Source organism: Glycine soja, chromosome 2, assembly GCF_004193775.1.
Source record: "Glycine soja cultivar W05 chromosome 2, ASM419377v2, whole genome shotgun sequence".
NCBI lineage: Eukaryota > Viridiplantae > Streptophyta > Magnoliopsida > Fabales > Fabaceae > Glycine > Glycine soja.
Genome location: NC_041003.1, coordinates 45,815,455 through 45,867,218, shown reverse-complemented (window position 1 = coordinate 45,867,218; position 51,764 = coordinate 45,815,455). Strand labels below are relative to the sequence as shown.

General features: G+C 30.8%; 4 protein-coding genes and 2 long non-coding RNA genes across 6 annotated transcripts; 5 read left to right on the top strand and 1 right to left on the bottom strand.

The window, feature by feature from the left end:
* Positions 1-6,772: 6,772 nt before the first annotated feature.
* LOC114398510 (protein RADIALIS-like 3) lies at positions 6,773-9,373 on the top strand. Its single transcript, XM_028360708.1, has 2 exons — positions 6,773-7,218; positions 8,314-9,373. The coding sequence occupies exons 1-2, from the start codon at positions 6,959-6,961 to the stop codon at positions 8,339-8,341; spliced, it is 288 nt and encodes a 95-aa protein (XP_028216509.1). The 5' UTR covers positions 6,773-6,958; the 3' UTR covers positions 8,342-9,373.
* Positions 9,374-9,629: 256 nt separating this feature from the next.
* LOC114398506 lies at positions 9,630-11,747 on the bottom strand. The gene is made up of 2 exons (XR_003663608.1): positions 11,492-11,747; positions 9,630-10,080 (listed from the first exon to the last, which is right to left on the bottom strand). It is a non-coding gene; the product is annotated as an uncharacterized LOC114398506 (long non-coding RNA).
* A 3,427-nt stretch (positions 11,748-15,174) lies between these two features.
* LOC114398499 (glycerol-3-phosphate acyltransferase 5-like) lies at positions 15,175-17,655 on the top strand. The gene is made up of 2 exons (XM_028360702.1): positions 15,175-15,956; positions 16,569-17,655. The coding sequence occupies exons 1-2, from the start codon at positions 15,447-15,449 to the stop codon at positions 17,475-17,477; spliced, it is 1,419 nt and encodes a 472-aa protein (XP_028216503.1). The 5' UTR covers positions 15,175-15,446; the 3' UTR covers positions 17,478-17,655.
* A 2,700-nt stretch (positions 17,656-20,355) lies between these two features.
* On the top strand, positions 20,356-21,165 carry LOC114398492. The gene is made up of 2 exons (XR_003663607.1): positions 20,356-20,868; positions 21,029-21,165. It is a non-coding gene; the product is annotated as an uncharacterized LOC114398492 (long non-coding RNA).
* An 890-nt stretch (positions 21,166-22,055) lies between these two features.
* On the top strand, positions 22,056-23,894 carry LOC114371909 (probable E3 ubiquitin-protein ligase RHC2A). Its single transcript, XM_028329231.1, has one exon. The coding sequence runs from the start codon at positions 22,556-22,558 to the stop codon at positions 23,729-23,731; it is 1,176 nt and encodes a 391-aa protein (XP_028185032.1). The 5' UTR covers positions 22,056-22,555; the 3' UTR covers positions 23,732-23,894.
* Positions 23,895-36,338: 12,444 nt separating this feature from the next.
* Positions 36,339-37,964, top strand: LOC114398482 (aspartic proteinase PCS1-like). The gene has a single exon (XM_028360692.1). It carries the CDS (start codon positions 36,444-36,446, stop codon positions 37,728-37,730), a length of 1,287 nt encoding a protein of 428 aa, XP_028216493.1. The 5' UTR covers positions 36,339-36,443; the 3' UTR covers positions 37,731-37,964.
* Positions 37,965-51,764: the final 13,800 nt, after the last annotated feature.

The window sequence follows — 51,764 nt, the reverse complement described above, 5'->3', positions numbered from 1 at the left end:
AACCAGAAACGTTCTCTGAAAGGGAAAAATGAATGACAAGTCCCTGTATGAAAATTTTCCTAATGGCTACACATTTGCGTAGTCTCTAACTTCCTTTTTTTATCATTAACATTTAAGACTTCTGGTTTTGTTTTGTAACCATCATTTAGATAACGTTGGGTTGGAGCAATCTTCTGACTCTTTTTGTGGTCTGACCCAAGATTTAGTTTAGTAAATGCATTTAGATCTAACTTGTGATGTAACCACGCATGTACAATTCAGTGTATTTTTTGTTTGAATTCAGTAACCCGGATACTCGCCTTAACTTGACGAAAATCCAAACACGTTATTACTGGTTTTACTTGGATCAAACTTTACAGGTACTGTTTTTCACAGGTACCAAAAAATTAATATGACTTTTAAGATAATAATTATAAAAATTAACAAAGTTATCATATATTATAATTTATAATTAAATAATAATGTAAAATTATTTTATACGCTAAAAAATAACATATTTTTTGGTATTATTAAGTGCATTGAAGATAAAATCCAACTATAAAATCCTTGAGTATATGTGATGATGAGAATTTGGAGACAGTACATTTGGCATAAGTCCTTTTACAAGTTTCCATTTAGGAGCTACTGGAACACTGCAGCCAACAAGGTACAGCTGCCTCAGTTGCACGGCATATGCATTATTAGGCACGCAATCTGCGCTAGGTTCCAACAATGCAGAAGCCATTAATAGATTAGTTAATATGGAAGTGCTTATTCCGCAAAACAATTAAATAGGGGCATGTACGAACTTGGTCACGCTGCCTCCTTTGTCTGCATCATTTCCATTCTCCTCTGTTTGGAAGCTTTCTTAATTATCAAGCGGTGAGATAAAGTTATAGCCAGGCTTTATCTTTTTTCCCTCGAAAGTACCAAGACCAAAGACATTTCAATGGTAAGCAGGGAAATACCACATGGATGTACAAAAAAAATAAAATTAAAATCTATTTAAGAGATTTATTTATTTCAACAAATATTTTTCTATACACACAACCCTAAGAATCAAACTCTAACATGATTAAGAATATAGTTATCTATTAATTATACTACACTACATTGATACATGAGTCATCATACAACATATATATGAAATATGACAAATTTATTATTAAAAAAAGGACACAATCAAAATGTAGCATATAAAGTTAATATGAAATAGGAGATATAACATTCATCTAATGATCTAATGGTTAAAAAGGATGAAAGAAAAAGAAAGAGAAACAGATTGCAGATTTAAATTCCACCACTGATATTTGTAATAAAATTAACAATTTAATATTTGTTGATAAAAAAATTAATATAAGAGATAAATATTCAATTAAAAGAAAAAAATATTTTAAAAGTGAGTAAAATGTGTCATTGCAGGAATAAAAAACATTATAATTTATTTAATTATTGTGATGCTTACATTTGTATTGTTATAAAAAAAATATGAAAAATAAAAAATACTGATAATATATTCACTAACATTGTTATTCTAAAACACTTTATTATGGTAAATTTATCTGAGTCTCATTTCTAATTTAATGATCTTATTTTCAAACAAGTAGAACTACCATGAATTTCAATTGATAAGAAAAAAACATGCTAGAAAAAGAGTATTTTAAAGAAAATTGCTAGCACTCTTTAAAAAGAGATATAAATGAGTTACTCCCTTTGGATTTTTTTCTTTTTTTTTATTTTAAATTGTCCGCCACACAGGAACCAGAGCGAGTGAAATTAACCTTGAAGGACATTGTCCGGGCGAACCACCGTTTGGGGGAATTTTTTATTTTCAAAATTAACATTTCTGGGTAAAGCTTAAATTCATATTCCAAAAATAAGTCCTAAAGTAACTTATAACTTTTGAATTGAAAATTATAATATATGTTACAACTTTTTATTTTACATTAAAGTCATAAAAAATTTTACTACTTTATTTTTTTAAATTTTTAATACGACTTTAAAATTATAAGAGTTTACATACTTAAAGTACTAAGAGTTTTTTTCTTTTATTCTTAGTAGTTATTTTTTTCTTTTACTCTTATAAAGTCATTTGAGTTTTTCTTCTTATTCTTTTACAATTTGTTGTATATTATCTTTATGTTATTTTTAACATTTTTAATTCATTATTCAAGTAAAACATTTTATTTTGATAAATAGTATCAATAAGAATACAAATTAATATGTTAGAAAATTTCAATTATTTATTCGGCCAAAAATATTTATTTTTCTATTATTTAACAACTTATAATTAACATTTAATATATATATATATATATATATATATATATATATATATATTCAAATCAAAATAAATTATTTAATCAATTAAAATTTATTTAAAAATTTACATAAATTTCCCATAGAAATTATTTTAATTTATCACTATTATGAATTAGAATTGAAAATAATATATTAAGATTTTTTAAAAATAATTTATCCAGTGTTTTTTAAAATTATTTTAACTAATACTCAGTTCCATAGTAACATAACATTTAGAGACACATGTTACAATCATAATTAATTTATTCATCAATTAAAATTAATTTTTAAACTTTGATAATTAATTTTTTTGAATGACTACATATTTTATATATTAGTTTATATTTTCATCATCAAAAAATAAAATTTTAAATGTTTTAAATATACATATTTTTCTCACTAGTAAATAATTAAATTTTAACTAATATATATGATTTAACACCGTTTATCTTCATTAAAAAAACATCATTTATCCATATCATATCGGTACTCGGAATAATTATAATAAAAATACATATAAAAAATAGAAAGTAATTACAATTCAATTAAAAATTAGGCAATAATTTTGTTTAACTAAACTGATTAGTTTCCTTATTTACTAAAAATTTAAATAATCTAATCATCCTTAATTTAGGTCCAAAAAGTTTGTTGCATATTATCCTTAATTTTATTTACGTTTATTAAGATTTTTAAACAACAATATATGGAACATTAAGTTTTTATATCATTTTTAAAAAATTATTTTTTTATCTTTCTTTTATTTTGAAACTTTTTTAACAGATTGTCTTTCTCTTATTTATTTAATCAATTAATGTTATTTTTCTAAACATCACAAATTAAAAGTTTTCAATGGGTGCATATTTTATATTTTCATTATAAATAAACTAAAATTTCAAATATTTTTTTACAGAGAAATGTTAAATGCTTTTAGATGTATTTTTTTCATATAGTATATTTATTTGCAAATACTTGTAAATATAAATTTTCTAATAATACACAGTCATTCAATATAAGAAATACAGTAAATATAGAAAATAATCCTTAACATTAGTAAAAGATATAGAAAATATATTAAATAAAATAATATAAAAAAATATAAAAATATTAAATAAAGAATATCAAAAAATATAAAAAAATATTAAATGAAACTAATAAGAAAACATACATTAATTCATTAAATAATTAAAATAAAAAATTATTTATGATTTTAAAAAAATATGAAAAAATAAAATTATAAAATAATCTACTATTTCAATAAAAAAAAAATCAATTACCACTTTAAATTTGTGTGAAACAAAAAAAAAATCTTTAACTTTAAAGTCGTGTTTAAAAAAAATTGAAATCAATTTTTTTTTTTACAATTTTAGTGGAATAAAAAATCATAACACGATTTATCACTTTCAATTAAAAAATAATAAGTTACCTTAAGACTTACCTCTTTTGAAATATTAATTTAAATTTTACCTATGATAAATTTTTTATATAAAAAAAAAACCCTTTTAGTTTTAGTGGTTTGCCCGACATTTTCCTATGAAAGGAAATAGAGATAGATCTATTGAGCATCCGTGAGTCACTCCTAGAATGGAGCTTAGTCCATCCAAGCATACTGAAATGAGCTTCAAACAAAGTGTGCAGAGAAAGAGACAGAGCCACATGGATCATGTTTTAGGTAGCCAGCTAGAAGCATTTAGAAGTTGAGAAATGTTACCGATAACACAATCTTTTAAACATTCCATTTTTTATTAATTGAAATTTATCAAAAATAATAAAACTTGATAAATTTTATATGATATTTATCGATTCTTTTAGATTTTATAATTTTTAATAATTTTTTATCAATTAAAAAAAATATCTGAAAGAATATACCAGAGTATTCCTAACACTAATATTGGAATTTTGTTCGGAACGAATTAATTTCAAAGATAAGAAAAACTCAAGCTACCTATCATTTTTAAAATGATTGAGAATAAAATCAAGGGCAGTGAAGAAAAGAGTATCATAATTTTTTTCAGTAGTATATTATCTTTAATTTTATTTTAGGATCTATACAACTATATGTTCCTCAGTTAATGCAGCTGGCAACTATGTTTTTGTGTGTTTAAAAGAGTTGGAATGTTATGAGTTAAAATTCTTCTTCCCCATTTATATTAGATAGTTTTCAAATTCACCATTGAATTATTCATCATGTTCAACACCATTCCTTTATCAAGGTATATTAGTAGGCCTAGACTTCGCTTCAATGAATTGATATATTGTTATTTGTTAATAAATAGAAGTGTGTAGTTGTTAACTTGTTTTGTCACATGAGGGGAATTAATCCATAAATAAGATTAATTGTTTCTCTTGTTGTGTTGTGTTGTGAGTCAATGACCTTAAAATAGATATGGCTTCTTTCTGCCTCCGCTGGACCGTAGCAGAATAATGGATCAGGTTCTTTGTTTTTTTGTTCACAACTAGCTAGGTATATGAAAACACTGCAAAATCCGACCTATAACCCGGACCTATATAGCTACCTACGGCTAAAATAGTATAATAAGTTACGCGTAGAGAGTTGGGGTTAGAGGAAAAAAACAAGAGGTTACCAATCCAAAATAGTAAAACATTTTTGTACAAATAAGTTATTCAAGCTGAAAATTCACTCTTTTTTAGACATGACCTGATGCACATAAATTCTATTATGTTAACGTAATTTATATGTAAGAAAAGACTTGAAGCTCAAAAAATACAGACTAGTAAAAAAAAGTTGAAAGGCACAACTAAATAAAACGGGGGCAAGGCAACCAAAAAAAAAGTTCAATAAATGAAGCTAAACTTGAGATTTCTAAAACAAAAGAAAAAATTACAAGGTTAGGGAATAAATGAAAATAAGAGTTGTAACCAATTCCAAAAAATAAATAAAAACAAATAAGAGGCACCAACTTGAAATGCAATCTGTAAGTTCAAAATTAAATAAAATATATAAGAGTAAATGACAAAGTAATAATTTAAAATGACAAAGTAATTTTTTAACATGACTCTCGAATAAAGTTAAAATGGATCTAATTAACAAAGAGCATGCCAACCCAGATATAGAAGGCATGATGATATTGAAGATACGTATATATCAACATAAAAAATACAATCAACACATAACAAGAGATATAATGTAAGTTAGATAATTAAAAGAAAGGAAAAGAGAATAAATATCACAGGTTCAGACTTCTGCTAACAAAACAAACACATTCTAATAATTTAACATTCTGCTAGCTGATTGAAAAAAAAAACAATCTAACACATAAGAATATAATTCTGCATAAAACCGAACCTTCCACTGCTCGTGAAACACGTACTCGATCTGTTGCGGTAAATTCCACCGCAGACCACCGTCAACTGTCAGATTGGAACCGTCTCCTTGACACTAATTTAAATGTTATACTGTAGTTATCCACATCAATATTCACCTAACAGTTTTAAATCATTTTTTATGACTTCATTTTTTTTTTCTCTTTATATTATGGGTTTCATCTTGTATTATATTATCATTCTTTTTTTCCTCATAATTTATTACACAAAATGTACACATAACATTTTCCTTCATCATATTTGACTCCACACGTTTGTCTTTTAGTACTGGATGTATATCAGTTTCTAGCTGTTAAAACTAGAAATTATCTTTGTTTCAATGAGACTCTTCAGTCTTCAACACTCAAGTAGTTGATATTTCATTAGAAATTCCAGAACAAAATGGTACTCAGTACTCTGCTGAATATGAAAGGTATCTAACTGTTTTAGCAAGGTAAGAAGATTATATTACTTGAACGAATAAATAAAAAATAAAAAATTTTAGAAAAGGGCAAAGCTGCAAATTGAAAACGTGAGATTTATCCTTTACCCTACACCCACAATTTACCGTACAAGCAGAAACAAAACTTCATTAAAAAAAATTGCTCATAGCTCCGTAGTAAGCTGTAATTCTTTTTTATAGGAAGCTACATGTATCTTATCTTTTGAGTTAGGTAAGAAAGAATATATTTTTTAGAAGGCAAATTAGGTAAGAATATTATAAAAAAATATTTTTGTACGTTGAATATTCATAATCAACTACTCTAGGGTAGTACGTTGTATTCTTGTTTCTGTGTTATACCTAGTTAACCCCTTACTTGAATTTATAAAACTAGCTCAAGCAATCACAATTAACGGTGAAGGTCAACCAATTAAAAATTATCATATATATTACTTTTTAAAATAATTATTACAAAAATTAATAATTTTATACTCCATGAAAATTTATAATTGAATTAAAGTATAAACTGTGTCATTGTATTAAAACCAAATCTCTTAATTTATCCCATTCATTCAACATAAGTTGTGATTCACGATACACATACACATAATAATCTCCATCTCCTGGAGGTTAATTTCTCAAAAACTCTTTAAAGTGTATCACAAGAGACTAGCTGTATGTTGTCCCACCCTACATTTACGGGTCACATCTAGGCATGATCCACCAATCCTTTCACCTTTTTATAAACAGATGACCATTCCAACCCTTCATTCATGAAAAAATAACCACCCCATCTTTTTTTCTTTTCAGCTCCTCTTCTTTGTCCCCTAATTCAAAATTGCATAGAAACAAAACCTTCCATTATTTCTACCTACCTGAGATTACAACACCTCCAGTGAGCTAACTAATTAACTCATGGCTTCAAACTCCCACAACAATAACAAGGAAATTTTTTCCTCTTGGACACGCATGCAGAACAAGCAATTCGAAAGCGCACTTGCCTTGTATGATCAAGACACCCCAGATCGATGGCAAAACATAGCAAAAGTGGTTGGTGATAAATCGGCTGAGGAAGTGAAGAGACACTATGAAATCCTTTTGGAGGACCTTAGGCATATAGAGTCTGGACGTGTTCCAATTCCCAGCTATAAGTCCACAGATAATAATCAAGAGAGGTTAGCTAGATTTAATTTCTACCTATTGTTTCTCTTACTATTTTGTTTTTCCCCCCCATGCACATGCAGTGTTTAATCATGGATTCATACCTCCCTTTTATTCTTTAATTTATTTATTTAGGCTCTCTTTATATAAATATATTTATAATAAAGAAAAAATAAGGCTTAAAGGGGCATTTGACAAAAAAATGATATATATATATATATATATATATCAAATAAAGAAAATTGTTAGTTTTAAAGGGCGGTATACCATCAGAAACAATTTCGTTTTTAACCTTCCAAATTCTAAATCCTCCAAAATATTTATTGCTAGTTGAGTCATGTGCGTAAAATCATGCATTATTAATTTATGAAAAAATTTAAATTTAAATTGGGTTGGGGGGAGGGAGATGAATGCTAAAGATTGTAATAAGAAAACTACATATTTATACTTGAAAAACTAATTTTAATAAGATGGCACTGTAACTAAATGCAAATTGAATACAATTTTGAAAATTTTAAAAATTAGTCAATATTTTTTTATACATAATTAGTCATTGTAAAAGTTAAAATAAATAAATAGACTTTTGTTAGGAAGAAACAAACGTCAAGGTTAGTTTGTTTTCTTTTTTATTTAATTTATATTATTTGCAATTGCAAAGACTTACATTAGTGTTACTATGTCTATTCAATTTTTTTTCTTTAAAAATAAAAAAGAATTGGTGAAAACAAAACATGATGAAAATAAGGATGTTTTTTTGGAAGGATAAGGGAATATTTTTATAATTAGACTTCAATTTTATTATACTGCCAATATAAAGAATTTAACACTATTAATTAATTAAAAAAATACTCTTGATACCAATTTTAAAATAATTATTATAAAATTAAATAATTTTCAATTATATGTTAATATATAATTGGACAACCATGTAAAAAAAATGTTGTCAATGTATTTTAATTATTTTGGTAATTACTATTAAAAACATAATAACTACCAAATTAAAGAAAATGCCAAATATCCCAGTGGTATTTTTTTTAATGAACAAGGGATAATGCATTATCATTTTTGTTATAGCTTTGTTCATTAACAAAATGTTGCTTGATTCGCAGGCCTCTCAAGTGTCTTAATCAGCATTGAATTGACAAAGTCAGCTGAAGTCTCTTTGCCCATTTAGGTTCGGAACAACACATGAATGCAAGACTAAAAAAATTTACTTTCCTTGTTTTTATGTCTACCTAACATTCACCCATTTACTTCTCTTTTCAGTTCAGATCGATGCTAAGTGAACAATATGACCTGTTTGGTAGTGTTTTGTTTTCTATTTTCAAAATCCATTTTATTAAAATCATTTCCAAAACAAGTTGTTGAAAAAAAATGTTTGATAGATTGGGAATTTCCCCTCTCTTTTTGAGCTCATATTCTCTTTTTAAATATCCTTGAACTTAATTTTAATTTACTAATATGAGGGTTTTTTTTTTCGAATAAGAGAGTTGGGTTAACACATCCGAGTTGGCGTGGGATAGAAAGGGAATGAGTAATTTCGAATTTATCTATTTGTAGGACAAGAGCCCGTGATTTTATTGGCTGGAATTTCAACTGTGGGTAACGAAGGGGAATAAATATAATTATTTCCCCTTTCACATGTAGTAATTCTGTGTAAAACTAGAAATGATTCCATTTTCTATTTGCTTCTTCTACTTTATATAGGACAACACTTCTGACCCAAGGTTAAAGCCATTTTCTTCGTGGTTTTCTACTCCGTTGTGGTTTAACTTTTATTCTGTTGTTCCCGAGTGGCTTATATACATCTACTTTCTTCTTTACTTTTCTTTTTCACGAGTTGAGTGACCTATCCTAAATATAAGGAGAGACATAATGAAGCCTACATGATGAGAGGACAAGAATATATTAAAATTTCCATTTATTAGCTATTTTAGAATATCATACAAGTAGAGTTGCAAATAGGGCTTGCCGACTGATTAGAAAATAATTAAATTAAGATCTAACCTTTTTTTAAAGCAAAATTAAGATCTAACCTATATACATCGTAGTATTTTGTTTGAACATTTACTTGTTTGTAGTAAAGGACAAATTAATGTGTAGTTATGAATACTAGTTTCGTTCCCCAGTTACATATAGTTATGTCTTAAGGGAAGAAATGAGGACATATTGGGATCTGAAATTCGTATTAAGTACTAACTATATATAAAATAACCTTATTATAGAACCGTATTATGAATAAAAAATAATTAGTTATATATTCATATTTTAAAAATACTAGTGGGTTATATCAAATTATAATTAGTTATAATTATAGTTATAGAATTTAATGTCAATGTATTAACAGTTAAATTAATTTTAGACTCACATTTAATCACACACCATTATTTAGATTATTTTAAGATAATTATTTTAAAAATTAATAAATTTATCATAAAAGTTATTATTGAATAATTATGTAAAAAAAATTACATTATTAACGTATAACTTTTTCTCTCATAATTATAATACTCACCTATAATTTAATTACATGGAAGGCGACTGAAAAATCTAGATGAAGGATATGAAGGACAGGGTTTGTGCATGCGGTATTAAACCCACCTTCGAGTTGTTGAAAAGTATCGGGGATGCTGATGAAACGGCGATGGGTACATTGACTTCAAGGAGTTTGAGGACTTTTACCGCAATTTTCTTTGCGATGCTCTACGTGAAGAAAAACAAAAAGTTGAAGCCGCCACAAAAGCCACGTTCACTCCCTTGATGAACAAATTATCAATGAGCGTCTCCCTGATCAGAAACATCATCTTCACCATCGCCAACCCATGAATCAACCAATTGACGGATTTCACTTCTGAACTTGTTCAGTCTTGCAAACCCTAATAAAGGATTCTTTCTTGGATAATTTTTATATTTAGAATGCTAGTATATATCTCAAATTGAAATACTTGTTAAATACTTTCCTTGACCTTTCTATATTAGTAAGCAAAACATGCATGTAGCTAGAAAAATAATGGAACTTAAGAAAGCTCATTGCTCTATCAGTCTATCCTATTGCCTGAATTTGTCTTAAAATTATTGGCATGGCCACGATGATATAATTATTCTCCTCTTCTCCTTTTTTTTTTTTACACAATCCCTCTTTCTATATGGAATAATTAACAGGTAATTGCCTTTGCGTAGAAAGTTTTTCATGATAAGATACTGAATACAAACAAAGAAAAACTAGTTTGATAGGAATGTTAGGGGGAAATTGGCAGATGTTAATTTTTTGTGGTGTACATCAAGAAACTAAGTACATCACATCTGTTATTTGCCTGTAATTTCTCATACCAAGTGCAGGCCCAGGGGTACTCGTGGTACGGGGTGCTTGTAGGCATGTCAAATATTGGATTGAGGATCATAGTCTTTTGGATTGAGGGGTGCCAATAGTAATTAGCCCAAGCATTTATTACACAACATGTAGACCTTATAATTAGCCCGTGAAGCTGAGGCCCCTTTTGTTTTAAGATTTTCTGTTACATGCAGCTGCATATGAAATACAACTTATCCTAACTTCTTCCATCCATTCATTCTTCATGAGATGAAAAATGAATAAATTTTGCCTTGTGATTATTTGGATGGTATAAGGATTTTAAATAAAATGTGATAATGGCTAAATAGGTAAATAATTCTTTGGATATATTAATAAGGACTCAAATCCCTATAATAGTTTTTATAGCTGAATACATTTTTCTCCAAAATGAGTTCATGAAACCATGCATGTGTTAAGTGTGTTTGTTCCCTGTTGTCATATGTTAACTGTTATAATTGCCTTGATTCTTATACATGTAGGGCATTATTGATTTGGTCTTTATATGTGTAATATATTTTTTATTTGGTCCATATATGTAAGAACCAAGTTAAGAATATGTTGTATAAGAACTAAATTAGAAATGCACTATAAAGAGTGATCAAATAAAAAACACATAAGAGAATTAATTGTGATAAACACCAAACTAATAATATTTGTATGTACAGGAACCAATTTAATAAGTTTTAACATATAAGAATCAAATTGAGAATGAATAACATATATAAGGACTAAATTATATGTTTAGCCATAATCATTCAATCAAAGAATAAATATGACACTGAAATAAAAGATAATACTTAATTAAAACTAAAATTCATCATATGATAGATTGGATCTTAAATATTCATATTCTATCTCTAACAATAAACAATTTAGCAAACTAAATAAAATCAAATTCACGTAATGATAATTGTAGATCAAGATTAAACACTTACTCAACCAATATAATTAGCATATTTGTGATAGTTTAGTGTTGGCAAGTCAACCATAGAAACCTTGAATGTAATTGCGTTCGTTTCGAGATTGTGGATATGCATGGAATTGGCTAGAAGGGATTTTGAAATACTTATACAACTCAAGCACCAAACACAGGCTAGCCAACAAAACGAATTTATCCGCAATTCAAATTTTGGTCCTTATGCGGGAAACTTTGGAGTAATGGATTGCGGCTAGAGAACGCATAAAAAATATTCGTTCGTGGTGCAAAAGAAAGAAATACTACAACAGCTTTAATTTCTTTGTTAAAATACAAAAGGGCATTAGATTTCAATTTCTTACCAACCTTACCTAATTGGGAGATCAAGTTTTCCACAGCGACAATAAGGCTAATGGATTATGAATTAACGTAAATTTGTACATTTTGGAATGTTGATATATTGAATACAAACAAATTGTAGTTCTGGGTCACAAAGGAGTTGAGCAACCGTACTAGTTTCAATTTTACAAGGTATCGGGATATATTTTCTGACCTACTTTCAATTCTTTACCAAGCTGTGATAAAAAGGGGACACCAAACTTCTTGTTTTGGCTTAAGCCATTCTGAGCAACAACATACATATTAATTTCCTACCCGCTTTGACTATAGTTAACAATTGGCATGTTGTTAAATTTGAAGTCTGTTACATAACTTTTTCTAGCTTTTAGTCTTTGCACAATTTTCTTTGCCTTAAACGTAAGTTAATTTAGAGAGAGAGAGAGAGAGAGAGAGAGAGAGAGAGAGAGAGAGAGAAAGAGAGAGGGAAACTTAATTAGAAGATATTTGAAAGAACATACTTGAATTTATGAAAGTGAGTTTTATAAATTTTCTAACTTATTTCATTATGTTTTATACTAAGAAGCCTTCAAATTATAAATCAAAGCCGGCTAGAAGATAATGTTGGATCAAATAAAAAGTTTCATGTGCTTTTTTTATTTACTAATAAATGGTATTTCAATGTAATTTGTTAATTGAATTATATGTTTAAAGAGGGTATAACTAGTGATTGGCTTTGTCTCAATGCAATATCTTAACTTAAGAGGACATTTCTAATGTGGATGATTCTAATTAATGTAATTTTCATTATTTTATTATGAATTGGAGTATTTCTTATATTTTTATTGAATAAATTTATTTGTCTTACAATATGCATTTTTTATATGAAAGTTTATAAAAAAAAATTAACTGATTTCATTAAACTTCATCGTTTTTTATATGATTACCAATAAATTCTTTTTAATAAAATTTTATTTAAAGAGTATTCAATTGAATCACTTTTTTTTCTGAATGATTCAATTCAATCACATATTCAAACGTGTTTTAATATAAAAGTTTGATTTTTCCACTTTTAATTAATTAAAAGTGATTTAAAAAAACAGTTAAAAAAAAAAGAAGTTGAGTTAACTAGGGGGAAGCAAGGAACTTTATTTATTTGAATCTTGAAAGGTTCAACTTGTTGATATTGATAGAAATAGTTCTAGAAAAGCAAGTAGATTATTATTTATTAATGATTAAAAGTTATAATGTAATTTTTAAAGCGAGTAGATTGATATTGGGGAAAAGTTAGATGTACTTTTTTTTAAGAAAAAAAGGTTCTTAGTTATATTGTTCAATCATAATTAAAATTTCATTTCAGTAACATATACAATATTTGATGTAAATTTATATTTCCAATTAAATGATAATTTTAAAAACGTCTAAAAACTGTATGTAAACTTTATTAATTTGATTAAAAAAATTATTTATTAACAATTGTGGCCTTGTGGGTTTTGATTTGTAACACCAAATTTTCAAGAGAACTATAGGAACACATGGATATGGAGTAGAAACTGGGAAATGACAATTGGTAGCCATGCAATTGGATGTTACATCGCATCTACATCTATTGAATTTCATAATAAAAAGACAATGAAGAAAGAAAATTACTCCAATAAAGAATATCATGTCATGTTCATGTCACCGCTCACCCTATTTCTCGGCGTTGATGTTGTGAAATACCTCAATTATAATAAGAAATCCTAATAACATTTTCTAATAAATTCTTTATCGCAAATTAAAATCATTTATTAAAAAAATAAAATTGCACAAGTCTTACTCCCTTCAAGAAATGCTAGTAATTAAAATTATTTATTAAAAACATGTGATCTTTAAAAAAAAAAGTTACTAATTATCAAATTATGTCCCAATCAAAATCATTTTTTTATAATAATCATTTATCATATTGATTAATATACATATATATATATATATATATATATATATATATATATATATAATTATTTTAAATTAACTAGTTATTATACAATCCGTTAATTATGATTATAATTAAATAAAAAGTATAACCGATTATTTTGATCACCCCTACTTTGATTTATGCGCTCGATGGCATTGGGAAGCTTTATATATATAACTTTTATATCTTTCATATTTCACAATAATAGTTAAAAAAATATTTATAAATTTACATTAAAAAAAGAGCTACAATATTTTAATGTTGTAGTTATTAAAAAATTTCATACGTACCCTAAAATATAACTTGTTCATTAAAGTTTACAGTTTTTATGAGAAAATGATGTCGCGACAACAAATGAAATTTCCGTGCAGACAATAACTAAATATTACTCAGTATCTTTTGTCTTGCTTCTATAATTAAGTAACCAATAATTAAATTACGAAAAACACTTGCTTTAACTCGTTTCCTTCATCTTAAAACAAAAACAAAAAACTTGTTTCCTTGGATATAATTTCCTCAAATTGATCTTTATATTTCACGTCTCATCTGTGAAACAAGCCATTTTATCAGTCAGTATCTGTCACGTAGCTTGCTAAATGTACTACAAGTGTATATTCATAGACAAGGTCGTTCTACTTTAGGAAATTTATTATGCATAAAAAATATAAGTAATTCCGTGTAATCTACATGGAATTACGACTTATTAATTTTGTTAGATTCTTTAATCCTGTCGTTTTACTTTGTTCAAGTTTAATTATATTCACTTCAACTGTTGCAAATACTATCATATAAAATATACATGTTTTTATGTCAGATCTAAAATGATTTTTCACATCTAATAAGCAATCACATCGTTAATTAGTAGTATTAATTATCTAAGGGAATATCACTGCTGTTATTAAGATTATAAAGGATAATATTAAGAGGTACTTTATGTAAAAGCTTCAAGTCGTGTAATTATGCTCAAGATTTTACATCACATAGACGCTTCAATACGTCAAGAATATGGTTACTGCTTAGTACACATAATTTGCAATATTTTAGGATGAACTACATCAATTTTGTCTTGTACTCTCTAGACATCAGTCAACAGTCGTATATATATAGTATGACGAGATAATTAATTTTTCATATCAAACAAAAATATTGGTCAAAACTCAAGATACGTATGTTTCATTTTAAGCAATGGTAAGTGACCTAAAAATACTCGTAAAAGACGCGCAAATTTTAATTAATTAGGTGTCCGAAGACCAAAAGTAGCCGGCTACCAATAGTACTTCTAAACTAATAAGTCAGAAAAAAAAACTTTTTAATTAATTTGTTGGGGTTAAGTCATTAATCTTTGCCTATAAACGTTGCTTCTAATGCTCTATTCTTCGCGGATATATCCACCCAAAAACATAGAGAGAGAAAAAAAAAAAAAAAAAAAACCAAGTGGAGAGAGAGAAGGTAGTTGTAAAACCGCTAAACTGCTTTGTGTTAGAGACCAGTCAAATAAATTAAAGCCCAGTTCCATAGTCTTGTATATAAGTCATAACCATAAAAACCATATTCATATTATAAGGTGAAACATTGGAACTCAAAAAATCACAAGCCAAAGGCAAGTACAGAAAGAAAAAAAAAAAACATCATTTGTACAAGAAGAAAGAGAGTAATTAAATCTGGTGAATAATCCTAAGTTATGGAGTCTGTGGTGTGTGAGCTAGAAGGCACGCTTGTGAAGGACAAGGATGCGTTCTCATACTTCATGTTGGTTGCGTTTGAAGCTTCAGGTTTGGTTCGTTTCGCCTTGTTGCTAACACTATTGCCCGTGATTCGGTTCCTTGACATGGTTGGCATGAACGATGCATCTCTCAAGCTAATGATCTTCGTGGCTGTGGCTGGTGTTCCAAAGTCCGAGATTGAATCAGTGGCTAGGGCAGTTTTGCCGAAGTTCTACATGGATGATCTTGACATGGACACATGGAGGGTGTTCAGCAACTACGACAAGAGGGTCGTGGTGACCAAGACGCCAAAGATTATGGTAGAGAGGTTCGTGAAGGAGCATCTACGTGCTGGTGAGGTCATTGGGACCGAACTCTCCTTCAATAGGTTTGGCTTTGCGACGGGTTTCGTCCTTGGTCACTCCAACAATACCATTTCTGAAAGGGTTGCCAACTTTTTCGACAATGAAGCGCCAACTTTGGTTATGGTAAGGCCTATTGCTATACATCAAACTAAACAGAAATGGAAAATGAAACTAAAAATCAATTTACTTTGGTTTAGCTATCTTGGTAAAATAATAGTATATACGGTACATTTTACGATTTTATGCAAACTATTCAGATTCCTTTCACTTCCAATCAAGTAGGCTGTTTAATTTTAGCTTGGGAAAATAAATAAAAAATGACCTTATGTCCATCTCATGGGCCAAATTTTAGTATTTTTATGATATTTGCCGTTTGATGGTTAATACTCTTAATTTGATATTTTTTATTTGTATATTAAAAATTAAATTAAAAAAGTACACAGTATATGCGCTTATAGTATTTTTTATGATCATTCAATCACAAACTGATCCATATATGTTGGAGTATATTTGAAACTAGAGTACATAGTAAGTCTTATAAATAATAAAATAATCGTATTTAGAAATTTTTATGATTACAGACACCCCATCGTATTTCCTTTTGTTAAATCATATTTATATATTTTTTCTACTATTATTATATCTTTTTATCTTTCTAGTTGTTAAATAATAGTGTCCACAATTATTATTTTTAAATAATAAGTATTGCTAAAAACTTCCCTACATTACATGCAGGATCAATTAAATCCACCGAATTCGGCAAACCAAAACTTTAACCACCAGCTGCTCCGGCCACTTCCGGTGATCTTCCACGACGGCCGCCTCGTGAAGCGGCCGACGCCATCCACCTCCCTCCTAATCCTCCTATGGATTCCTGTGGGCATTGTACTAGCCATAATCCGCATAGCCATGGGCTCTATTCTACCCTTTTGGGCCATTCCACACATCTCAAGGCTATTCGGCGGCAAGGTCATCGTAAAGGGAAAACCACCCCTCCCTCCCTCCGGCGGCAATTCTGGTGTGCTCTACGTCTGCACCCACCGCACCCTAATGGATCCCGTCGTCCTCTCCTCCGTCCTCCGCCGCAAAATCCCCGCCGTCACGTACTCCATCTCACGCCTTTCAGAGATCCTTTCCCCCATCCCCACCGTGAGGCTCACAAGATCACGCGACATAGACGCCGAAAAAATCAAACTTGAGCTATCCAAAGGTGACCTAGTAGTGTGTCCCGAAGGAACAACATGTCGTGAGCCTTTCCTTTTAAGGTTCAGTGGTCTTTTTGCTGAACTAACCGACCGGATAGTGCCAGTGGCAATGAACTATAGGGTAGGGTTCTTCCATGCAACCACCGCGAGGGGTTGGAAGGGTTTGGACCCCATTTTCTTCTTCATGAACCCTAGACCGGTGTACGAGGTTACTTTCCTTAACCAGTTGCCGGTTGAAGCTACGTGTTCTTCGGGGAAGAGTCCACACGACGTGGCTAACTATGTCCAGAGAATATTGGCGGCTACGCTAGGGTTTGAGTGCACCAACTTTACGAGGAAGGATAAGTATAGGGTGCTTGCGGGGAATGATGGCACTGTGTCTCCTACTTATTCTTTCTTTGATCAGATGGTGAAGGTGGTGAGAACGTTCATACGGTGAAAATAAAATTGCAGCACTAGTTTGAAAGATTGATTAATTATTTTATTTTGTTGATTTGTATAATGGATGCATGGATGCACCAGCTTGTGTATTGAACATCATAAATTTGTGTATTTTATATATACCTACCTGTAGATTAAAATATATGGATTGTTTGGAATTTGGTTGGTTCTGTCAAGACTGAGATCACGGGTAATTTCATGATTGATTCACTTTTCCTAACTTTAAAATTGATCGATAATATGTAGCATACATGTACTTAATTATATTATTTTGAGTTATATTAATTTATACAATATTTTTTTTATAAAATAAATAGAAATCATATATATATATATATATATATATATATATATATATATATATATATATATATATAACTTTGAAAATAACTTATTATAAAAATTAATAAAATTAATTTACATATAAATTTTTTAATTAAATGATAATGTAAAAATCAATTACACTCTCCGTACTTACTATTTACCTTGAAAAAATTATATGCATTTATTTTTAGTATAATTTTATAAACAAATTAAAGATGTATTAAAATAACTAGAACAAGAGATGTTCAATAAAAGTCATCAAGGCACTTGCAGGAGATCAGGAATAGGAGATTTGGCTGTGTTTCGTTATGATTTATTATTTCTTTCTGGAATATATTTGCGATGCCATCTGTTTACATAAATTATCGGGCAACGATGACATTATAAATTGAACCGATGATAGCTTAAGCAACACAGAAAAGAGCATTAAGATCATCAATATTATTACGTACAGGACTAATAGTGATATCTTAATTAAAACCCTTATAATTGTCTCGCCCTAAATAGTTCCTAACGTTTAACTTGTGATCTGCTCTCCAAATAAAATAAAATAAAAAAATCATGCGTTAACACTTAACAGTAGCTGAGACATTCTACACTAGACAAAAAGTTTTAAGCTGATCCAGAATATGTTTGTGAGTTTAACCACCAATTACATATACTAACTTATACACAGGGTGAGAATAGATCAGATCGGCTTATAAAACTTACAACCTGATCTACATAAAGTATGATCTGAACTGACCTATTTAATTAAAAGGTTAGACTCAGATTTTTTTTAAAAACCTATTAAATTAAATAGATCAGACTTAGACTTATCAAAAAGTCTTATAAGATAGTATATTATTTTTTTGGTACAATTAATATTTTTTTAAAAACTAGCAGACTTTGGATTTCACATTATTGTTCCATAACTTCCATTCTTATAATCAAGTAAAATTTTAATTACAATTTAGGTGTAAGTCATGTGTCCTTTTATATTCCTCATTATTTTTATTGGTCTTCCTATTTCTGTTAACTTTTTTCTTTTCCTTTTAAATTTTCTATTACATTCCTATTTCATAGCAAACAAAAATCATATCCTTTTCACTTCAACCTTTGATAGAAGTAAAACTTCAAAACCTTACCATTTTTTCTTACATCTTCTTATTCCTTTAATATTTTTTATTTCATCTTCTTTTTACCTTCTCTTTTTCATGCATATATTCTTTGTTCGTGATGAAAGCCGACTAGCGTTTCTCCTCCTTTTCCATTAAGGAATATTAAAGATTTGATGTGAAGAAGGCTTTTAAAAAGACTATCAGGTCAGACTAAGTTTTTAAAAAGATCAAGTCGTACCAAAATAAAAATCTTTGATAGGTTATAGGTCAGACTCAGGTCTCAAAAATTCATCATAGTTTAGACTCAGACCTTTTAAAGTCTAACCTGACCTAATATGCCCTATTCTCATCCCTATATACAAGTTGCTCTCTATATATAAGACCCAGGAGAGGCTGCATAATAATATGCAAATTATATTAGTTAAAACGCTTACCGTAAAAACATTTTCCTTCTTTAATTTCTCATATGGTTTAGACGATGAGTATCATGTACTCTTAATTGATCAGAAATAAGTGCATGCTAGTTGGATTCAATTATAGCAGCGTATGTGTACTTTTCCCGACAAGGACAAGTAAAAGAAATTGTATACAATTTTTCTAGAAGAAAAGGATATGAAGTGATAAAACCCTTAATTGATAAGGTATCCTTGTAAGGTTTCTTTAAGACTTCTGATATCCTTACAAAAACTGGATTTGATAAATTTAATTTATTCATACAATATTTTAATATAACTGTTTTTTTTAAATAACTGAAAAAACCTATTGAAATGTCACACCACGAACAAAAATGTCAAAAAAAAAAGTTCAACTTGGATAGCTACAATTCCAGCGACCAGTGCCTATGAGGCCTACAGCATCTAGAAAGAAAACAACAAGAAGTTGTGTGCATGAAAGACCACAATATCACTTGAAGCATACAAGACTCATTCATTGTGGCTCAAACAAGCACAACACTTCCCTACTAAGGTTCCTCAACCGTTGCTGTGGATTGTTTTGGAAACAGAGAATAATATTCGAGAGATATTACAGATACTAAGGAATTGTTGTGCGTTTCAATAAGTATTTCTATGATAAAAAAAAAGGATCAATAAGAACTATAATTTTTTTTAATAGGAGTAGCGGGAACACCCCTAACAAACTCTTATTTGGAACTTAAATACGCTAAAATAACGTTACTTATAGAAATTATAAATCCGTTTAAATAAGTATTTTTATGATCTTAATCGTGAATTAGATGCTTTGAACGAGGCTTATGGATTAACAAATTAGTCTATAGGACAGAAATGTTAAAATAAATATAAGTTAGTATTTATTTGCTTTATTTTTTCGTAATAATTTTATTTTCTAGTTTTAAATATTTTCATCAATTAAATGGGCCAACCCACTAAGTGGTGGTCTAAAGTGGACTAGGGTAGATTATTTAAGGGATCTTCCATTGCACTCTTAATTTTACTTCTCACACCTCCCATTTGTATTTTTGTAATTCCCCTAAAGTATGCTTTTCTAGTTTGTAATTCTCCCACCTTCCTAGTTTCTCTTACAACCCTTCTCAGTTCTCACCCTTTTTTTTTTCCTTTATCATCTTTTCCTGCTTCTCCAGCATCTTCTTGTCTCAAACGGATTCAGATGAAATTTTATTTTGTAATAATCCATAACGGCCTCTCTCTTCTGCCCGAAAGGCACTGTCTTTCTCCTCATCTTCAGCTCATGCAGATCTGACAAAATAAAACAAAGATAAACAGTGAAGGGAGCAAGGAAGGAGGGGAAGAGGGATCTGCGTGTGAACCTCGCAATCTTTTGACCCATATCGGCGCCGACACGATGTCTTTGTACCCAGATCTGAACTGCAACTTCGATCTCCGATTAGCGATGCCGTATAGCAGGATCTGCGAGCGAACCTCACCCACAGCCATGGATGGTGAGATCACGAGCAAGGTGATTGAGTTGGTGATATTTTGGTTTGAGGTATTTTCTTTCTCTAATTGATGTCTCTTTTATATGATTTTGTTGGTCACATTGTGTCTGTTGATTGAGCATAAATTGAGCATGACTAGATTCTGTTGACTTGGTTTGCTTGACAATTGAACTTAATTGGGTTCTGTTGGAGAGTGATATTGTTTTGCAGAGCAATGAAGGTCATAATTTTGCATCACTGTGCATAGTTCCTTAGGCCTCTTTTTACCGTGAACATTTGCAATTCAAGAAGAAGATGACTGTATTTTCGACAAATAAATCTCTAAAAATCATGTGCCGCTCATTATACGGAGCTCGGTGTAATGGTATGACAAAAATTAAGGATGTTTTTGTAGGAGTAAAAAATGGAGAAGTATAAGATATAATTAGAGAACGAGCCCTGGTGTAGCGGTAAAGTTGTGCCTTGGTGACTTGTTGGTCATAGGTTCGAATCCGGAAACAGCCTCTTTGCATATGCAAGGGTAAGGCTGCGTACAACATTCCTCCCCCATACCTTCGCATAGCGAAGAGCCTCTGGACAATGGGGTACGAAGTTTTTTTATAAGATATAATTAGTCCAAACCTTAAGGAAGATTTCTATAATTTATTCCATTAATTATGGTTAATATTAACCAGTTTACAGTCAATCATTGTAAGGCATTTTAATAATCACATGGTACAATAAATCACTTGTTAGACAAAGTTAATACTATTAGACACTTTAATAACCTCACATTACTATTAATTACTTGTTGATAATAATTATAGAAAATCACATTCATTTACTCTTAACTATTCATGGGATAAAGTTAATCATATTTACAAATGTAATACATGTGATTAAATTTTATTTGTCCAATAAGAACTTTTAATATAATAATTAAACTAATAAAATTCAATATTTACTCAGAATTATTAAAAAAACAACTTTATTTATAATCATTCATAAAATATTTTGTTTTTGCTCTCTACACTCTTTAGTGTTGAAAGGAGGGATATCAAAAGTAACTTATATAAATCATTATATCATTGTTGATTTTATATAAATTATTTTTTGATTGTTTTTCTCAACTCTTGTGAAAATTAAATAAGATTAAGAAGATAATTAAATGATTTATATTTTAACATGTTATAAAAGAAATATAATATGAGATTAATTTTGATGTAGATCCGTTCAACTAAACACATCCAAAATCTCGTTGATGAAAATCGGTTTTAGTACTTAAAATAACATTTCTATTTTTCTATATTAAATTGAATCAGCAAAACTGTAAGTTGACACAGTTTATAACTTAATAAAATAAATAAACAATTAACAAAAAAGAGAGAATCTTCCGTTTCGCTATTCTCAGACCAAACCTCCCAGGTAATAGCAAAGTGCCAGGCTGTAATCTAGCAACAGCATAACATAACTCATAAAACTCAAAACTGTTCCATTCATCCAACGCTCTACACGACGTGCCGTGCAACCAACAACGTTGGCGACACGCCAAAACAACAAAATGTCGTTTTTTTCTGTTATCTTCTTCAACGCCATACCATGAAACCCCAACCTATAATCCTTTCATCTTCTCTTCTCCAACATCGAAACCAAGACGATGCGTAACTTCAACCCTTCCAGCAGTACTACTCTTTCTCCCTCTAATTAATACGTCTCGTATAAACCATACCGCACGTACGTATTCGTAACTATACGTAGATGTCTTCCCATTGGTGTCACCGGTGCAACAAATTTGTGAGAGCATGGAGACAAGAAATAATGCCGGTTTGTCCCGATTGCGACAGCGGATTCGTCGAAGAGATCCAACCTTCGAACCGCTCCGTCCACCACGTGGAAACCCGCCGCCGTAGGTTCCCGACGGGGACGGCAATGTACATGATCGGCCACAGTTCTAATAACTCCGACTACAACCCCCGTTCCTCTCGCCGTCATCATTGCCGGTACGTTACCAGCCACCGGTCACCGCTTAATCCGGTCATCATGCTCCAGAGCGAGGGAACAAGCCGGGACCGTGGCTCCGGCTTCGACCTTTTCTTCGACGACGGAGCCGGTTCCGGTCTCCGACCACTCCCTCCGAGGATGTCGGAGTTTCTCCTCGGAACAGGGTTTGACCGTGTCATGGACCAGCTTTCCCAGGTGGAATCGAACTCCGGCATGGGAAGTAACGACCAGCATAACCACGCGCCGGCGTCGAAGTCCGCCGTGGAGTTGCTCCCGTCGATCGAGATCGACGAGACTCACACGGCGACTGAATCGCACTGTGCGGTTTGCAAGGAGCCCTTCGAGCTTTCCACCATGGCAAAGGAAATGCCATGCAAACACATATACCACGCGGAATGCATCTTACCGTGGCTAGCAATTAAAAACTCGTGCCCCGTGTGCCGGCACGAGTTGCCGTGCGAGAATGTCGCACGTGCGAGATTGGAGCGCGTGGAAGAGGAGGAGGAGGAAGAGAACAACAACAATGTGGGATTAACGATTTTGAGGTTACCCGGTGGAGGGTTTGCCGTGGGGAGATTAGGAAGAAGAGAGGGTGAGAGAGAGGTTAACGTGCCTCTTGTGTACACGGAAGTGGATGGTGGGTTCAACTTCAACAACGTTGTTGTGGGTGAACCGAGGAGGGTTTCGTGGTCGGTGTCGGAGTCTAGAGGGAGCAGAAGAGGTGGCGCGTTTAGGAGAATGTTTAACGGTTTGTTTAGTTGCTTGAGAGGTGGTGGAGTTGGCCCTAATCGTTCTTCTAACACTTCGAGAACTACGGTGATGAGGAGTAATAGTTTTAGGGCTTCTTCTCGTCCTAATAACGTGGGTCCCTCTCCACCTTCTTCGCGTAGGACTTGGTCAATGGATGTCAACGAGGGAACCAGACCATGGTAATAATTATATGTAACATCATTTGGTATATGTATGGATAATGTTTTCGGATAGTTTGTAATTAATGATCTGAAGCGCCTTCATCATGTGTTGTTCTCGTATATGCTTTTTTCTTACTTGTCATTTGTAAATTAAGTTTGATTAGCTTCAGTGTTTGTCTTGCAAATTCGTGTTCCTTGCCATTGCTTTCCTCTAGAAATCTGCATCATAAGCATAGGCATGCATGCTGCTCTGAATTGGTTGCTGATGACTTAACTGAAAGTTCAGCAACATCACTTATGCCATGATTCGATCTGCATGGTTTTCGTGGCTGGTAAATTCACATGAAAGGAAGATTGAGTTCCATTATATGTGAAGATAAAAGAAGTTTGACAAACTTCGTATAAAGTTATTTTAATCGTCTACGACCATTTGCATTTTTCATTTTTGGTTTTTGTATATATGCATATGTTAAAAATATATCACAAAATTAGAAAGATAACTTTTATTAATTTAATTTTGAGCTCAATAGACATTTATCAAGAATAACATTTAGAGAACCTAAAAAATTCCAGAAAATGCATGGGTAATCAAGGGTAAAACTGTAAAAATGAATTGTTAGGCCTGGGTGCTAATGTTCAAAAAGTAGGTTAGGCGGGTTAGCCTGATTTTCATATGATTATATATACATATACACTCCAGGTGCTATGTGATAGCTTAAGAGAAAAAGAGAAAAGTACATAAAATATGATAATTGAGAAATGAAGATAAAATAAAAATGTTTCAAATTTGTAAGTGTCTAAATATAAGAACTCTTCTTATATAGAACATAAATTTGTTAGTCCAACTTAGTCCTGATCAAATTGCTCATTTTTTTTTTTTACAGAAATTGATCTAGTTTTGCGCGCCCATATATATATATATATATATATATATATATATATATATATATATATATATATATTATGAAAAATAAAAATTAAAACTTAAAATATTGGACAAAATAAGGTTGATGGTTTTCGGACTTGTATTTTATGGACCACTTTAGTTAATTGGACTGGCCAAATTGAGTCACTTTTTTAGTCTCAAATTAAAGAGTTTAACTCTATTTAGCCTATTTTGAATCATCAAATTTATCAATTTTGATCGTGTTAATATGGAGTGCTTGAAAACTTGCATTTGCATCCTATATACTGGTGGAAACACATCATCACACCTGTATGTCCCCATTTATATTTTGTTATTGTGTTTCCATATGCTAAAATTAATATATTTTTGTAATTTATCTATAATGTATTAAATTGTATGTTGATTTTATTATTTACATTGACACTTGTTTGTTTGTATTTCTATTATGTGATCACATTCCTATTGTGTTAAAGTTGTATTAACTTTTCTTGAATTAATATTTAGCTTATTATGCGTACCATGTTTTGCTTTTTATGTTATAGATAAATATTAGTTCATATTGAATTTGATGCAAATATCACTTCTAAAATATTATTGATCGTGCTAAAAAATATTATTATTTATTCTTATTATTGATACAAAAATTATGTAGATTTTTTTTATCCTGCAATTGTTACAAATATTTATCCAAGTTAAAAATTTAAGATTTCTTAAATTCAACCAATTAAGACTTTGAACATAAGAAAACATTATTAATATTTAATTTTAAATTAAATTTAAACCCAAGATAAAATAATGGGTAAACAAAGTAGACCAAAAAAAAACTTTAATTTTCTTGTATCTTCTCACACAATGTTGTAGAAAAAAATACAAATAATAGGTAAAATTAATAAAAAGGAAAATAATATGTCAAGTTTAAGCAAGTAAAGAGATACTAATTTTGATACTATTTGACACTACATATAGGTGCCTTAAACAAAAATAAAATGTAAAAAAGAAAAGCTAATTAAACTAATAATAAAAAAGTATAATGACAAATCTTTGTCTATCTATGAATTATTCCAATTTCAATTTTTCTTCTTCTATAATCCATCAAGATCAATGTTATTCTGTCTCCATTGAAAGATTCTTCGGGACATTTGTCTTCTTTGGCAAATCAAAATGCATTTATTTCTTTAAGTTAATTATTGCATCATGATTTTGTCTAGGAGTACATACCTTAGTTTAATTCAGAATGTACACAAAAAAATCATTTTATCTTTTAAATATAGAACAGAGTTGCACCTACCTTTCATTTTTTCAACATGATGTCTTTCATTGTTTAGACATGCTTTTGCTTAAAGGATTTTCACCATTCCTAGCAATGTCCAAATTGATGAGATATACACTAATTAAATTCTCCTTTTTGGAGTAAAACAAAATACCTTAAATCCAAATTAAAAATTTGGGATCAGTAAGTCCAAAATGATAAAATGCAGAGAGAGATGATGGTTCAAACTGCTAGAGAAAAAATTGGAGGAAGTACAATACCGAAATTTCGTGTCCCAAAGGTAGATGCTGTAGATCTTAGGATGTTTATCGCTCCAACCCAACCTCTCTATACTATATCATTTGTACATGTAAACACAAAAACTGGCCTAGGTTAAAACTAAGGTAAAAGACCAACGAAACTATGAAAATGGAGAAAGAGAAAGTTGAAGTAGGTACCTTGCTTAATCCAACAAGAATAAAATCAAATAAAAATGCTTCAAAAATTTGTGTACTCACACCAAACAAAATGCTTTAAAAAATAATTAACAAAAAGCTCATAAAAACACATCTATATTGAAAAATCAATCCCTTAGGTCAAACGTGCATGGTTGCATATGTATCAACACAATAAAATAACCTTAGAAACCATAAAGTTCATTAGGTAAAAATAGAAATGGATGAAGAATAAAATAACAAATATAACAATATTATGTTCTTCAATTCCAGTTTTATGAGAAGAAAGATGGATAAAAAATGAGAGTTGTGCGAGATAAAGTGTGAAAGTTGTTACTGATGAAAAACTATATATAATTTTTTGTATGAAAGAAAGAGAAAATAATTAAATGAAAAGTGAGAGAAAATTAAAAGGAAACTGTCATGTATTCATATATGCGGTTATATTAGAGGAAAGGTAAGGTGCGATTTCGTTTGCCTGTTCTAGGACAGGTAGGCATATGCTGTTTAACTTTTCTTTATATCAATTTAAATTTTATACTTTTCTTCCTATTTTATTTATTAACTATTTCATACATTGCAATTGCAATAAGGGGTTTCAGAAAAATTGAAGGACAAAGTCGTATTGTAAAAAGAGTGACCAAAAGACAGATTGTGTATTTCCTTTATTTATTGTTATAAACATCTACTTTTCATCTTCATTTCTTTGATATGTTGAGGGCTCAAGCCCAAAGGAATAAAATATATTCCAAAGAGTAGTTATATATATATAAAAAAAATGATGATTAGACAAAGATGACAATTTATAAGGTTTGGATAGGATCCTATATTATCTGTTTTTATATCTGCATTTGAAAAAATTCATACTCGAACTTGTACCTGTGTGAGTAGTAAATTTATCCTCATCCATGTACCCATTGAGTATCTATATACTCATACCCACGACCCACAAATCACACTTTACTTATGTAGTTAACAAATCAAAAAATATATTAATTAAAAAAACTACTACAAGTTAAAAATTCACTCTTAAATAATTCAAACATAACTTTAAAAACATCTACGCATAATATTAAAAAAAGCAAACAAAACATGATTCCTCCAAACTTAAGTAACAAATATATAACATTAAAAAGATAATCATCTAGCATAACAATTCTTAAAGTTAATGTTCTAATCATTTAACGAAAATTCTAATTAAGCTTGAATATCATGTGACGACGATACTTTCTAAAACCTATCAACAAACTCATAAATTTATACATGAAAGTTATTAGAGAGATTCGAGGGGTATACCAGTGGACCATGAACCACCACATAAGGAAGTCTGACACCACACTTTAACTCAAAACCTTAAGGCTCAGGTTTATGGGACATCTCCCCCTCAAGTGTGAGTTTCTTCCACATGGTAGTCTCTCCCTCTAGCGAAAGTCTTTATCATCCACGAGTATAGCCATTCTGACCACCTACGGTACTTGCACCACCGCTCCATCTGCAGGGCACGCTGCGCCGCCATCTTACTCGTCTGAGTCAATCACCAAGTCGAACCATCGACTCTGATACCAATTATTGGAGAGATTTGAGGGGTATACCTGTGAATCACGAGCCATCACATAAGGAAGTTTGATACCACACTCTAACCCAAAACCTTAAGGCTCAGGTTTATGGGTTTTCTCCTCACTTATATGATGCTCAATCTTTTCACTTCTACCCAACATGGAACTTCACCTCACACTTGTAACTCAACAAAAGTAAGTAATAATTCATTATTTTTAAATAGAGTGAAACAAATATAATATAATATAATGTATGTTACCATCATTCTACACAACAATATTAGGGATTTACAAGTCAACTCAAAACCAAAATGATATTTGAAAGAATATGAATAATATTGGCATCAACATAAAAGTGCTAATTGAAATTTACAAACCAAAATCATGATTGTATCCAATGGTCCCAACATAAAAGTGATAGCATGAAATAAAATCAATATGGCACATCATTAATAGTTAGTCCAATAACCCCAATTATGACATCAACACTAGAAATTGAAAGCATGATCCGTGACTTTAAAATACCAATTGAATTAGAAAATATAATTATTTTTTTACATAAAAGTATATGTATAATATAAATTATTTACTGAAGTAACATATTTTAATTATGCTAATATATATATATATATATATATATATATATATATATATATATATATATATATATATATATATATATATATATATATATATATATATATATATATGAGATGTGCGGGGTAGGGCAGGGTGGATACTATAGTACCCATACCTGCACTCATCCCTGCAACGTTTTGCATGTAAATACCTGCTCCCAACCCCAACCCCAATAAGCGGGTAATTACCTTCGTTGCTTACAGATATTTTTGTGAATATCCACAGGTTTGGATCTATTTTTTCATCCCCATTATTAGATACTCAACAATCTATTAGACACTTATCATAGTGATAAAAGAGAAAAATATAAAAATAATAAATCATATGATATTATAGAGAAAAATTAAGATAAGCATAAGTGATGTTGTTAATCGATTGACAAGTGTATCAATTTGTGACAAGTAGTAAAGTACTCGAAAGTCTAAGTGTCGAATCCGCAGAAACTTTATTTGTACTTAGATTGATTGATGCAAACTCAATTTAAAAATAATAGAAGAAGTAGAAGAAATAAAGATGTAGAAGAAAAGATAAATATTTAAAGATAAAAATAGAAGATAGAAAAGATAAAAGATTTGAATTAAAAGATGATAAGATAAAAAAAGACAGAAGATAAAGAAAGATAAGATAAAAAATAAACGATAAAATAAGATAAATCAAAGATATGAAATTTGAAGTATAGAAGGTAAAAGGGAAAATAACAAGAAAATTAAACAATGACTTTTGTGTTAAGGGTCTGTTCAGAATAAGACAATGTTGGGACCTAGCATGCATAACTAGCCTTGATACAATTTTAATGATGTTCTCTATTAAATGTTTTTCCAATTTCCACCTCACATATGCTAATATACTCAACCCGGATTCCTCATGCTGAAAAGTCTAATTTATATATTCTCTCTCCCAAATCTCCTTTGCAAAGATAGAATAATAAACAACATTAAGTAAAAAGATGCTATGCAGAGGCACAACAAAATCACACTATCCCTAACCATGTAATGTTGAGATGTTCTTTTCCAGTTCTTTTAGACATTACCACTTCCCAATGAATAATCCCTAAAACAGATGCATGGATGGCTAAACCACACAATAACAATAAAAGCAAGAAAGAATAATAGAAACTGAAATTGCATTAATAGATAAGAAGAACAATTATATTACAAAAGCTTTTGGCTGTCAGGTCCCAACTGAGGGGGTTTAGCCTCTCATAATAATAAGAAGCTTTACAATTCAAAGGCTAAGGGAGTGATAGATGACAAGTAACAAGGCAAAACATGGGGGAGAATGGCTAAGAAGAAGATTTCCCTTTTCCCCTAAGGGAGAGGCTCAGGATATGGATTTATGCACTGGAAGACTCTAAGACTCGGTGTGTTTCTTCCTTGGCTTGATCCCCTTTTTATAACTGTTGTAATAGACTTGGGCTTGATACAAAAAATCTTCCTAGCTTATTTATCTTTTTGATATCTTTTGGATCTTTTTTTTATTTTAATCTTTTCTTTTTATATCTGCAAGCCATAGATAAGAAAAATATCAATTCATATCATTTAAGTTAAAAATAATTGCTAAATAAATATCTTTAAAGATATTTTTAATATATTTTTATTATAAAAAATAACTCATATTTAACAGTTATCAGATGTATATATATATATTAGTGAAGTGTATATAGTGAGATGTTTCCACCAAAAAAAATAGTGTGAAATGTCCAAATAGCATTCCTCATAAAAGGGATACCCTTGATGGACCAAAAAGAGAAATAATCATGGTTTTTTTCATAGAAATAATCGGGGTATTTATAGTTCCCTTAAAATCAATTTATATAGCTGTTTTGAAAAATATTTCTTCATGATCGAGTCAACCTAATCCAAAACATTCAAGTAAAATGTAAAGTTTAACCTGTCTTTGAAGATAAGAGATAAAATTATTTATTATCGTCAATCGACCTCATTTTGATATTCTATGATTAGTGCATTTATGATATATCAATATGTTTCATCATATTCTTATAATCTCAAAATGTGATTAAGTCTAAATTAGCTAGATCTTATTAGAATATTCCCTTTAATTCCACAATTTTTGTCTCGAATTGAATCAATATTGACATATAGGATATGGCTCGGATTATAGTCTAATAATTACACTTGTCCCCTATTAATGAGACATGACACATAATACGTATGATGGTCCGTCCGATCTTGCTATGTGTACAATCCCCTACTCTTAAGCACAAGATGTATAAATAAAGTCTTGAAGTATTCACATCATGAACCGTCCAATTTGATCTAAGTGTATACACTACCGCTAGCCTTAAGCACAGTGTGCATAAAGGCTAGAAGCGTTCACAATAGAGTCCGATCCGATTTAGCTACGTACGACAACTATATTAATTAAATCCTAAATATTAAAATAATATAAAACTTAATTAATAGAAATTGTAGATTGTATACTCCTCTTTTTGAAATTTAAACCTATCAGTTTGCCACCCTTTCAACAAAATTTTTAGAAATTAAGATAATGACATCGATCAATTAGCCGTCTTTGGGTAGTAAATAAAACTGATCAGAATTGCAAATACATAAAGACGTGTCCTCTCTCCTTCTCTCGTTGAGAAATTGCTGCCAACCATTTAAATAGTATGATTAAATTTCATAATTCAAATCCAAACGCTCCATTTGTTTAATCAATAGCAAATTTGAACGGGTATTGAAAGCCTTTATACCTAAAATGGCACACCGTAGTCCACAGATGATGAGATGAGAACAAAATGTATCAACAAATGTCATCCATCATTAATTAAAAAGATGGATCTCTTCTTTCTATTTCAACCGAAAATAGAAAGAAAAGGCTGTGAAGTACTAAAGCTCGTGGCCTATAAAATCCCAAATAGTTAGCTTTTGGACTTTCAATTTGATTCAGTTGCTACACCCACATATAACAGTGTCATTATGCAAATTTCAAACCAAAAGACCAGAATAAAAGCAGTTATATTTGAAGCTTGATTGCTTGGATGGTCCCATCTTAATCTTAAGGTAGCTGTAATTAAGGGACTTAAATGGCTAAAATGGACAACAAGATGACCACTTGGAAGCCTATAGTTTTTTGTTGTTGACAGCTAGAGTTTGAATAAGTGAGAAATTGTCCTTAGGATTTATGAGCAAAAGCTTGAGTTATGGGTTTAGCTTCCGAAATTGTGCTGCTATGTATGCGTGTGTCATCAAAGCATTCATCGTTTTGTGTAGAAAGCCAACAACAATTGTAGAGAAGGACGAAAGGGTTATAAATGTTGTAAATGAGACGTGGCAATAATGTCACGAAGGACGCTTCCAAATGTGAAAGAAATACACCGAAATGAGCCTGTTCTTTGTAGTTATTATTTAGAGAAAATGGTTTCGCAGATGAGGAATTTTTTTTCCCCATTCCAGAAGTTCTTCCTGCATTTAATATCAAAACCATTTTTTTTCTGTGACATTGACCGAAAGAGATTGCTGTGAGACTATAGGCCCCTTCAAAGTTGGAATGAAGATCCTTTCTATACGAGCATGACCGTGATCGATGGTATGGGCAATTTGTCCAATATATAAACTCCATTTAATTTAACTGAAAAATTTATTTTTCTCTAAAAACCATATATTTGAGGAACGAGGATAAAGTGATGTAGGGGAAAGAGAAATCAGGAAATTACGTCGAGAAGGCTACATTTCAAGGGTTTAAAATATATATTTTACCCAGTTTTTCAAGAGAAAATATTTAACATGTGCTCACCGAAATATTTAAATAACTAAATTATGAATTAATTAAAATGTACTTATTATAGAAGAAAAAAATATGTTGTCATCTAATCTAATATAGTTGACAACATACATCAAATTTATAAAAGACTTATGCTTAATTTTTTTATTGATTAATATTAATTGTTATTTTTGTTAAAATGTTAACCTGTAACTTTTTTTCTTCTTCCTTCGATCCTCATAAAACACATATGAAGAAGAGTGAAAATTTTAAATATGATTAAGTTTTAAATAAAAAAATTAGTAGTATAAAAACTAATTTAAAACTGAAATTTATAACTGGAGATCAAAGACTTCAATCACGGTAGTTAAAAATGATAGTATATAAAATTAGTACAATATAAACATTAAATTCCTAAAGTATTACTTAATTTGCATTAAAATGTTTAGATATATATATTTAAATCTCACCAAAATTAAGCGTTCATTTATAGAGGATCCACCATTCACCAATATATTTGTATATAAGTAGTGCCCCAGCAACTGTTTCTAGCTAGCCCTTTAAGCCAACGGTGCCAATAAGGTAACAGATCAAGGTCCCCTCACAGTGAATTTTGAAGATTTCCACAGGGTTAAATGTTTTCTTCTTCAAAATGTATCCATTCCTATAAAAAGACGTAAATTGCTTTCATGCAAGACTAATAGAACCCTAAGTAGCTAGCTACAAGGGTCCATGACTATGCAAGAGTTATGTCTGGCGTATCCAAGATGACAGTCAGTTTTCTAAATGATATATATTGCATTATTGTCATGTCTGAAGTCAATACCAATTAGCCAATGGCTATGTTATACCATATGTAGTCACCACTCACCACTTCACGAGTCACATTCTGCATTGTTTGTTCATTACTGTACAGCCAGGGCAAATAGCCCTTCAGGGCCTTGATTCCCGAGGTACACCTAAAAAAGTTTTTTCTTATTATTCATCATTATGTACGTGTGTGAGTGATGTAATAACATATTAAGGGTGTACTTCAATGTTAAATAAAGTATAAGTTTTATAAATTTTTTAGTATTGTGTTCCATTCTTACAAATAAAAATATTATTTATGTAATACAATTAATAATTTTAGTAATATGACCGAAAAAATAGTCTCATACATATTAAAGAGTAAGGTAAAAATCTTTTTTATGGTTACTTTGACCCTCCTAATTTTTTTGGACAATAATCACATTGAAATTCGAATCTACGACTATATAAATATTATTTCAACCCCACTACTACAGCGATCCGGTAGTTCTAGACCCTTGTATAATTTAAACAATATGTATAATTTTGATTCGTTTATTTTTTTATTTTCAACTTTTTAATCATTTGAATTTACTCTCTTAAATCACATCCTAAAAATAGCCGAAATATAAATAAGGTGTGGTGTATTGTTAATTTGTATAAATTAGCAAAGAAAACTGTACTTTTTAAGTAAAAAATATATATTTTATTGGATTAAATCAATAATATATATATCTCACACTTCTATTACACTTATTTCAATTATTGGATTAAATTTTAAGACTGTGAGAAACTATCAGAAATAAATGTATGTAATTAAAATTATGAGGACTTAAACTACACATTGACTAAGGGTATGTTTGGTTTAGGAAGGAAAATGGAAAGAGAAAAAATGAGTAAAAAGTGACATGATTTTGTAGGTTATTTGATAAGAAAGAAAATGAAAAGAAATAAAGTTTAAAAAAAATTCTTAATTAATTTTTTAACAAATAACAAAATCAAAATATGATATAAAATAATGAACATAAAAGAAAACTAGTGGAAGGAGCACAATTTTTATTTTTTATTTTATTTTTGTTGTTCAAGTACGTCCACTTCCTCTTGTTTCAAGCAGAGTTATAAAGTATTAAAATTGAATTAAATCATTTTTTAACTATTGGTAACCTCTATCTAAGTTCGGTTTTTTATTTCCTTATCATTGTCGATACCTTATTAAGACAACCTTTTTTTTAGAATTATTATAGACAAACTTAAAAACAAAATAAGAAGATATAAATCTATTGCAAACTTTCAGAATCCCAACTTACTAGCCGATTCCTATGACATTATTGATAGATTCCCACTAAATTATAATGACTTTGATTAAGTTGCATTATCGGTGTGAATTTTCTCTCTATATATATATAAAAAATTGGTGAAACCTCTATATATAAATATTATTGTCTAATTTGGTGTTGCTATCTCATTTATTAAATTTGACTATATTAATTCATTATTAAATAAGATATCCAACTCTTATTAAATTAGATGTCGAACTCATATTGCCTATCAAAATTATATAGTGAGAGACCTTGATTAAGGTTTTTGTATTTCTCTTCATATGATCCTATCTCACATAAGCGAATTTATTTTTCAATAAATAACTGCAACACATCATTAAATTAAATATAGTGAATACAAAACTTCTTCCCTAAAAACATCAAATTTAAATTATAATCATAATTATAGTACAACACGATTGAAATACTTGTATTAGTATCTTGCAACTTAATGTTAAGCAACTCTTAATTTTTTTATTTTAAATTAAATGAAAAATTTTCAACAATTTTTTTATATCTTCTCCGCTCGATCACAAGAGGCTAGACATCACCAACTACTGATGCTAGCAAGACACGTACTGTATCATTTGCCAATCAAAATTAAAGCAGATATATCTAAATCAAGTTGGAGACTTTCGTATTCTATTTGATTAACTGATTCATACTATATAGCATGCAATCAACTTGGCTGCTCTGACTAATCACATCATGCATTAAGATTAGCGCGTGTGGCAAAAATTTCAAACATTAATCTTTAATAACTAGCGATAGTGAATTAATCGACAAGGTTTAACAGACCATTTCATATCTCTAAGCAGTAGTTTTTGGTGGTTCTTAGCACTTCCGGATTTTCCTACAACACTGCACTTTTTGTCTATTCTTTTTTTTCCTTCCAGAGCTCCCTTTTCCAAAGAAATTAAAGTGTCGGTAGCACCAAATCAACATTGCCTATCCTTTTTATTCTAATCTTTTGCTCACTTTTAAAATTAGCCATGTGTTCAAGCTCGTCATATATATTTATCTCTATGAATATGCATTCGACAAATAAGATAAGATACCTAAAGAATTACTAGACACATTTTATCATAATCTAGAAAACGCCACGCTGTTTAACATTAACAATGCGTAACCATCAAACAGCAACGACAATTACATTTCCACGTACTGTTCGTAATCAAATTAAATGTGACATCCTACCGACGATTTAATTGTAAGAACTATAATCAACTTATGATTTTTCACACATTGACTTTGATTTGTGAAACTAGAATGCAATCTCTATACAACAATAAAAGCACTCACTAATCAGAGTGGTAGACAATCACTCTCATATGTAGTCTCAACCAGTCAAGTACTAATTAAATAATTAACCGTGTCATGCAGCCAAATGCTACACAAGAAGAACAATCAACACAATGTCGAAGGTTGCATACCGTCATCTTTTTGTTGTTCAAAAAAAAAAATTCTCAATACTATCAAACAGATCACTAATGACAATTTGGACTTAAAATTTCACTCAAAAGATTACTGTGCAATTAAGCCTAGCTAGAATGCAAACCACGATCGAGTAGTTTCACACTTTCACCTTTTTTTTAAAACTAGCAAACAAGACATTCATTTTCCACTGAATGTCACGACACGAATTCTCATCCAATCCAGCTAGACATGAGAATCTTTAGAGAGCTCCACCACACCTTCACACGGTGACTGTCTCATGGGAGAGGATCTGAATTTCCTATCGTTGGAAAAAAACAGACATTCATGCAGTGAAGGATAAGAATCGTCTGATAAAGATCTGATGATTTACAAATTATTTTGATAAATTTAATTTAAAAACACTTTTATAATACTGTTAATTAGATGGCTCATATTCTCGACCGTGTCACTGTGTGAAAGCAGGGAATCCAAATCCTTGACGAGACAATCCAATCCAATCCAATCCAACAGAGACCCCTTCCCCATCTCTCTCCCCCACCTTAATTTCTCTCTCTCCACTTTTAATATCAACTGAAAGTTCCAACTCATGAGAAGCAAAGCAAATAAAATCAATCCACCAACCAACACAAAACCTGAATCAATATTATTCTCAACTAGATCATGGCCTCTTCTAACTCCTCTCTTTCTCTCCTTCTACCTTCTCTCACAACCCTCATTCTCCTCCAAATTCAAACATGTGTCTCCTCATCACAATTAACACAAAAACCCCTCCTTCTGCCTCTCAAAACACAAACACAAACACCTTCACGTAAGCTCTCATTCCACCACAACGTCACACTAACCGTCTCACTAACCGTAGGCTCGCCCCCACAGAACGTTACCATGGTCCTCGACACAGGCAGCGAACTCTCCTGGCTCCACTGCAAAAAACTCCCAAACCTAAACTCAACCTTCAACCCCCTCCTCTCTTCTTCCTACACTCCAACCCCATGCAATTCTTCCATCTGCACCACTCGAACCCGAGACCTCACTATCCCCGCTTCCTGCGACCCCAACAACAAACTCTGTCACGTCATCGTCTCCTACGCCGACGCCTCCTCCGCCGAGGGCACCCTCGCCGCCGAAACCTTCTCCCTTGCCGGTGCCGCGCAACCCGGAACATTATTCGGCTGCATGGACTCCGCCGGGTACACCTCCGACATCAACGAGGATTCCAAAACGACAGGTTTAATGGGCATGAACCGAGGATCCCTCTCGTTGGTAACACAAATGTCGCTTCCGAAATTTTCCTACTGCATCTCTGGGGAGGACGCTCTCGGTGTCCTCCTCCTTGGCGACGGGACGGACGCCCCGTCGCCACTGCAGTACACCCCTTTAGTGACGGCGACAACCTCGTCGCCGTATTTCAACCGTGTCGCGTACACGGTCCAGCTCGAGGGGATTAAGGTTTCGGAGAAACTCCTGCAACTTCCGAAGTCGGTGTTCGTGCCCGACCACACCGGAGCGGGTCAGACAATGGTGGATTCGGGCACCCAGTTCACTTTTCTTCTCGGGTCGGTCTACAGTTCCCTGAAAGATGAGTTTTTGGAGCAGACGAAAGGAGTGCTGACCCGAATCGAGGATCCGAATTTCGTGTTCGAGGGGGCGATGGACTTGTGCTACCACGCGCCGGCGAGTTTTGCGGCGGTGCCGGCGGTGACGCTGGTGTTCTCGGGGGCGGAGATGAGGGTGTCAGGGGAGAGGCTGTTGTATAGGGTGAGTAAAGGGAGTGATTGGGTGTATTGCTTCACTTTTGGGAACTCTGATTTGTTGGGAATTGAAGCGTATGTGATTGGGCATCATCATCAGCAGAACGTGTGGATGGAGTTCGATTTGCTCAAGTCTAGGGTGGGCTTCACTCAAACCACCTGTGACCTTGCCACTCAACGGCTAGGACTCTCTCCTTAGCTCTTGGACAACCGTTTATAGCCGTCTGATTATGAGAATCTTTTTTTTTTTAATCATTATTCAACCTTCGGATTAGAGATACTACACTGTAGCTGTTATAGGGTTTGGATCACTCTTAACTTTACACCTAAAGTTCCTTTAGGATTCCAGTCTACTTCAACTACAATTGGATTGGGTTTGCTTTATTATTAAAAAAATTACATGAATAAATGTGAATCATACTGATGTTTTGAATATTACAAGAAATTAATTCTGCTTTTGATGAGAAATTGTGTTTGACTTTTCCAAATAAATTTATATAAGTTAAATTGTAATTTTAGATTTCAATTGTAATATTTTATTTATCTAGTCTTATAAATTAGTAATTTGGATTTTCATGATATTATTTTGACTTTTAAAGAATTTCTGATGTAACCATGTAGGTGAATTTGTTTGAGTTAATAGAATCACACAGAGTTTATTCAACACACTTAAAAGAGTAAAATCTGTTCAATTGAATTATGGTGTTGTTTTGGATCTCAATTGCAACACAAGGATTGGGAAAATAAACTTAACTCACTAGGCAAAAAATGTTTCAATCTATGCAATTCACTCATTCATATAATTAAAGACGTTAATTTGTGCATGTAAAGTTATTTAAATCAATTGATGGTATCTGTACATTTTTTTCCAAAACAAGATTAAGTTTCAGTTTTATTATTAATATTTTTTTCCTTTTAATTTGGTCGTTTGAGGGTGTTTGCAATTCAAAATAATTAGGGATAACGTTATTAATTTGTAAAACTAAATCAATGATTTTAATGCACTTAATAATTATTACAATTAACTTAAATTTTAAATAAAATTAAGAGACGAAAAATATAATTCACCATATTTATGACAATGCTAGGGAGCCTTGTCAGTTTTCAATGCAAAATGCGCAAGAAAAGAAGACACCAACATCCATTTAAATCAATTATCATATAATAAAGTCATTGCATGCAATTAGGGGAAAATAAAAGTTCTCATATTAATGCAGGACACATTTTATTTTTTTATGTCGGGAGGGTCCACTAAATAATGTAGGACACATAAGTCATGTGAACAACTAAAACATTCAATTTTGGTTAATTTTGTCAGCGCTGTCACAACGCTCTCTCCATGTTAAGTATGCGGATCCTTGTTGGCTGGCGAAAACTGGGCTTGTCCCGGTATCAATAATTTTTTATTTTTCCTTTGTCTTCTTTTTTTGTTTTATATTTTATGTGCATTGGGTTCAGGTTATTCTTGGGTTTCTGATGAATGCATTTGGGCATGAATATTTAGGCTTGAGTTCAATTTTTTAGTTAATGGAATATAATAATTGTAATCAAATAAAAATATTAGCCTAAAAATGAAATTTCAAATATTCCAATGGTGTAAATTTTAATTTGTATCATATATTCTTTTGATAAATAAAAATTTAGGAGAGAAGATGATGTCTAAATTTAAGGTAAGAAAACATTCACAGCCCTTAGAAGGCTTACAAAAGTACTTTTTTTTCTGACAAATAAAAATATTATATCTTTAAATACAGTATTATTTACTAGTACACATACTAACTTCACCAATATCGGATTGTTTTTATAAGTACCCCACCTTCACCTATATGTTGTACTAACAACTTCACTTTTTTCACTTACCTAAAGCAGATCTAACGAGTATTTTTTTAAAGTATAAAAGCTTGCCTGATCAAATTACCAAAGTAATATAGTTGATCACTATTTAAGTACCAACATTACTAGCACAAGCGTACCATCAACAGCAGGAAAATCTTCTGTTGAAGCCGAAGCATTTAGGTCTTAAATGAGTCCTCCATCCATTCTGAGTCAAATCAATCATCCGTTGTTTTCACACTGTTAACAAGATATATAAAAGAGACAAACATATAGCATGAAAACCATGGTTAATTGTATCATATATTATCAAAAAGGAGTTGTCACCATACAACCAAAAATATTACAAGCAACAATAGTTGCTTCAGCCCCACAATGTATAAATCATAACATTTATCAAATAATAAAACTATACCAGATCATGCAATTCAAACTCATTTATGAAGTTTAATCACCAAATCTCACCACAGCACAAATCAAAATAAATAAAAAAAGTCCCCAGGCGCACATCAAGTTGCAAAGAAAATTGAATATAGTTTTGTATTATATTTTTGGGCTTATTTAAGATCCAATAGTATTTTGAATTATTTGGGCTGATATGTGACCAAGTAAAATGCAAGGCCCATTATAATATACGTTTCTTTCTTTCTTTGTTTTCGTTCACAGAATTGTAAAATTCATAAATAGCACGTAATATATGAATAACGAAAATTATTATATCTTGGGTCCTTGATTGATGATTTTCGAATTTATATAATACTACTTTCTATGTGAATCGTCTTATATGCTACAACTTTATTTTAAGTATTCAATTTTTTTTAGATGCAGTAATTTTGTATTAGGAATGGGAATTAAAAATATATGAATAAGCAAGGATATAGTTATGTTGAAAATTTGCAGTAACACAGTGCGGTGAGTTAATGAACATATCGAGGCCATAAATTCAAAGTTACGTGACATTGCTACAATGCATGTATATGAAATTGAAGGAATATATCGTTATGCATGGCTGATTGTTTGATACATTTTATTGCAATTGGAAGTTATTATCAAACTTGTGTTTTTTTAAAATAATGGACGAGTTTACTTTATAAAATGATGTATTAAAGAAAGTTGTAATGGATAATCAGGCCACTATTATATATTCAACAAACTAATTACACACATACATTAATTTAGTGCTTGCAAGTTTACAATTTATAATGATAATTAGACTTGTGGATAATATTGAATTAATCTTCTATTTTTTTAAGAAAAGAAAAAAGAAAGCCAGCAAAGCTTTATATGGACAGACACACCTCTCCAATTCTACGTTGTTCAGCCTTGCTCTCTACTGCCAGCTAGTGCATGCCTGTTTCTGAGTCCGACTTTGACTCTGACAACTTTTTTAAGCAAATAAACCCATTGTATTTCTATCAATTAATGGAAAATGCTGAGTATTTGATTTAAGATTTAAGATTTAAGATAAGAATCTCTACCCAAAAGAAAAAGATAAGAATATATAACTTAATTTCATTAACATTATACTAAAAAATTATGTTCATAAATAGAAAATTTCAGTTAGTCATGTCATGAATTTCATAAATAAAACATAAAAGGTATATGAAAATCCCCTTTTTTTTCAATCGTCGTTTTAGAATCTTTTCAGTATTTTAGATTTTGTTTTATATTATAAATAATAAATATTATTTATACACATAATCATTGGTATATTAATATATTTAGTAAATTTTTATAAAATATTTTTTATTTGAATAAAACAAATTATTATTAATGCTGGCATTTATCACATGAAAATGATATATTATGATTATAAGGCATGCGTGCAGTGATGTGACTCTTGACCATACGTGGACCTATGTGCCTTAAGGGTTATGTGAAGCCCAACATAACACCTTCTATTCTAACCTTGTTACGTTTTTGTCTTCTACTAGGCCCCCACTTTTTATCCCCGGGCTTTTTCTGTTGTCCAATACTATTATTATACTCAAGCCCGAGGTAACTTCTATTTTAGTTTGGTAGTGTTAAGGGGGCACCTTTATCTTGGGTTTTACTGATGAAAAATGGGCCTAGTACTCTAATCTAAGGGATAAGTAATTTCTCCAACTTCATGGCCAATTTCCTATAAAGGGTATGTAGTTACCTTAACTTTCGGGGGTGGGGTTGTGCACTTGTGCTTACACTAATTTTATTTTAAATTAATAAAATAATATTCATACATTTTTTTCATGTACATCTAAAATGTTGGTTCTGTCCAATGAATAAAAAGATAACTAAAATGCTGGTGCTTTTCTTAATATAAACACAGAAAGAGATTTGATATATGTCATGTCTAATTATTATTTCCATTTTCAATAAAGCAAAGCAAGTGAATTAACAAATGACGAGTGTTGACTAAGAACTAAGACCCAAAAAAGGCTTGAGCTTTTGGAGAGAGTACATGAACTTAGCGAATGTTGCAAAAGGAAACTTTAATGGTTGATATATCTAGATTTTCTATGCTATACATTATTTGAGAAAGAAAAGAAAAAGAAGCGAAACCCTTGTGAATTAAGTTTACAATTGAATTATTAAGAAAAAAACTAATACTTTGGTAAGGTATTTTTTTATGGTAAATGTTACTTTAATGAATAAAAAAACTATAAAATAATATCTTTTAATAAAATATTTAATATTTTTAAATGATTAACCAGACGAATAAATATTTATCTAAGTCTTAATTGGTATGGAACTATACGTTAGCAAAAGGCTCCAAAAATCACAATAAAAAAGTGGGGGAGAGCAAAGTAGGACCATTAAATAATTATGGAATAGGACTATAGGAGCTATCAACTAATTATTAGGTGTGCTGTAGTCCCATAATAATTCAGATGCGCATACTGTTGGATATCTTTCAACAAACTAGACAAAGATGGAAGGAAGTAGGGACGAAGGTTAATGAATTAAAATGGTTTGCTTTTTGACCATAATTAAGATAACTGATCAAATATATGTAGAACACTTAGATGATATAGAGATCATAGACTAGTATCTCTGTTCCCTATCACGTTCCTTGAAAGGCTATAATTACTTTAAGAATAATGTTCTTTTATATAGTAATTTTTATATGTTTTCTCTCTCTATCACATTAGTTATCTAATCATATATATTTTCAACTTTTCTTATCCACTGTTTTGTGCATAATTGATTGTATAAAAGACATTATTCTTTCTTGAATGCATAGTCAAAAATGTAGGGAAGGGGAAAATAACAGATGCCATGCTGATTCTCCTTTCAATTGTTTCCAGCATGATAGCACACTCACTAATAGCAATAGAAAGCAGTCAAATAATATTTAATGCTTTTGATCAAATTCAAATATCGGTGGAGATTTTATAAATCATCCAACTAAGTGGGTTTAGATGTGGGATGATTATGTTTTCACTTTTTGATAGATTTGTTAGCATATACTTAAGCCTATGTTGTGCAATAAAAAAAGTACTAGTATTATTCATTTCATAATTTTTTTCTAAAAAAAATTCAAATGTTTTTCGAGAATTTTTTATCAATATTATAAAATATAAAGTATTGAACAATTATACACTTTTATGTAATAAATTTATGAATAAAAATTTCCAGTGTAAAATGTTTTTATAATGTAATGTTAACTTTACAATAATTATTTTAAAAATTATTTTTTTTTCTTAATTGATATGTAAGTTATTTTTACTTTTTTAATCTGCTCTTTTTTTTGAATAAAATGGTGATCAACTTAATTGCATTTCACTCCTTCAGCAGTAGATTTTTCTTTTATTTTTTATTTGTTGTATTGGATGTCCTTTCGGCAAGCCCAAACAAATCCTAGTCATTAACCTTTCAACATATCATAAATTTTGAGAATGATGCTTCTTTGATTACTACCAACAAAGTGCACCTAAAGAAGGTTTTGAAGGAAAAGCAAAATCTTCCTTTTGACCAGAAAAAACAACAACATAGACTACGGCCATAAGAAACACCCGAAAACCCGAACACTGAAAAGATAGCTAAATAAAACATATAGCCCACAACACAACAAGCATGAACAAATAAGAGTTTGCACGGAAAAATGTTAATAAATGTTTTCAAAGTACCAATTTGAGAAATATAAATATGGAACATCTAATAAAATTATTTATTATGTTAAAAATATAAAATTCATTTAATGCTTATTTCTTAACCAACCACTACTCGTACAATAGTTGTTAGTAAGTTGCTAAAGCTTATTATAGTTGCTTTCTATCCATTTTTATTTAATTACGCAACAAAGGAATCCTCGATTTGTTTATTTTTTTCATTATATTCAACTACCACCACGAGAAGAATTTTCCATCAAATTAAAGCTCGTTTCTATTTGATAAAATAATTCATAAAACATTTTGTTTCTGATTTTTTTTTTTTTTTTTGCAACAACCTATTGAGAAGGCTCGACACTCGAAATCCCTTATTTAATTTTCTTATAAAATAGAAATGCTTTGGTCCAAACTTTTTAGGTCCATTGTGTTTGCAGTAACGCAAACCGTAAAATGTGAAACACGCCCCCATGTTTGGTATGTTCATCTAAATTTGTTTAGCAAGAAACAAAACATGCCTCAAGGCTTGTGACATGTTTTTACTTTTTAACGATTCTATAATGGCGCTGTCAAATAGTTTTTGTTTCAAGATTTCAGAAACCAATCTACAATCCCTGAAAAATAATGAATATACATACATACATACATATATATATATATATATATATATATATATATATATATATATATATAAACAAGTCAAAATCGTAAAGCGAAAATAAATGATTTTCTAAGTGAAAAGTTTTAAATAAGAAACCTTTTTCTTAATTAAATACAGTAAGTTACTATTTGTACCCTTTGTATGTATATTTCTGATAATAGTTAAAATAATTCCATTGACATTTATTTTTCGCTTTGGGGGCACTAGTTTTCACACAAAAATTCTATTTTTACGCGCATAATATAAATTTGAGGTCACCTCATTTTAAGACATGTGTAGTTGTGACCAAGCATATGTGTTAGAAAATCAACACTCTCACAAATAAAATTACTCACACTCATAAAAGAAAAATCATGAGAATACAACAAATATTACACCGCAGAAAAATAATAACAAACACAAGAATTTAACGTGGTTCGGTACCTCTTGCAAACATTCACCAAACCGTCTCAAAAAGTATTTCATTATCACAAAAATGATTATAAGATTATAATTTAACTCAAATAGTGTATCACTCTACAGTATCTCGCTCAATGGTTACAATAAATGATAACACTCTTACACAAAGATACTTTTCTCTCAACAAGTGACTTTGTTTTACAATTTCTCTTTTCACACACTCTCTCTTCATGTGTTGTTTATCCACTAATTCTCTTTTCTATTTATAGAGAAGATTGTCACCAACTATAGTAAATAAGTTATCTTGGAAGTTGAAACAAAAATAACCTCCAAGGCATCCATTCAATTAAGGTTCATCTAGTAAAATATAATCTTCCACTTTGCATTTAAACCACCTAAACCTTAGTGATAAAAATCAAATTCTCAATATGTATGCACCTTATCTTTTGGCTTAGAACTCTACAATTCTCCTCCTTAAGTCAAAAGAGAAATATCTTTCAATCAATTTGAAAGTGAACAAACTCCCCCTCCAATGGAAGTCTCTCCCAACACTTCGACAACATTAGAAAACTTCACTTTTTTCTTTACTTTGCTATCATGGTTCCTCTTCAAGGCTTGTCCATCCAAATAACAAATATTACCTTTATTTTTTTGTCCTCGCAACACTAAGTGTCTCCCCTTGTACACTTTGCATCCCCACTTTGAACCAACATATTTGTACCCTTGTGATATCATCTCCCCCATAGAAATCATATTGACAACAGCAAAAGGTACAAATCTCACATTTGACAAAGTTCGAATAGTACCATCATGGAGTTTCATCCTCACACTCCCTATGCCTTCAACCTTTATTTTTCCACCATTCCCTGACTTGAAATGGTCGAATTTTCCATTAATTTTCAAAGTGTCAAACATCTCTCGATCTCTCTACAAATGTGCTTTGAGGCAGCAGAATCCATCACTCATTTTATTTTAAACCTCATCATTTGTTGCCAAAAACACATCATCTTCATCTTCAACACTTTTTACTACATTAGCTTAGGAGTTTGCGTCATTTTTGTTCATATATCTTAATTTCTTCAAGTCCTCCTTCATTTATTTGCACCTCACTTGCACATGATCATTCTCACCACAATAGTAACATTGTATGTTACTCATATCTCGTTACGGATGCAATTACGATTTTGATCTTTTTCTTGACCCATCATGTCTCCTTGAATGATTTCTCTCTCACTCAGACTCCACCACAGCTATTACATTGTGTTCATCATTAATATTTTCAGTCTTCATCATTCTTTCATTTTCTCTAAGAGCGTCAATCACATCATCCAAATTCAAAGTTTATCTTCTCACAAACAACGTTTGAATCAAAGCTTTGAAGAACCTTGGTAGTAAGGCCAACAACAACAATGTCTGCTCCTCATCAGAGAGTTTATCATCTGCATTCAACAGTTAACTTACTAGCTGATTGAACTTGTTGATGTGGTCATGGAGATCTCCTCCCATCTCCATTTTGAGTTGATACAACTTCATCTTCAAACAAAGGCGATTGGTTAGGGACTAGTGCATAGATATTCTTGAGCTTCTCCCACAAGACCTTCAGTGTTGTCTCCTTCGACACATTGTATTTTATCTCGGGAGCAAGGACTAACTGAATCGTGCTCACAACCCTCCTTTGGATCTTAGTCTACTCGGTTTCATTTATAGAAGTCAGCCTTTCATCTTCTAACACTTGATCAAGACCTTGCTGCACCAAAGGGTCTTGAATAGTATTCTACTAAATCATAAAATTTATTTTTCCTTCAAACAACGGTATCTCGAACCTTTGTGTGTTTTCGGCCATAGCTCTGATATCACTTTTGAGTAATCAATGCTCTCACAAATAAAATTAACCACACCGACAAAGGATCGTGAGAACACACACAAAGATTACACTATAGGAAAAATAATAACAAATACAAGAATTTAACGTGATTCGACACCTTTTGCCTACATTCACGAAATCGACTCAAAAAAGTATTTCACTGTCACAAAAATGATTACAAGATTGTAACCATCCCAAATAATGTATAACTCTACAAATTCAAGTACCTCACTCAATGGTTACAAGAAATGATAATACTCTCATACAAAGACATTTTTCTCTCAATAAAGTGATTTTATTTTACAATCTCTCTTCTCATACACTTTCTTTTCACGTGTTGTTTCTCTACTAATTTTTTTCTCTATTAAATTAAAATTGTAAAACAAAACCCAGGTATTAATATAATATTTTATGCGTGTACTATACAATAACTTCTTTGCGTGAGAGGCCATGTTGTCAACAACTCATCATCCATGTCACTGCCTGCCAGCCTGCCATTCCCGAAGCATAATAATAATAAAATTAAAATAGTATACAATTTTACTGCAACAAACAAACTCTTAAATTGTTTACTGCCCAACACCTTTACCATATATGGACGTTTTTTCACAGTTAGACGCCAAACAAAATGCCTTATTTTCATAAATTTTTTTACCTCAATTAGCTAAGGAAGTAATGATTCATTCCCAAAGGGCAATTCAAAATTCACTCACCACCACCACCACTTACCTCACCCTCAAAATGAAAAAGCAACGCACGTTGTGGTAAAGGATGAGAACGAAGAAAGAGAATAAAACACCAAAAATACCCCCTGTGGAAGATGGTAGGGTCAAAGACTCAAAGTGGTCCATGCAGTGGTCAAAGAACTCAACTCTATCTTGCAGTTATAGGACAGTTTCGTCATTCACATTGCAAATAAAGAAAATTTGCATTAAGAATCGTGCCAAAACAACGCTATCAGCAACCGGCGTCTCAGGCATTGCAAGTGACGCCGAACGAACCTCCCCTACCCTTCTAGAATAACGTTAACTTTATCATTTTTTTTTATCGTACCCTCATGTTATTTTCCTCAAATATTTTACCAAATTACACTGTTCATTTATTTTAACAAAATTGATTCAAAATTAGTACCGTTCATATTCAAAATAAAATAACATTAGACCACAATGAAATTTTGGTGCAACGATATTTGTTCCCTTGCTTGCCCCTTTGGGCGTTTCAACGATGTCTCAACTCGCGACTCTTACCTTTCATTTTTCAAACACCATAGGTACGATATTTTGCTCCCTATGAAATTCCCTAAGTATCTTCACCACTCCAGCTTCCAAGCTTCCATCCTTTCGATTATAACACTAATCTTCCTTTTAACACTTAATTACAATTAAAGTCTTTTGTCTTTATCCAAGAAAATATTATGCAAAAATCAAACCAAAATTATCTTCACAAATTAAACGTATGATGTCAATTTGTTAAATTCACGACTCCTATCTCTTACCTACACGGTTATAGGTTATGATAATTAAAATAACAACGGATTTCACTAAAATTTAAAACAACGATAAAGACAACAAGTAAGGAAATTAAAAATAAAAATTTATTATAAGGATATTTAATGCTATGAATTTGATATGATTAATTAGTTCTTAACTTGACTGGTCTAATGGTCATAAAAAATAGTTGCAGGAAAAAAAAACAAAGCCCAATGTTGCGTCAGCCTAAGCAAGCACGTTTAGATCTACACAGGAGAGACCCTAGCTTACCTCATCTCAGCTGCAATAGTTTGAATGGAATCTCAGAGATTTGAGATCTCAAACAAACAAAACACCCGTCTCTTCTTCCTCAATGCCAAAGAGCAACAACACCCACAAACGGAAACTGAACTAAAAGCCTAAAAAGATGAGAAATTGCATTGAACGAGACCCAAAAGTAACAATAAAAATAAAGGAAAACATAAGAAGCAGCAGCACCGAAAAGCAAAATTAAGCCGAAATTGTATCTAAGCTATACTATTATACTATATTTCAATTAATTTCTCCATTCTAAACATATTTTCTTCTATCATTTCTCAGACAGCCAGAAGAAAATTAACAATACCAAACATCATGACTACCCTCCATTGATGGGGTTTCTCAGAACAACCTTAAAAAAAGAGAGAGAAAACAAAATTGAAAATTTCTAGCCAAGAGAAACAATTTTTTTTTTTATGTACAGGTATATCTCAAGCGGAACCCTCAAAAGGGATCTGATTTAAATCGAAAGAAGAAAAAGAAGAAGGGGACCCAAAAAGGAGAGAACTTTAGTCTTTTATGCCCCTCTCAAACAAACCCTTTTTTGTGTAACCCTTTTTCTTCTTCTCTTCATGAATCACTGTAGTCACGCCAGCATATGAGCATTGTCACACACCGCCTCATGATGTAGAAACGCGCCCTTTGCTCCTTCACAAGCTTCGCACACTTGCTAGCAAAAGCACACCTTCTCTGTGAGGAAGAAGAATTCTTGATGAAAGGGGTGCTTGTGCTTGAGGACCTGCTTCTGGTGGATCCTTCTTTCTTTGACAGCTTCCACTTCTCATCAAAGTACATAGGTGGTGTGGTGGATACAGAAGAAGCCATGGAGAGAGATCAAATCAAATCAAAAGGGGCTTTATTTTGATTTGTTGTTATTTTGGTATTGGAAACAAAGGAAAGGAAGAACTAATTAAGAAGGAAAAGAGAGAAACTGCGGGTGGTGAATGAATTTACTGAGAGACTGAATCACTGAGAAAAGCATGAGGGGGTGAGGGGTAGTATTTATAAGGGGTTAGATTGTAAAAAAAGGGGGGGTAGTAGCAGATGAGGGGGGTCTCATGTGTGTGGCAGTGTGTGTCACCTGGTTCTTCCTTTGCCTTGAGAGCCTCACCTTTAGTTTTTTTAATGATAAATTTAATGTTTTTTAATAGGGAAATGATTTTTTTATTGCATAATGTTATAATATTATTAAATGTTGGTTAGGGAAAAGTATTATTATAATGAGGTGGGTTCCCAAGGCACACGTCAGTAGTGAAAGGGAGAGACGGAAATTGAATGCAGGAAATCTTAGACTGATACTTTTTTGTTCATTTAGGTAGGGAAAAGGGAGAAAGAAAATTGAGAAAACAAGGGATGATGATGGATAGGAAAGGATGGAGTGAGTGAATGAGTGAGGTAACTGTAAAAAATTGTGTGTGAGAGTCTGAGACCCAGAGGAAACTTTGTCAGCATGTGGGAGAGGTTTTACAGAGGGATCAAATTGGGGATGAAACTTTTTGAGAGTGAAAAACTTTAGTCATTGGGAAACCTTGGTGGTGAAAAAGTGCATTTTAATTTCATTTTGCCTTTGTAGGCTACAAGTGCCCAATGCAGGAGAGATTCTGGGAGGTGGGGGACCAAAGAGTGTGTTTATTTATGTTGCTGTTCACTAATTTTACCTGTGTGATCTGGAACCCACTTTTACTTCTACTGTGGATAGATAAAGCTTTCTTGTCTGTTACAAAAGCCTATGTTTTTTTCTCCAGAAGAGATTGCCATTTTCTCAGTGGAATTTAGGAATCTTGCCTCATATCTCTTTTTTGGGATAACAGGTTATTTATGCTCCTTTGTTTCATTTGGCTGTTTTACAAAATTAAATGTTGTGACTACGTATTAGTGATGAGGTGACAAGAGATTCTAATTGAAAACCACGTGTCCTACTTCAATTCATCTTTTAGCATTATTTCTTTCTCGTCTAACATGATTTGCTAATATATTTCAATACTCTGTATTCTTATTTATAAAATATAGTTTTGAAAAAAATTTATCTCTTTTTATAAGATTTCATTTTAATTTTCTTGTGAATTAATTATTTTTTTACTAAAATATTTTGAATTGTCATTTTCTCTTTTCTATGAAAAATTGAAGAAGATGAATATATTCCCAACAATGTTAAGGAGAAATTTAGAAAAATATTATAAATACACACAAGTTTAATATTAAATACTTAAGTTTAACCAATTTTTCAATAAATGTAAATTTAACCAATATTATAGTCAACAACGTTATATAAATATGAACGGGTGGAGTATTTTTTGTTTTATTGGTAATAAAAGCATCTCAATCTTTACCGTACTTACAAATTAATTAATTTGAATCATATCGCCTCAATTGGCTGAAGTGTCACTTATAAGATTTTATGGAGAAAAAAAGAAGTATCAGAATTGATTTTTAAGGATCACGGTATTTCAAATTCCAATTAAACTTTTGCATGATTTGTTTCGCAAATGAGTTTCCAAATAATTTTGCCTACTCTGAAACGTGATTTTGATGAGAATCTTTTGGTAAAGATCAAATTAAATTCAGCATCAAACACTTAAATTTATTTATAAATATTTCATTATTATTATATAAAATTCATTTATTTTTTAAATTATAATTAAGCTAGAAGTAATATTAAGTAAATTTTGTATTAAATTGAAAATTTATACTAAATTTTACAATAAATATACTTTTACGATAAAAATATTTAAATATAAATTATTTTACTTTAAAATTAATATTTTAACTAAAATTAATTTCATTTAATACAAAATATGCTCCGTGTGTCACCCAAATACAAACAATCAACACATCTCGCATGCATTTCTTATTTGCATAGTAATTGATGATAGCCAAACAACAATATTATTAGTATTAGACATTGCATTTGTCAAATGAGGTGTCTACTCACATTTTTATTTTTCTTTCCATTATTAAGTTTATCACACCATATTCTTTTTGTGTTAAAAATATTTCTCTTGATAAAATTATTATGTTTAATCTTCGCCTATTTTTAATTCCTTTCAGGAAGATGAATAAAACTAAATTAGAAATTAAAAATGTAAAAAAAAATTATAAAAACTAAAAAAAGAAAATTTAAATTTTAGAAAACATAATTAAATTTAATTATTATTATTATTATTACTATTTAATGATTTATATTCTTTTTCATTTTATATTTTTTTCGATCAATCTATACATCACCCTTTTATAACCATTTTTCTTTATTCTATTTTTAAAAAAAAAATTATACTGGATAAATGCACTTTAACCTGTAATTCATTTAAAGTTAAACAGAGTTTAGATTTTCAACTCACTTTAAAGCATGATGAGTTCAACCCAATTCAATTCATCTTTTAAAAGGTAGAGTTAGGTTAAATTGGTTGATATATCCAATCAGAGGTTTTTAATTTATTATCAATATAAAAATCTTTGCATTAGTAATAAATCAAAATTAAACTCTAATGGACAATAATGTATACATTTAGGAACTTTATTGCAAACTTTTAAAATACAATAACTTATTTATTGTTTTTAAAAAAATAGTTTAATGATTAACAAATTAATGTAACACACATAT

Bases quoted from the DNA above. Each gene is read 5' to 3' on its own strand.
- LOC114371909 (XM_028329231.1), top strand. From the start codon at position 22,556: ATGTCTTCCCATTGGTGTCACCGGTGCAACAAATTTGTGAGAGCATGG.
- LOC114398482 (XM_028360692.1), top strand. From the start codon at position 36,444: ATGGCCTCTTCTAACTCCTCTCTTTCTCTCCTTCTACCTTCTCTCACA.
- LOC114398499 (XM_028360702.1), top strand. From the start codon at position 15,447: ATGGAGTCTGTGGTGTGTGAGCTAGAAGGCACGCTTGTGAAGGACAAG. The intron at 15,957-16,568 runs GTAAGGCCTATT...CATTACATGCAG, and splicing joins AAGCGCCAACTTTGGTTATG to GATCAATTAAATCCACCGAA.
- LOC114398510 (XM_028360708.1), top strand. From the start codon at position 6,959: ATGGCTTCAAACTCCCACAACAATAACAAGGAAATTTTTTCCTCTTGG. The intron at 7,219-8,313 runs GTTAGCTAGATT...CTTGATTCGCAG, and splicing joins ACAGATAATAATCAAGAGAG to GCCTCTCAAGTGTCTTAATC.